General features: G+C 49.8%; 3 protein-coding genes across 10 annotated transcripts in view; 1 reads left to right on the top strand and 2 right to left on the bottom strand.

The window, feature by feature from the left end:
* Nucleotides 1-408: 408 nt before the first annotated feature.
* LOC119858973 (solute carrier family 22 member 6-A-like) lies at nucleotides 409-29,830 on the bottom strand. 4 transcript variants are annotated; one of them, XM_043519749.1, is made up of 13 exons: nucleotides 29,511-29,830; nucleotides 22,951-23,178; nucleotides 17,717-17,785; nucleotides 12,384-13,243; nucleotides 7,611-7,714; nucleotides 6,838-6,992; nucleotides 6,066-6,234; nucleotides 5,306-5,429; nucleotides 4,468-4,583; nucleotides 3,602-3,816; nucleotides 2,897-3,005; nucleotides 2,381-2,584; nucleotides 409-1,341 (listed from the first exon to the last, which is right to left on the bottom strand). In XM_043519749.1, exons 4-13 carry the CDS (start codon nucleotides 12,783-12,785, stop codon nucleotides 1,257-1,259), a joined length of 1,683 nt encoding a protein of 560 aa, XP_043375684.1. In that variant the 5' UTR covers nucleotides 12,786-13,243; nucleotides 17,717-17,785; nucleotides 22,951-23,178; nucleotides 29,511-29,830; the 3' UTR covers nucleotides 409-1,256. The 4 variants fall into 4 exon arrangements, with proteins under 4 accessions (XP_043375684.1, XP_043375685.1, XP_043375686.1 ...); XM_043519750.1 differs by lacking the exon at nucleotides 17,717-17,785 and having other exon boundaries at nucleotides 29,511-29,790; XM_043519751.1 differs by lacking the exons at nucleotides 17,717-17,785; nucleotides 22,951-23,178 and having other exon boundaries at nucleotides 29,511-29,714.
* Nucleotides 20,979-36,101, top strand: LGALS12 (galectin 12). 5 transcript variants are annotated; one of them, XM_038410588.2, is made up of 9 exons: nucleotides 20,979-21,316; nucleotides 23,026-23,114; nucleotides 26,852-27,062; nucleotides 28,085-28,204; nucleotides 28,663-28,701; nucleotides 29,826-29,852; nucleotides 30,363-30,451; nucleotides 31,726-31,888; nucleotides 35,451-36,101. In XM_038410588.2, the coding sequence occupies exons 1-9, from the start codon at nucleotides 21,263-21,265 to the stop codon at nucleotides 35,595-35,597; spliced, it is 939 nt and encodes a 312-aa protein (XP_038266516.1). In that variant the 5' UTR covers nucleotides 20,979-21,262; the 3' UTR covers nucleotides 35,598-36,101. The 5 variants fall into 5 exon arrangements, with proteins under 5 accessions (XP_038266516.1, XP_043375696.1, XP_038266519.1 ...); XM_043519761.1 differs by having other exon boundaries at nucleotides 20,984-21,316; nucleotides 26,852-27,056; XM_038410590.2 differs by having other exon boundaries at nucleotides 20,991-21,232.
* A 24,457-nt stretch (nucleotides 36,102-60,558) lies between these two features.
* LOC122461003 (phospholipase A and acyltransferase 3-like) overlaps nucleotides 60,559-60,948 on the bottom strand; it is a 10,400-nt gene continuing 10,010 nt past the window's right edge. The window contains exon 3 of the mRNA XM_043518663.1: nucleotides 60,559-60,595. Within this exon, the coding sequence (XP_043374598.1) occupies nucleotides 60,559-60,595 (37 nt within the window). The remainder of the gene's footprint in view (nucleotides 60,596-60,948) is intronic.

The following is a 60,948-nucleotide window of genomic DNA, read 5'->3' as shown; positions in this document are numbered from 1 at the left end:
ACATGGAGGAGACAGCTGGAAGCAGCCAGTCGAACCATTGATGCCCAGTGCCACGTGACCCAGAGGCCTGAGCGTTGCCCTGTGGCTTATAAGACCTGGTTCTGCTGCTGGGTGATCTTCAGTAAGTCATTTTCCCTTCTCTGTGCCTCAGTTTCCCCACCTTTAAACAGGGATAATGATACTCCCCTCCTTTGTAAAGCACTTTGAGATCTGCTAATAAAAAGCACATTATTGTTTCTACTGTTTGAGCTAGAAGAACAGCTCAGCCTGCTGTTGTAATTGCAAGGGGCAGACACTAGGGGGCAGACAGGCTCACATGCACTGTTGCATGTATTTCCCCCCAATCTGTTGCATCTCACTGGACCAGCCCTGGGCTCCGAGGTTAAGTCATCACAAGACACTGTGCTGTGAAATGACTGTGTGTTTATTATAGGATCATGTTTGCTCCCCACTATTCAAAGACTTGTTTTCTCCAGTGCATAGGCTGAAACATATGCTTTGGGACAGATCCATCCCTGCTGTATTTCCAGTGGGGTCTGTAATCTTTATCCTCCTCTTGTGACAGGCAGGTGCAGAGCAGCCTCTGAGAGCAGCAGGGAGCATGTCATACCCCACTGGAGTCTGCATCTCCTGTTCTATGCCTCCTCCCTCTGCTATCTGCAGCCCCCCAGTAGTGGTCAGGTGTCCCGCGCCATCAGGACATGCCTCAGTGGTAGCAGTCAGTGCTGCTGTATATCAGCCAGATAACACAGTATAATGATATCCGTGTCGGTGCTGAGTTACATTAGCCCCTGGTCCCATTCCCTGTGCAGCAGCTGTGTGGTTGCTGGGCATTAAGAAGTGTATGGTTCAGAGTTTGTCCCTGGCTCCTTTCAAAGCAGCGGGGGAACAGGTTGCATTACAGAAAGCTAATGTCACCATGGAGATAAAGGGCATCGCTGTGCTCCTTGGCATGCTCAGAGCTTTGGTTAGCCCTGCGGGTGGGGGGTTCCTGCCTGCCCCTGAGAGCTTTGAATCAGCCCGCACATTCCTTTCCCAGTAGGTTTCTCTTGCAACCCTTCCCTGAAGCTGTGGTGCAGATTTAACTCCTTTCCCCCCTGAATCCTTGTGTGCAAAAACTTGCCCTATGTGTGGGTCTCAAGGGACAAGTTGTTACCTGTGAGAGTCGTGTGTAATTGGATGAAGGAATATTGGAAACTGAGCAGCTGCCACCCCCCACCCGAATGGATCCAGAAGGCATCTGGGGCCGAGTGCCGTCAGCAAGTCTCTCTGAGCAGAACTTTCTCCTGGTTCTGAAGGGGAATCTTCTCTTTGGTATCTTCGCCCCTCTTCATTTGGGACCTTTGATGAAAGGAGGGGGAAATACCAATGAAGCAGAGAGACAAAACAGGCATAAGTTATTTTCTAGCCAGTTTGAATACTAAAACGAGGCTCAGACATTAATCACCAGAGCTGAACTTCACTAGAGGAACAATACAAGGGCATTATACCACTCAAAACCCCTGTGGTCTAGTGGTTGGTTCTCTGGCTGGAGACTGAGTTCTAATCCCAACTCTGCTATTGACCTACTGTGACACTGGGCAAGTTCTGTTTCCCCCACTCCCCGCATTGTCCATTTAGAGCAGTGGTCCCCGAACTTTTCTTTGTTGCACCCTCTCTTACCCCTATCTGCGCACACACACCCTGAGCTGGGGAGCAGGGCTGCAGTTCTGAGGGGTGAGAGGAGACACGGAGAGGGGTAAGGGGGTCCCCAGCTGGGGGCAGGTCTGAGGTTAGGAACGGAGCCATGGACAGGGGCTGAGGCTGGGGGTGGGGCCAGGCAAGAGCTAGGAGCAGAGTTGGGCTGGGTAGCACTCCCTCCCTGCTCTCCCCTGGGAGCTGGCCCAGGCCCTGCCGCCCCCCCCCCCGAATGTTCCTCTGGTGCACCCCACATTTTGGACTGTCACAGATTTAGACTGTCTCATCTTCAGGACGAATCTATCTCACTGTGCATTTATACAGTGCCCAGCACAACAGGGGCCCCAATCTTGAATGGGGTCTGTGCAGCACCTGGTCTGACGGGGGCCTGGATAGCTATCTATCTTTCGACATACAAGCCCAATCTCTTTCCACTCACTGGAATCAGTCAGTGGATAGAGGATATCCGTAAGCCCTTTGTACAGCACCTAGCACAACAGGGTCCAGGGCCATGACTGGACACCTGCGTGCTACAGTCATACAAATAATAACTCTCTGCACAATTTGCCTGGCTGGCTGCGGGGCGGACAGGGCTGATCCCAAGCACCAGCTGAGTGTTTTGGCCTTTGGAGCCCAAGCCCTGTCTTGGCCGCAGGTGTCAGAGTCAGAAAGGAAGAGCGGGGAGACCTCCCATCAGACCAACCTGCTCTCCACCTCCTCCACAGTGTCTGGCAGTGGTTGGTTGAGAGTCTCCGGGAGGAAGGTGGCCGCAATGCCAGAGATGATTGGGGCAGCACCGTAGACGATTGGCGGCAGGAAGGAGAAGTATTCATCCAACATCTTGGCCAAGGGAGCCACAATACCTCCTACCCGGGCCATGGTGCTGCCAAAGCCCAGTCCAGTCTGCCTGGCGTTGCAGGGAAATAACCATCCAGAACAGGGAAGGATTAGCTCAGTACTGGGAATGCAGAACTGCTGGGTGGGAATGCTAAACAGTGACTCAGCAGGTTGTGCTACTCACCCTTCACAGCCAGTGCTGACCCCAGCATGGCACAAGTGGGCGCTGTGCTGCAGGGGGCAGGGTGGGGGCTCACTAGGGGTATACTCTCCCCTCTGTCAGTGCTGACTCCAATGCTACAGTGCCATGCTAGGGGGCGCTGTGCTGCAAGGAATGGGGTGCAGGGCTCAGTAAGGGTCAGCTGGAAATACAGCACCTTACCTTATTGGTGTGGGGTAGAGCTCGGTTGTGAATAGAAACACACAGTTGAAGGTAGCTGAAAGACATCCCTTCCCAATCACAGCCAGTGATGTGCGGACTATTTGCAGCTCTGCAAAGAGGGGACAAGGAGAATCTAGGGCTAGAACCCTGTTCCAAACTCTGAGCTCTCCCTTGCCTACCTTCCATTCTGCATCCCAGCACTTTAACCTTGGCAGCCTCTCTCCTCTGCCCTGTTTCACCTGGCATATCCCCAACCCTGCTCTTTCTTCCTCGGTCACTTCTCCAAGACCTGGCCTTTCCCCTCTCTCCCATGGGTAAGAATCTCCTCCATCTCTCATCTTGATTGTTTTATCCTCTTCTGCTCTGACCTCACTCGTGCCTATCTCAGGTCTATTCAGATAGATGGCTGTGTATGGAGATAGATAGGTGGTTAGGTATGTGGATGAGCTGATGGATGGATGGATAGATGGTTATGTATGTGGATGGATGGATGGATAGGTGGTTATGTATATGGATGGATGGATAAATAGGCCGTTATGAATATAGATGGATAGATAGGCGGTTATATATGTGGATGGATAGATAAAGAGAGAGAGATACATACTGAAGGAATCAATTACTCTTTGTTTTGAGTTACTTTAGACTCTGACATTTCTTGGCGGTTACACGCTAAGCATTGTTGTATGTGGACTGGACCAAACCCACCTCTGGGCACAAAGATGTTGGCAATGATGACAAGCCCAGCCAGGAAGAGGAAGGCTGAGAGCGTAACCCTGCGCCCAATGTAGGACATGGAGATGGTGACCAACACTTTGGCCGGGAAGTCGACAGCTCCAAAAATCAACTGGATCACGTAGATACTGACGCCAAAGTTCTGCAGGTCCATGGCCAGCCCATAATAGGAGAAACTGGTCGAGAACCTGCCGTTCACCATAGAGAGGGAGGCAAAGAGATGAGTGAGAGTCCTGTTGAGTGTGCAGCCCGGTGAGATTTAGCTCCAGGCCTAGTCACAATTTAAGCCCAATCTAGCTGGGACTTTAGCACTATCTAGGCCCTTGTGCCAGCCCTGTGAACAGCCACAAGCCCCCCCCCCCCAAGTTAGAGTTGGCCAGGGGAAATTTTAGTGTAACACTTGTGGGTGCTCTGGTTGGTGTGTGCAGTGATGTAACGGTGTGGGGGGGATTATTCAAAGCAGGGATGCCCAGGATTGAATGGACACACAAAGGGCCCTAAAATGTACCAGCTTTAGAGAGAAAACCCACAGACCTGATAAGAACCTGACAGACTGGAAGATAAGAGCTAGATAGATACATAAAGTAGACAGACAGACTGAATATGTGTAGGGATGGATTGAAGCATGGATGAATAACCCTTAGGCAGACAGATGTCCAAAATCTGTGGATTATCTATGCTTGGAAATGGATTAAGTATCGATTTGCAGGTGACACCATGATGGAAAAGGTTGCAAGCATTTTGAAGGGCTGGACTAGAATTCAAATCAATAGTGGATCTGCCAAACCTAATTTGGATCCAGATTTAGGATCAGGGACGAAGGGAAGGAGTGCTCTTACCACACAATTGAGAGGCAGCAGAATATCCGGCGTATGGCAGGCGTGCGTACCAGATCCGAGACAGTGTAGGATGACTTCACTGTTGACAGTTCCTTCTGCATTTTGGAATTTAGGATCTAGCAGGGAACAAAAGGGTCAGTCAGGAAGCACATGACAGCCCCATGGATTCAGCTGTGACAACACAGGACCTGCCAATGGCTCCTTGCTTTGGCCAATGGTAGCTAGTCATTCCCTACTGAGGCAAACTCTCATGGACCTCAGATTTCAATTCAACAGGACCTACTTGTGATTGGATATAGAGTCCACATGTATTGACCATACAGGCCTGATATTATTGATACTATTAGTAGTATTATAGTAGCACCAAGAGGCCACAACTAAGATCAGTGCTCAGTTATACAGCTCTTTCCCTCCCCCACCCAGCTATTTGAACCCTACCCCCCATTCACTCTGCCAGTGCCCCTCAATCCTGACCCACAGCCCCAGCTGCTATCCCAGCCCTGGGCCTCCTTTGAGCCCAGATTGCCAGTTGTGTGAAATGATGTGCTGGTTTTATAACATAGACAAATATCCACAGGGGACTAAGTTAATACCCTTTGGAGCAAGGGAGGAAGCCAGGGCTGGGCCAGCTCTCTGTTGAAATCAGGCTTTATTCAATCTCCTTTGCCCAGTGCTAGAAATCTGGTGAGACAGGCCCTAGTTCTGTGTCCTCTGATAGATTAAAAGTTAAATGGCCTGATCCTCAGCTGGTGTAAATGAATGACTCCAGTGGAGTTGTGTCCATTTAGACCACCTGAGGATCAAGGCCTTCATTAAAGACTCCATTGGGTCTCTTTACCTCTGTGGTAATCTTCTCCCCTTCTTCCCGTTTCCCATTCACTCTGGCAACCCTCTGAAGCACCTTCACTGCTCTGTCAGCTTTACCTGCCAGAACCAGCCAGCGAGCAGATTCTGCAAACCACCTGTTGAAAAAGGATAGTCAAATGTTTCTCTTGCAGAACCAAAGTCAGTGATAAGAAAAGGAGTACTTGTGGTACCTTAGAGACGAACAAATTTATTTGAGCATAAGCTTTCGTGAGCTACAGCTCAGTTCATGGGATGCATCCGATGAAGTGAGCTGTAGTTCACAAAAGCTTATGCTCAAATAAATTTGTTCATCTCTAAGGTGCCACAAGTCCTCCTTTTCTTTTTGCGGATACAGACTAACATGGCTGCTACTCTGAAAGGTCAGTGATGTGACCCACAACTTCGATGGGGTCCTCAAAGCAGGATCAGCTGAAGTAATGCAGCAAAAGATAATTATCTGTGTTACGGAGGGGGGAAATGAGGCACAGACAGGAGCAGGAACTTGCCCAAGGAGTCAGCAGCAGAGCCAGGAACAGAACCCAGGAGTTCTGTGCACCATCCTCTTGAAACCCAAATGCCTGACTCCTAGTTCCCTGCTGTAACTCCGCTTCTCTGAGAGCTGAGAATAGAACCCAGGAGTCCTGACTCCCAGCTCTAACCACTAGACACTGCCCCCCACCCTGTCTGCTAACAACCACAAGGAAAGAGGACAGTACTTGCGCCTAGAAGGAGAGCTCTCCAGAGACATGTACCAGGAATAGATGAGGAAGAAGAAGAAAGGCAAAGACACAGTCAGCTGGAGCCAGCGCCAGTCGGGGATGCCATACGCCAAGCCCGCCAGCAGGATCTGGCCCAGGGTATAGACGAATCCTGTGATGGCAATGGTGATGGTGCGGAACTGAGTGGGGATCCACTCCACAACTGCAAGAAAAGCAACCTTGTTTAACCTGCCCATGGGCAGTGACCAGGATACTGCTAGCCCTGACTCTCCTCGGACCCACTGGCACCACATGTTACTGCACCCTGCAGGGCTGCAAAAGAGAAGAGGCAGCAGACGGAATGTGCAAACAGCTCTGTACTTTGAGCTGAAATAGCCACGCTGGAGACAGCAACTCTTGCCCCTGCTACCTTCAGACCCCCAGTGGTAGCCAGGGATATTGCAGCCTCCAGAGATGCAGCTCCCCCAGTGGTAGCAGATGGTATTACACCCTGTGAGGCTGGAGCTGCTTCAGCCCATAGCCCAGTGGCAGCAGGTGGTACTGCACCCTGCAGGGCTGCTGCGGAGGTAGCAAGGAGAATGTGCAAACAGCCCAATACCCTGAGCTGAAATAGCCCATGGGAGCCTGCTTACATGCTCTGCACTTGCTCTCTCTGCTACCTGCAGGTCCCTGGGTCATGCAGGTGTACTGAGCCCCCAGGAGATCCCCAGTGCCAGCAGGTGGTATTGCACCTTTTAGTACATCAGTCACAGTATCAGTTGAGGTGAGACACTTGAGACCTAGCTGCTAAACAGGCAGGGCTTACTCAGGCAGGCGATGCTGAGCCCAAAGCCAGATAGCGCCATCCCACCCAGGAAGCGGAAGACACAGTAGGAGATGTAACTGGGGGAGAAGGCCGTGCAGGTTCCCATCACAGCCAGCTGCAGAAAGGACCAGATCAGCATTGCCTTGCGTCCAAACCTGTGGCAAAGGGAGACAGAGAAGGGAATAAGTAACAGGCATTGAGTTAACAGAGAAGGGAATAAGTAACAGGCATTGAGCTGGTCAGGGCTCAGCTGTGGGTCAAAAGGGCTATGATGTGATTGGAGAGGAGGTGATTCTTGGGCTGATAGAACCATTGGCTTCCAGCTGGCATGTCCATGGACGACTGACCATGAACCAGATGGGGACAATGTGGAGTGATGGTTGATGGATTTTAAGGCTAGATGGGAGCATTAGATTGTCCAGTCTGACTTTTGTATAACACAGATCATTGGGCTAATTCACTAGGACAGGGAGGTCACAACTGAAACTGGGGCTCCATTGCACCCGGTGCTGCACAGACACCCAGTGAGACCAGAGCTCCATTGTGCCAGGTGCTGCTCCACCCCTGACTGAGATCAGGGCCCCATTGTGCTGGACACTGCCCAGAGCTGAAATGAGTGACTGTCCCAGAGAGCTTGCCCCAAACAGACAGAGTACCAGAAAGAAAGGTGGGGCAGAGAGAGAGGGAGGGACTTGCCCCAGGTCACACAGCAGAGCAGGGAATAGAACGCAGGTTTCCTGAGTCCCTGCCCTGTGCTGCCCAGGTCAGCTTACCTGTCAGAGAGACCGCCAAGCACGAGTGCTCCCAGCAGCACCCCAGCCATGTAGATTGACTGAGCCATCTGCCGGAACTTCCGCAAGTTACACACCAGGTCCCACTGCAGGTGGGGGAAGGGAGACAGAGAGCAAGTCAGTAATTTCTGCAGAGGCCCCGTGGATGGTGGTCAAATCCTAAAGCACTGGAGCATTGCAACAAGTCACAGCCTGTGGGCTGTGAACTCGCAAAGTGTCCTCAGTGCCTGGTGTCCATGTACAACAATGGTTGCTGTAATTACACATGCTGTGATTGTGCAACACAGTCACTGGTGTCCTGTTCTCATTACCCTGGTGCAACTCCCCCTGGAATCACTGGGGCTGATTCTCACTCATGCTCAGGCCCCTCTGTGCCTCTCTGGCAACATAAAGGAGCCTTAAAGTGAGTGGGTGTGGCCCCCTTGGAATCCCCACTGAGCTGAATGCCTCCCTGGCTGGTGTGGAGCTGGAATAGGGGCTGATGCAGGGGGAGAATGGGCACGTGGCCAAAATGCACGGCACTCTCGCTATTCTCTTCCTCCCAGGGGCTGTGGGAAGCAGCACATATGTTGGAGCAGCCCAGGGGTTTTTGTACCTGACTGCCATCCCTGCCCTGACCATTCTCCCCTCCCAAAAAATGCACTGGTGATGCTGATTTTGCAAAAGCAATTACAGTAACAAACACCATGGTAATAGGCCTACGAGACGGGGTTTGTATGGTGATAGAGGATGGGTGTGTCTGGGGATAGATATTACAGATACATGGAATGTCTTTCACACTACTATATCACCTGTATAAATGCTGTCCGTTATCTGTATGGGCTAGGGTTGGAATTCCAAGTTCCTGGGTGAGAACAGGGTTAAACAAGTCTAGAGAAGCCTCAGCCCTTGGGGAAATTGCATAACCTGGTTTGAACTGGTTGACAAAGATGACCACACAGAGGACTGAGAAAGATCTGAAGCGATAATTCTCACCTGATCCAAGAACTGATATAATGCTGTGCCCAAAAGGCATGCGGAGGGTTTGAAGTACTGTGTTCCTACCCCATTTGGACGATGGGTGACTGCCAGATTAGACAGGCACGTGTATAAACTGTTGATTGTTTTCAAGGTATGGTTTTCTGTAATGCTTTGGTTCTGAATAAATCGTACTTTGCTTTTGGATGGCTGGCGGGGCCCTGGGTAAGCAGAGCTGCAGGTGTTGACTTCAAGTCAGGCCTGCAGGGATAATCACAGTGAGCTGCAAGAAGAATTGCAAGTTTGCTCTGGGGGGAGAGAGTTGTGGGATTCCATCCCAATAGAGGGGAGGACTGGAGGCTTGAGACCTTAGTGGGGGTGCCCTAGAGGAGGCCACGAAGGAGTCAGACATGCAGTTATCACAGGAATTGTGAGGGCATGTAGAGGGATGGATGGATAGATAGAGGGGTGCGTAAGAAAATGGATGGATAGACTAACAAATCAAAATCTCTGCAGATATGTTCTCGGCAGTTTTTGCCAAGAACCCCAGTCATTAGAGCAAAGCATTTGTGGGCATGTCAGCTGCCAGCAGGTAGCCTGAGAGAGCCCAGTGCCGTGTGGCCAGGCAGTGGCCTTTGTACTACCTTCAGAGTAATTTTGGACTGTGGAGTTTCTGTGGTGTTGATCAGTATCCCTGGGATTCATGGAAGTGCCCATTCTGGCCTCAAGTTGTTCTGCAGGCTGTGGTCCACCATAACCCCCAGCTCATTCCCAGCAGCATGATGGCTTAGCCAGTTAGTCCTCTTTCTGTAGCTGTACATTGGATTTTTCCTTCCTAAGTGCAGTACTTTGCACTTGCCTTTACTGAATTTCATTGTGTTGATTTCAGACTGTAACAAGCTGCCATGCTTCCCAGCTTCCAGAGACCCCACTGCCATTCCCAGAGTCTCTTCTCAGGCACTTTTATTTCTCTAGGCTTTGGGCAAACACAACACAAACAGTTCCTCAGCCCACCCTGGGCTACAGCTTCCAGCTAGGGTGACTGTATGTCCCAGTTTGACCATGACAGTCCCATTTTTCAGCTCTCTCCGGGCCGTCCCTACTTTTCCCCCAAAACTGGGCATTTGTCCCGGCTGCAAGGCAGAGCGGACGGTGGGGGCTGCTGTCCAGGGGGTCAACTGAAGGCAGCGCTGCCTGCCAGCAGGAGAGCAGAGAAATTTGCTGCTGGCGGGCAGTGCTGCCTTCCTCAGAGCTGACTCTCTGGGCAGCGTGGAGCTCGGTGGGTCAGTCCCAGCCCTGGGAGGCGCAGAGGTTGGGGGGTCAGCCCCAGTCCCACCGGAGGTGGCACAGAGTTCAGTGATTCCGTCTCAGCCCCAGGCGGCATAGGGAGGGCAGCTCTGGTGAGCCCTGTGCATGGAGGGATGGGGGAGCGGCTTGGGGAAGCTCTGGGCCATCCCGTTTTTACTTTAAGAAATATGGTCATCCTACTTCCAGGGGTTTTTCCCCTTTACCTTTCAGTGGTTCCGGCAGGAATCTTCCATGCTCTGTTCCCTGAGCACCACCTCCCAGGGCTTTCTCCTTGGAAGGCCTTTTTTCCCCAGCAGGTTTCCACTGCCTCCCCTCCCAGGGATCTCTTAGGAACTCCCTGGTTCTTGCAGCTCCCTGGCTCTGTCTCAGCAGGTCTCTCCCAGCAGGTTCCCACGGCCTCCCATCCACAGAACTTCCTGCTTCTGGTCTGTGTCCCTATTCCCAGGGAGCTAGCAGCAGCTCCCCATATCTACTCTCTCTACCCCCTTTCCTAACTGATGAGACCTGATGCACCCAGGTGTCCCCCCTCTAATCATGATACGCTGACCAAGCATAGGTGCATTGGCCCTGCTCCCTCTTAGAGAACCGATGTCACCCTGTGACATAGACATTTCTCCAACTTGTCAGGGTTCTTTTGAATTCTAATCCTGCCCTTCAAAGTGCTTGCAACCCCTCCCATCATGGTGTCACCTGCAAATTTGATAAACATACTCTCCACTGCATGATCCTAGTCACTAAATGAAAATGTTGAAAAGTAACAGACCCTGGGGGACCCCAATAGATACATCCTCCCAATTTGACAGTGAACCATTGATTACTATTCTGAGAATGGTCTTTCAGTCAGATATGCACCCCCCTTATAGTAGTTTCATCTAGACCACATTTCTCTAATTTGCATGTCATGTGGGACTGTGTCAAAAGCCTTGCTAAAATCAAGACCTATCACATATACTGCTTCCTCCCATCCACTAGCCAGTTACTCTGTCAAAGAAGGAAATTAGGTTGGTTTGGCATGATTTGTTCTTGACAAATCCATGTTGGCTATTACTTACAACCCTATTATTCTCTAGGTGCTTACAAACTGATTGTTAAATAATTTGTTCCAGTATCTTTCCAAGTATTGTAATGGGCCGACTGATCTATGATTCCCCAGGCCTTCTTTATTCCCCTTTTTAGAAATAGGTACATATGCCCTTCTCCAGTCCTCTGGGACCTCACCCATCCTCCTTGAGTTCTCAAGGATAAACACTAATGGTTTCAAGATTGTTGCAGGTAGTTCCTTAAGTATCCTAGGGTGAATTTCATCTGGCTGTGCCAACTTGAATACATCTAACTTGTCTAAATATTCTTTAGTTCTTACCCTATTCTGGTTTGTGTTCCTTCCCCCTGGTTCTTAATATTAAATCTGTTAAACATCTTGTCACAATTATCCTTTTCAGTGAAGACTGAAGCAAAATGTTTCAGAGTAGCAGCCATGCTAGTCTGCATTCGCAAAAAAGAAAAGGAGTACTTGTGGCATCTTAGAGACTAACAAATTTATTTGAGCATAAGCTTTCATGAGCTACAGCTCACTTCATCGGATGCATCCGGTGGAAAAGCAAAATGGGCATTAAACTCTTCAGTCTTCTTAATATCATCCATTAGCAGCTCTCCTTCCCTGCTAAGTAAAGAACCTACATTTTCCTTTGCTTTTCTCTTGCTCCTGATGTATTTATAGAATCTTCACTTATTGCCTTTTATATCCCTTGCTAGATGTAACTTGTTTTGTGCCTTAGCCTTTCTGATTTTGTCCCTTCATACTTGCACTATTCTTTTGTACTCATCCTTAGCCATTAGTCCATGTGTCCACTTTTTGTAGGTTTCCTTTTTGATTTTCAGGTCATTGAAGATCTCCTGATGGGCCATATTGGCCTCTTACCTTTCTTACTGTCTTTCCTGTGTATCAGGATGGTTTGCAGTTGTGCCTTTAATATTTTCTCTTTAAGAAATGGCCAGCCCTCCTGAACTCCTTTTTCCCTTAGATTTTCTTCCCCTGGGACCCCACCTACCAGTTCTCTGAGTTTGTTAAAATTGGCTTTTTTGGAGCCCATTGTCCTCATTCTGCTGCTCTCACTCCTTCCTTTCCTTAGAATCACTAAATCTCTCATTTCATGATCACTTTCGCTCAAATTGCCTTCCATCTTCAGATTCTCAACCACTAGTCAGAATCAAGTCTAAAATAGCTGATACCGCTCCCCCCCGCCATTTCCTCACCTTTTGAAACAAATTGTCTCCAACACATTCCAATAACTTATTGAAGATTTTGTGTTTTGCTGTATCTCTGTCCCCATACAAACCGCTGTGTCTCTCTGTCCCATACACATCCCTTTGTCTACCTAGTTATTTATGCGATCCTCCCCTCTCTGATCCCAGAGCACCTGAACATTAATGGCACCTGGTGCCCCCAACATGCCCATTCCACCTAGTCCCTAGCAGCGAAGTATGTCTCACCTCGGTAATGATGGTGGAGGTGAACACGCTCCTATCGTAGGTCCATCCCTCTGTGCAGGGCTCTGTGTCCAGCTGAGTTCCATTGGACTCGGTGATGTTGGAGTCTAGGAGCTGCCACTGAGCGGTGACAAAGCGGCGGCACTTCTCTGGCTGCCGGTTCCTGTCCATGGGGATGGCGACCTGGAGCAGGTCCTGGGAGTCCAGGTGCAGGTTGGCATTAGCATAGCGGGTCTTGTTGGCATTGATATGGACTTGGCAGTGGTGCCCCGGGATGGCGGCGGTGAAGTTCTGCAGGAGGTTGTGGCTGGCCATCAGCATGACGGGGATGGTAAGCAACATTGTGTGGATAATTTGGAAACGTCCCATGCCGCCCACCTGGTGTAAGAATTCGGCGAAAGACATGGTCCCCGCTGGAAGCACCTTGCCCTCAGAAATAACCCCAGGCTACAAAAAATACTCTAGGATTCAAAATACTTCTAGAGCTGCATGGATCTCAAACCCAAACGGTGATTACAGGGCTGCTGCTGCCTCTGAGCTAATGCAACTCCTTCTGTAATTGAATGTCACGCTCCTAGATCCAGCAGTCCGGAGGTCACTCCCCTCCAGGGGAATCTGGTATGCCAAAGACTGGGGCTTTAGAAGGCTGATGGAAGAGTCCTTGGAGCCCTGGAGAGATTTGGCGTCTACCTAAGACGCTGCTGCGGAGTTGCTCCCAGTGCTGAAATATCCACAGGAGAGCTGGCAAAAGAGCTTTTTAGTTTGATCGAGGTGCTTCTGCCATGGATTTGTACCTGTGGCTTGAGATTAAAGTCCCTGTGTCTGTGAATCTTCCATGTAGCCCAGCAGAACTGGTATCCCTTCTATGGCAAAGAAAACAGGGCTTGTTAAAATCCACCATCAGTCACCTGCTTTGCAAGTGTCACTAGGCACCTTTGCTAGGGGGGTGAAACCTTCCTAGATTCCTGTTTTCCCCCTTGCGGCAAAGAGATCCTGATTTAAGGGTCCTTGAGAGGATTATATAAGATTTAATCAGCTCATTTGGTTAAAGTTATACTCCTGTTTTAAGGGATTTGTTAAAATGAAAAGGGAAAAAATCTGAAAAAAATTAAAGGGGAAAATGGAGAAAAATGCAGCAGAGGAAAGTGCACTGGGTCTTGCTGGAGGACAGGTTCAGTCTAAGGCTTGGGGCTGAGAATTGTGACATCCCCACAGAGCAAAGTCAGGGGAAGCCAGCCTTCTGCAATTGGAGAGGGGCTGAGAAAGGAAATCCACCAGTGCTCTCTGCTGGAGGGACTGTGTTCAGAAATGTACGAGCTTTTTACATGACCAGGGCTCTGGATGGCTTGGTAAAAGGCCTGTGGGTTCTAGAGGTCAAAGTGTCCAGGTCTGGTCTCTCCCACTGGGAAGCGTTGCAGGTGTCTTGAGATACATTTACTTGGGTTCAGCCATCACAGACGGCTGCATGAGCACGTTGATCTGGAAAAGTGGAGGAAAAATTAAATCTAAGATGGCCCTGCAGGTAAGGCACTGGACTGGGATGCAGGTGACCTGCGCTTAGGGCCCTCCACCCCCACCCCTTCCAGTCATGAAGGATGCTCCACGGAGCCTGACCGAGATCAGGACCCCCCTCTTGTGCTGAGTGCTCCATGGATCCTGACTGAGATCAGAGTCCCCTTATTGTGCCAGGTGCTCAATGGACCCTGACTGAGATCGGGACCCTCTTCTTGTGCCAGGCACTGCACAGACCCCGGTTAGATTGCAGGTCACCCCGGTGTGGTAGGCACTGCATGGACGCACAGCAAGAAACAGTTCCTGCCCTGAAGAGCTCAATCTAAACAGCCAAAGAAAGATAATTCTCCCCCATTTTACAAAAAGGGAAACTGAGGCACAGAACGATTACATGATTTGCTCAAGGGATCTCCTGGGTCCCAGTTCTTTCCCACAAGGCCATTGTTCATCTGCTGGTTAGGAATGTCAACCAGTGCATCGGTTCAGCAGAGCCAGTGGTAACAGGTCAAAGCCAAATGTGGTTACACAAGAAGCAGAGGAGATAACAGATGCAGGGGACTGCATGTCAGGACCTGGGGGTAGAGCTGCTCCATTCAAAGCCTGAACTCCTTAGCCTGGAGAAACACCCACTATAGGCCAGTCCCTGGGGGTGGAAGGGATATTTGCATGGCCTTAGTTCTGTGTTGAAAGGATGGTGTTGTGGGTAAGGCACTGGACCATGACTCAGGAAAAAATCCCAGATGTAAAACTCCTCATGCCTCAGTTACCCCAACTGTCTGTTTAAACTGTGAGCTCTTTGAGGCAGGGTCAGTCTATCACTGTGTCACACAATGGGGCCAAGGTCTATGCAGCACCAAACACAATGGGGCTCCAATCTTGGGCGAGGTCTATGCAGATTCTATTCTATGGAGGTTCTGATCTGCCTTTATTACCATAGTACCTCAGCACCTATCTTTGCACCACCACAGTTCCCACTGGCTTCAGCTGCGACTGAAAACTGGGCCATGGTTTGGCCTCCCGAATTCAAAGGCCAAACTTTGGCATTTACCTCCCAGCTGCATCACCGGTTGACCTGCCAATCAATGCATCTCTGTAGAGCCGCATGCCACAGACAACTGACTTTATTAAGAGCTTCGTTAATTCACCACATAATGTTTCAAGACTACTGCCTCATTATTCAAAGCCAGTCCAACTACGAGGGCCAGATTAGATGGTCACACTGAATAGAGTTTGGACAGTGTTGGAGGTTGCTAAACTGGCAAGTACTTGCTAGTCACTAGTTAAAGGGACCCTGTCCTAGTACGAAGAACACATTGAGCCTTGGAGTTTAGCCTTAATAAGAGCTGCAGGATTTGTCCCAATCAGTGACTGGTGCTTTGTAAGAAGGAAACAGACACACCCGTCTCTTTTATCGCCTATTGCAGCTGCAGTTTGTCCTCTTCTTCCTGTTTGATCATTGATATTTATGTTATAGTAGCGCTCCCAGGTCTTAACAGAGTTCAGGGCCCTTGTTGGGCCAGGCACTGCACAGGCCCCCTGATTGAGATTAGGGCCCCATCGTGCCAGGCGCTGCACAGATCTTGGCCAGGATCAGGGCCCTGCCATGCGAGGTGCTTTGCAGACCTTGGCAGAGATCAGGGCCCTATCCTGCCAAGTGCTGCACAGACCCTCTGACCGAGATCAAGGCTCCATCCTGCCAGATGCTGCACAGATGTATGGTGAGAAACAGCCCTTGCGCCAAAGATCTTACACTATAAATTGACAAGGGAAGAATCATTGTCCCCATTTCACAGATGAGCTGAAACTGAGGCCCAGAGTGATGCAGTGACTTGCCCAAGGTCACACAGGAAGAATGTGTCAGAGCTAGGAATTGAACCCGGATTTCCTAAGTCTCAATGCAGTGTTGTAACCCAACTCAAACAAAGCCAAACTAACTGAACTTGGATACCCCACTCAGTTCTGCACTGTGTTATGGAGGGAGCCAAAGGCCAGCTTCTCAGCTGCAGCTCATTGCAAGGGGGCTGCACTGGGGGAATTCAATTTGGAGTTAGGGTGGGGCAGAGGCTATGGCATAAACCCCCTGCCCCATCCCCAAAGACCCTGCCCTCCCTGCTGCTGAGGAAGCAGCAGCCTTTCTCATGGCGGGGCCAGTAAAGCAGATTTGCCGATGGCTGAACCATTTAGTCATGTTGTAAGTTGCTGGCTTATTTGAAGCTTGGCACAAGCATTAGACAGCAAGAATGGGGCCAGTGACGAGCTGATCTGCCAACTCCTTACTGCTGCACAGAGCAGAAAGAATACTCTCTCCTCCTATCGCAGGGAATAAAACTCAGGAGTCCTGACCTCCAGCCACTCCTGCTCTAACCCGCTAGGCTTCCGGAGAACAAAAGTCAGGAGACCAGACACCCAGTCCACTTTGTCACCACTAGACCTTACTGCCCTCCCACAGCTGGAACTAGACCCCAGGAGACCTAGTGCTTAGATCCTACAGTGAGAAAGACCTTACTTAGCTTTCCCTTGGTGTAACAACTAGACCACCAAGCTAGTTCAAGAAATACCCACCCAGCCCATGCAGCCAACTGATTAGCTCCGGAGGGTTCAGCTGCTGAATTCACTGGGATAGGAGCTAAGGTGATGCAGCGGCTGATGCCACATGGTTAGGTTTTCATCACAGAGCCAGCTCACCAGTACCCTGTGGCAGAGTCAAATTGATCACAGAGCCCCTGCCGTGGGGGGAAGGGGGAGCACACAGAATGCCTGCCATGCGGCCGGGAGGGCATGAGGAAGGGACTGGGGAGTTGCAGTGTGTCCCTGAACTAGAGGGGGTTGGGATAGTGGCACCCAGGAAGCTGTGGAGGGAGTGGAGGGATGCAACGAGCCCCTAGTGTCTGCAGAGTTTGCAGAATCTACAAAGTGGGCGACCCCTACTGTCTGATGTGGCAAAACCATTGCTCCTGAGGTCTGGTGGCTGCTGCATAGGTGAATATTAGGCAGGAGGCTTCCTGTGGGGCAAAGGAGGCCAGTCTTGTGGTTGAGGCACTGAGCTAAGACAGAGACCTGGGCCCAGTTCCCTGTGTGACCTTGGGCAAGTAGCTTCCACTCGCTCGGTGCCTCACTTTCACCCATCTTGTGTAGCATAACTCAGGTATGATTCACCAGGGTGGAGGCTCTGTTACAGGTATCCACTGGAAAGTCTTCCTGTAGCGACTCGTGAATTCAGCTCTGAAGGTTCCCAGCTCAAGCCCCACTGTGCTGGTCATGATGACATGTATCAGCCCAGCACAGTGGATTTGCCCAGTCTAGGCAAGGCCTTGGTGAAAGACCTTGCCCTGGTGAAGCTTACAGGGTGGGGAGGGGAAATGACTTGCCCAAGGCAATTTGGGGCAGAGGCAAGCCTAGACCTCACAGCTCTCAGCTCCACAGCCCATTGCTAGTTCATCCCATGCATGACCGTCTGCCGACTCGTGATCTTTTCCCTTCCACTTCATTCCTACACTGCTCTCCTGACTGCAGCCACCCTTTGGACCAGGCTGGAATTTGTTGGGTCATCTTTTTTGAGCTGTAATCAGAACCCTGGTGAAGGTTCACTGACCAAGGTCGAGGACCCATGATGCACTGGAGTCATAGTGGGGTGTTTTTCCAGCTGGTTCAGGAAAGTTAGTGGGTCAGATGGAACTTGGCAGAGTGTTAACCTAGTTTTCAGAAAGGACAGGCAGCCTCATGACTAGGGCCCTCCTCTAGGACTCTGGAGATCACACTGCCATTCCCTGTACTAGTCCAGATATTTGAGCAAGTCTCTTGTTGTGTCTGTGATATCATAGCACCTTGGAGCAGGATCCGATTGTGCTAGGCCCAGCACAAAAAGATGGCCCCTCCTCCAGCGAGCTGCCAATCTAAGGATAAGACAAGAGATGACAGTTGGATACAGCCAGATGAGGGAGCAGAAGGAAACCAGGAAACAATCACGGTCAGCGTGACAGGCAGTGGGCTCAGACTGCCAGTGGCCTAATGTTGTCAAGGTGTTCGTAGGCCTCCCGGCAATGGAGCATTTGAGACAAGTTTGAAGGTGGACAGTGAGGTGGCTTTGCGGGTGTTTATGGGGAGCTCCTCCCAAGCACGAGGGGCAGCAGGGGAGAAAGCACGAAGGGGTTTGTGTGAAAATATAACTAGTGGGCACTGGGCGATGGAGGCCGGCATCATGGACTGGCTGGAGGCAGAAGTCATCACCTCCATAGCGGATGAGAATGATAGGTCAGGTGGGGATAGAGCATGAAGGACCTTGAAAGGGAAGACAAGTGGCTTAGATCTATGTGAAAGAGAAGAGGAAGCCAGTGAAGGGATGCAAAGACCGGAGTTAAAGCAATAGGCTAAGAAAATGATCTTTAGCTCTTTACATAACACAAAGCAACTACACGGGCACAATGGGGTCCAAATAACAGTGGTTACTGAGGACACAAAACATGCAAGGCCTAGTTACATTCCCTGGTTGGGTTCTAAAACACAGAACACAGTGAGCACCACTACAGCACCAATTATTTAAAGGGATACTACCCTATTCCTACACACTACTTCACTTATGCTCTGTGCCTCAGTTTCCTACCTTTTAAAAATGGCTGTAATGAACGTCCCTGCCTCAAAGGGGTTTTGTGAATAGAGGCTGCTAAAAACTTTTTCCATCTGAGCTTTTTTTTTAATGGAATATTAAAGTTTGGCTAAATGGAAATTGTCATGAATGATGTTTGCTTTTCTTGAAAAGTTTTAATTTTTTTGTTAGAAAATTAAAAACCAACCCCCCAAACTGAAAATTTTTTAGTGTTCAGGCAAATTTTTCTGCTTTCCAGAGTTTGGGGCCAAAACTTTTCTATCGACCAATGGGGGGGGGGTGCTGAGAAAGGATGGGTATAGCAGGATGAAAAGGAGTACTTGTGGCACCTTAAGAGACTAACAAATTTATTTGAGCATAAGCTTTCGTGAGCTACAGCTCACTTCATTGGATGCATTTGGTGGAAAATACAGTGGGGAGATTTATATAAATTTGTTAGTCTCTAAGGTGCCACAAGTACTCCTTTTCTTTTTGCGAATACAGACTAACACGGCTTCTACTCTGAAACCTGTCATTATATTGGGATGGATATCTATATGTAGATGGATGTGTGGGGAAGGAGGGAGGGATAGATCGATCCATTTGTATGTGAGATGACAAACAGACCCCAATGCTTAGTGTTCTCTCAGTTCTAGATCTCACTCTGGCCTCTCGAAGACAGCGTACAGATTCATCTACACATTGTCCTGGAAGCCAGCAAGGACTATTAGATCATCTAGCATAACATGGGCCAGAGAATCCTGCCCCAGCAATTGGTGCAATGGAGTGAGTTCCCTTCCCTACTATGAGTGTGAGTGAAATCCTACCCCCATTGAGGTAATTTGGAAAACTCCCATTGACTTTGTGGGGCCCAGAGTTTCACTCTTGTGTCACCGCAGTGGGGTGTTTCATGGCACATTAGGGTATGATGGCTCCTGTCAAGACCATGAAAAACTGAGGAGCAACAGCTGGGTCTGCAGGAGCAACATCTGGAGAGCCAGTCGGTAGGGAGATGGCCTGGGGGAAAATTTGCTTGTTAGGGAATGATCCTAACAAGGAACCTGCTTGGAGACCCATTTGGGAAGATTGTGATCACCCCACAAATGAGTTGTAAGTGCAGTCTAGCAAGTCAACAAACAAATGAGCATCAAAGTCCAGCCCTGATCCTTCCAAGCAGCTCCAGGGACAAAAGCCACCTGGAAGTTGCTGAGTCTGTTTTTTTCTTCGGGTAATAGGATGGCCCCTTAATCTACAGTTGAACATTTCCAGGGTCAAAGGTCCTGCACCAGCTGTGCTGCCCTAGCCTAGAAGAGCTGGGTTCTATTTCTGGCTTTGCCACTGACTCCCTGTATGACTTTGAGGGTTTCCCTTCCCTGGTCTTAGTCTGTTCTGGTTACAAGGATTGTCTTTCACTCTTCATGCAATGCCTGGCAGAATGGGGTCTTAATCTCCTTCAGGGTATATGCAGTGACCAGCGTGATGTGGGCCCCATTCTCGGTTGTGCTCCCGTAATACAAATAATTACAACTTTACTTAAAGTTATGCACAGGCATAAACTTTTGCAGAATTGGACCCTGTTATGTTGTATCTCACTTGGGTGAGACTTAGCCACAAAATCACATGAAAAACTTTTGGGACAACACTACCATCTGGTGGAGGGAAATTAAATGTTTTAAATAATTGTTTGTTTATTTAAGTTTATTGTTGTGACTGATAAAAGGGCATGAATTTATGCAACACTTGGGGAGCATGTTTCCTCCTCCAAAGAAATTAAATGAGAGGCCAATCATGCAAGCTATTCCTGACACATTATTATTAATAACTTATATTACTTAGTTACAGTGGCCCACAGAAGCATTAGCCAAGATCATGGCCCTGGCATACTAGGCAAGGCACAGCCCCAGCGAGAGACAGTCCCTGCCCCGAAGAGCTCCCGGTCAAAATAGACAAAGGAAGGATTATTATGTCCCCATTTTACAGATGGGGAAACTGAGGCACAGATCAATTAAGTGACTTGGCCAAGGTCACACAGAGAGTGTGAGGGCAGAGCTGGGAACTGAACCAGATGCCCTGCATCCTCAGTCAGTGCTTTAGCTGCAAAGCCAGCAAGCCACACTCAGAATCTTATGACTTCCACACGAATTTAGGAGCCTATACGGGTTAGAACTGGGGTTCAAGTTCCACCTCAGATCCCAAGTAAAATGAGTTTTCTAGTCTTAGCTGAATTCCCTGCAGGGGAAATCTGTCATCTCACCCCCCTAAAATATTGCAAACGCCAAAAGAAGCTTGATCCCTAAAGGCTTAAAAACAATAAATAAACAGAAAGTACATTAAATAAGCCCAGCATTTATTACTGTGGTTTTTTCTAATCTTGTGATTTTTTTAAGCCAATCTCATGATTTCTTGGAGGGAGCTGATTCATGATTTATGAACTCCTGGGGCTGGCAATATTGCTGACTCATGATTTGTTCCTCTTAGTTTTTAGTGACACTGCATGAGTCAGCAGCGCAAACACTCAATGGGTCAGACCCTCCACTGATGCCAATGGCTGTAAGCCAATCAACACCACCTGAAGATCTGGCTCAGCATTTCCCTGACAGTGGAGTAGGGCACTAGGACCCTGCATGGAGTGTGAAAGAACCAAAATCTGCCTAGGAGGGAAACTGGTGTGGATTGCTATTACAAATCTTCTCTCCACCCAGTGTGATTGCATCATGTGACTGCTCCAAGCTCTAAATTTTCCTGCTGGAAGTTGAAGGTAACTGTTGGGTTTTAGGATTTTCAAGCCATGGGCCCCACTCCTCCGGTAGATTTCATCCTCCAGCCCCCAGTTTTCCACCCGGTGAGTAATCTCTGAGCCCTGGGACAGCCAGCGTGCAATGAAATTGAAGATCAGTTCACTCCTACTTCTGGCCTTTGCCCAGTTTCCTGTGTTCTTATAGCTGAATCATGCTGTGTTAGACGGGTGTCAGTCCAGAGGCAAGGTATTGAACTGAAAGGAGTGGCACTAGCCAGGTTTATAGAGGTGCATCTGATCTGAGAGCAGATTATAGCTCCTGCACTCCCATTGTTTATATTGTGGTAGTAGGTTGGAGCGTTACTCAAGGATCAGGACCCCACTGTGCTAGATGCTGTACAAACAGAACAAAAAAGCAATCCCTGCCCCAGAAAGCTCCCAAACTAATGTCCCCCCTCCTCTCTCTTTCCCTCATGGGCCAATTTGTGTTTTTGTTTTCCCCAAAAGAGGCAATTGATCTCTGAATGTCTCAAACCTTGGGGTGCCTGACACAAGGCCCCTTACAAAGGCTCTGATTGCCCAGAGGGTGGGTGCTTGCCTTTTGCTTTAAAACATGTCTTTGTGGGGTTTTTTTGTTTTCTCAGTAGATCTCAAGAAGGGTGCTGTCAGACATCTGTCAGCTGACCTCCCTTCCTGGCAAGCTGGCTCCTTGAGTCCCTGCTGTAGTAGGGACTGTCTGGCTTGATCTTAAGTCTAGGGAAAACTTGACTTTTAAAGGGTTAATTTCCAAGCCCTGCATGTGTGACTAGTTTAGCTGGAATTTCATTTTAAGCTCCTCTGTGCAGCTGTGTTTGTTTGTTTGGGGGGAAGGGGCTAATCAGGTTATCACTAAACTTTTTGGCCATCTGGCTGTTCTCTGCACAAATGTCTTTCTGTTGAGCCTTTCTGGACTGATCATGTGAGACTCTGTAAGGTACAGAAACTTCAGCTGAGAGCAGGTAGGTGGTTGCTAGTTTCCTTAAATCAAGTCAGTTCCTAGCTCAGGAGGTTGGAGTTGTGGTTTCGGTTTTGGCTCTGCTAAATCCAGGGATCTGCTTTACAAAAAGGTGCTGTTTTTTTAGCTCCTGAATCCATTGTACCCTCAATTCTCCCCAAAGTTTAGTGGGGTTCAGATAAAACATTCTGGCTTTTAATAATTTGGTCAACTAGCCTCCACCAATGGGGAGAAAGGCTGGGGCTTAGGGGCTGTATTATTTTCATACCCTTGTGTGTTTGATCACACTCTCTCCCCCCTCCCCCAGTAGCTTTTGGTTTGACTAGATTTTTTTCCAGCACTGACCACTAGCCATTGAGCTAAAGCAATAACTGGTGTCTGATACCCTGGGAAAGTGAGACACAGAAAGAGGAAGAAGTGGGAGTTTCTTGTGCAAGGTCACACAGTGAATCAGCTGGAGATAAGACACCCAAGTTCTAACTCCCAGCTACCCTGCTCCTGTTTTAAGACACCAACCATGAGACCCTATTCTCCTCCCAAAGCTGGGCATAGAACCCAGGAGATTTGTATTCACAGCACCCCTGCTCTAGCTGCTCTCCTCCCCTCCCAAAGCTGGGAATGGAACCTAGGAGTCCTGGCTCCCAGCCCCAACTGAGCACAGATGAGAGCCTCCTCTCCCTGCCTTCAAGCTCTCTAGTCATTCTCCTCCCAGAGCTGGAGAGAGAACCCAAGAGTCCACTGTTACCAGTCAGAGCTCCCAGACTCTCCCATTTCCAGCACCAATATGGATCCCTCTCCTCCACCTCTCTGTCCATTCCAGGTACTCCCGTACATCACGACGATCTTCGGCGGCTTGACACATGGGAAGATGGTTCTGGTGCAGGGCATGGTCCTTGCAGAGGCCGAAAGGTAAAAGGCTATTTCCCTGGAGTTCAGGCTTCTCATCCTACTCAAACCCCTCGATTCATGGCTTCTACAGTCAGACAGTAAATGCACCAGTTCAGTGGCTGCTGGGAGTTAATGTGTTTAAACCCTCTGATTTTACAGTGCTCAGGTGAGCTGTAGCTAGAGTTTCCTTTCGTCGGGGAGTTTCAGGATCCTTCCAGTTCCTTACAAGGCTGGGCCAAGAATTTGCTTATCTATGATGCCACTCTATGGGCCTGATTCTTAGCTACACTGAAGCCTTTCTTGCAGCATAAGTTGGTGGAAATGCTCTCCTGATGTAAGGGAATCCCTGACTGGTGTAAGGCCAGAGGAATCATGGCATAGTTGGTACAGCACTGGACTATGACTTGGGAGACCTGGGTTATATTCCCATCCCAGCCATTATCAGAGTGCATTATGCTACAGCTAGTATCTGCTTTCCAGGTGGCATGGGGGGAGGTATGGATTAGAGCAGCCTGGAGGCAGCTCTAACTTATTCCTGGGGACAAAGTTGGTTTAAAGTAGAGTTGGGCTTTTTTCTACTTTGTTGGTGATTTTGAAAATGACCCCTTTTTAGGGTCAAACGGGGATGTTCACTTGGATCCAAAACAATGTTTGAGTTTTGATTTTTTTTTTAACATCTTTGAATTTAATAACATTAGTGCAGCAACTTCAAAACAAACCAACAAAAATATCAATTTAAAAAAAAAAGGATTTTTCCCCCCCAAAATGAACAGTTAGGCAAAATCTTCTAGTGTTGCTGAATCTGCATTTCCTTCCCATCCCTCCCCCCAACAAAACAAAACAATTTCAGCCAAAAATGTTTTCCCAGTTCCAGCTTGAAGTTACCAAGGGTTGGGGTTGGGCAATTCCTGGACTCCAGCAGAGTCAGCCTCCAAGCAGGGAGTTAGGGGTTTTAGTCCCTCCTTGACCAGTGGCTAGGGCGCTCTGTGCTGTTCTCTTCTTCCTAGGGAAGCATGAGTGAGAACCACTCTGGGTGGCTCCACTTCACACAAGTGGTTTAAGCATGAAATGGAGTTAATTTTATGAATTTTCTGAGGTACCAGCTGAAATCTAACAAACTAGATTTGTCAACTGGATACGTGTTCTAGGCAATGTTAGAATGGAATGGACTGGAATAAACTCGTGTGTGTGTGTGTGTGTGTCCAAGGAGCATTATCTTATTAATTCAGTGCTGGGTTCTTTTCAGGTCAACTTTTAACTTGAATAATATTTGCTTAAATCGAAACACTTGATTATTCTCAACCAATCAACAATTCAGGTATTCACTCAGAACCACGTCGTCATATAATCAATAGTTCATTATTCAAGTGTAGATCACTGGTGTTCTAGTCATATACTGACCACACAATGTTGTCTTGCATGCCCTTGTGATGGACTATGGCTGAGGCTCAGCAGTTACACCAAGGACCAATGAAAATCACCAAGATTTCTTATTATATTTACTTATGCCACCAGTTCTTTAGGACCTAACACACTTATCACCCTTCTAGTATCTCTCTAAGGAGTAAGGAGGCATTTGTCTCTTAAGGGAGCAGGCGCGCCTGTTCGGATGGATTGGTTTAGAATAGCAAAAGCAATTGCTTACTTTAATAGTTCAAATCTCTTAGGTCAGTTTGCCTGGACTTACAAAGGAGGCCATGCCTATAGTAATAGTTATAGTTACAATCTCTAAACCCTGGTTACTTGAGGTCTTGCTAAAGAGTGATGGTTCAGCAAGATAATCTACAGGTATTAATGCTAAAAACAGAAGAAATACAGTCCTTGAAGCGAAATCTCGCTGCTGTTTCTTCTGTTAAACCTCTGAGTATTGGTTTCACTGGGGGTTCTGCAGCTTCTTTGTGGGTTCTCTTGTTAGTCCTGTGACCTTGTATGACATGGGGATTCATCAAAACTCTGGGGTCCCACTTGGTGACCTCAATTTTTATATATTCTGATTTGAGGGCTTATTGGAGGGGGCTGTCCTCTGATTTCTATTGGTCACTTGCCAAGTGGCTCTTGGCTTTCAGCTTTCTCAGTTTCTCTGCTGCTTCTGTCCATGTCCAGTAGATAGAGCATGGGCTTATCTGTGGTGGCTCCCAGTCAGCAGCGCAGCGGGGTTGCTAAGGCAGGCTTCCCATCTGTCCTGGCACTGTGGACCGCACTGCGCCCTGGAAGTGGCCAGCAACAGGTCCAGCTCCTAGGAAGAGGCATGCAAGTGGCTCTGCATTGCTCTTGCCCGCAAGCACATCCCTCCCCCAGCTCCCATGGGCCAGGAACCAGCTAATGGGAGTGCGGAGCCAGTGCTTGGGAGGGGGGCAGCACATGGAACCCCGTGGCCCCCCCTCGCCTAGGAGACGGACCTGCTGCTGGCTGCTTCCAGGGTGCAGTGCAGTGTCATAACAGGTAGGTACTAGCCTGCCTTAGCTGGGCAGCACCGCCAACATGACTTTTAACAGCCTGGTCCGCGGTGCTGATGAGAGCTGCCCTACAGTACTGGGTTGCGACCTGCAGTTTAAAAACCACTGGTCTAGTGCACAGACCTTTACAAATGAAACAAACCCCCTTGTCTTAATCTGATAGATGTGTTCTGTACATTCTTTGATGAATTTGAATACTCTTATTTCAAATCTTTCAAGGCGTATTGTAGGATATGAAACATTACATTAGAGGAACAAGACAGATTGTTCACAGATGTAGATCTGTTAAAGCAAACAGATCTATAGTTTTGGAGTTGGGGCACATATTATATATAATCGGCAGTTCTCAACCTGCGGCCCAATTAGCATACAGCTGCGGCCCAGCTCAGCAGCGTGCTAAAGGCTGCCAGCATGCCAAGGTCACCGGGTTCCCGGCTGCCTGGCGCGCAGGGGTCTGGGCTAACTAGTGGGGTCTGTGGCTCCTGATGGGGTGGAGGTCTGGGGCAGCCACCCTGTCCTGCAAGCTGTGGGGTCTGGGGCAGCCACACGGCGGGGGACTGGGCTCGGGGCAGCTGGCCAGCCCTGCATATGGAGGGTCTAGGGCTCCTGGTTGGCCCTGCGAGCTCCGGAGTCAAGGGACGGGGCAGCCAGCCCTCTGCACGTGGCAGGGTCCGGAGCAATAAGTTGAGAACCACTGCCGTAAACTAACGGCATGTCTATGCTACCATGGCGCAGCTATGATGCTTCAACTGCCATAGTGTAGACGCTTCCTACAGCAACAGAAGGCAGTTTTTTCCATCGATGCAGCTAATCCACCCTCCCACAAGGTGGTAGCTGGGCCAATGGAAGGATTCTTCTCTTCTCATGTCTACTCCAGGGGCTAGGTCAACTTTCCCACAGCACACAGGGTGTGACACTTGTCACAGCCCCGAGCAACGTAGCTAGGTCGATCTAAGTTTAAGTGTTGAGCAGGCCTATGAGATGAAGTCTTTTCCATAAAATTTTTTTGGGAGTCTTTGGTCTGAGAAACTAGCAATAGCTGGAAGGTTTGGAGTAGGCGTAAGAGCTACTGCCACCACATAGGCAAATGGGCAGAGAGAAGTTGTCAACATCCTATTTTCAAGGTGTATTTGTACGTCTGTGCTTCTCACAGCTACCTTCATTCCCCCAAATTGAGGTTCAGGCCCCAGGTCTGCAAATATCCTGGACTCCAGCAGGGTCAGCCTTGTCATTGCCTAGAGCTGGGGAGAGAACCCAGGAGTCCATGTAGTGCCTCCTGCCCACTCTCGCTCTGTCCCCCAGGTTCCAGGTGGATTTCCAGTGTGGCTGCAGTCTGATGCCCCGGCCAGACATTGCCATCCACTTCAACCCCCGCTTCCACTCCCGGCCCCACGTTATCTGCAACACCCTGCAGAATGGGCGCTGGCTGGAGGAGACTAAGTTCCCCCACCTCCCTCTCAAGAGGGGAGAGGCCTTCCAGCTGCTCTTCCTCTTTGGGCAGGATGAGGTACAGGTGAGGAGTGATGGGTGGAGCCCTAGCTTGTAGCTGGGTGTTGGGGCCTTATTGGAAATCCTGGGAGGTGGGTGGGCACAAGCCTGCCCATGTCTAAAGGCCCCTCTACCAGCCTTGCCAGATGGGTGTTGGGATGCTTGGGCGTTCCTGTGGCTCTACATGTGTCCCCACCCCAATGGGGGCCAGGGGTTTCCATGGCTACAAGCCCTCCCTTCTGGTAGGCTGGGAGGTTCCCGTGGCTATGTGGCAGGTCTTCTCCCCCCTTGCCCCCAGCCTTCAGTTGGCTGGTGGTAGCAATTCCAGGGTGGTACCTGGAGCTGCAGTGGGATGACAATCTCCATTAGGTGACAAGCACGGAGAGGCCGCAGGCTGTCTCTGACCCCTGTTATCGGCCCGTAGGGGCAAGTATGCACCCAGTGCCTCCTCCACCAAGAGTTCAGGTCCCAGGGGCCCTGTCCAACATTGCCGTGCAGCCCCTTAATGCCAGTGAGTGCTGGTGCAAAGGAGGCCACAGGGGAGCTGGGGGGGAGTGGTCCCCTTGGAGTAGCTCTGGTGCAGGGGGCTCCCAAGTGTAGAGGTGGCCCCTCTGCAGCAGCCCTGGCACAGGGAGAGGACATGAACAGGACTGCCCTCTGACTAGTCTGTGCCCCTGGGGGGCATTAAAGGTGGGACAGCCCCTCAGTCTGCCCATGCTAGCGTTGGCAGCTCCTGAATAGGGGAGACATACAGGGGTGAGCCTGGCTCTCTGCTGGCTTAGCCCAAGGTCTCACTGGCATGACTTCATGGAGGCTCTCCTGAATTACACTGGGGTGACTGAGAGCAGCATCAACCCAGTAACTTAGGGGTGGGGAAAGAAAAGGGGCCAGACCTTCAGCATGTGTAACTAGATGTAGCTGGTGGCTGATTTACGCCTGCTGGTGTAACTGGCCCATCTGACGCCCTGGTGACCATGGTTACTCCAGCTGGCTGCTGAGAACTTGCCCATTCTGGGAGCTGAACTCCTCCCCTCTCCCTCTCTCCAGGTGAGCGTGAATGGGCAGCACTTCCTCCAGTATCGCTCCCGCCTGCCCCTGGCCCGAGTGGACACCGTGGGCGTGTTTGGTGACATCATGGTGAAGAGCATGGCCTTCCTACGCAGCAATGTAATCCCCTCTGTGGGGCAAACCAATAGGGCGATGGGGCACCCTGCATCGGGGAGGGGAGTCAGTGGGCGGGGATGGGGGCACACAACTTCTGTGGGTGGGGGGAGGATGAGCCCCTGGTGTAGGGGGAATGAGGGTGCACACAGAAGCATGGGGGCAGTTGGGGACACCCCGAGCCCCTGGCATGAGAAAGGGGATGGGAGTTGCAAGAAGTCCCTGAAAGAGCAGGGGATGGGAGGGTAGCAGCCAGGGAGCTGTGAGGGGGAGGGGGGGATAGAGGGATGCAAGGAGCTCTGATGTGCACAATGAGCTCAGCCAACAAGTGATGAGGTGTGAGACCCCAATTTACACCAGCTGGGGGTCTGGCCCCAGGGATGCAAATCGAGCAACCCCTAATTTACACCAGCTATGGATCAGGGCCCCAGTCCTTAACACTCTCTCTTTCTCTGCATGGGCAGCCCTTTGATGCCAGCCGAACTGAATACCCTGTTGCTCATGTGAGTCCAGCTGAATGTCTCAGCACCAACCCAATGGGCTGGCGGGTGTTCCCTTGTAGTGCTCCCTCCATCATCGGCACCAGCTCGAGCCTCCCTCCTGTGAGACTACCATGGTCTGTTTGCAGGGGCAGCTGGCTGAGGTTTTCCAAAGTGCCTGGGGACATTAAAGGGGGGTGCCTGGCTGTAGACACTCCCAACGGGGTCTGATTGTTGAGCCAACACTGTCGCTTTGAACATCAGGTGCCTGGACTTGAGCAGCAACCCCTGAAATATGAATCACCCCCAAATCGCCAGCCCTTCTGGGAACTCTTGGTCTTAAATTTAGGCATCTGTCCCTCATAAATCCCAGCACACGCCCCATTGTGGATAGCTCAGCAAAGGACTATCCATCCCCTGGTGTGTCAGCTGAGTAGGGAAGCCAACTTAGGCGCCCTTCAGCCAGTCCTCCCGATCACACGCATCTGGGCTTGTCTCTGCTTCCATGACCCCCATGGGGCTCTGAAGAAGGGCAGAATAGCCAGAGCATGGCCTGCCCCAGCCACACCCCCACTCTATGCTGCTGGCCAGCCCCATACACCCTGGCAAAGCCAATTCTAGGGTGGGGGGACTTGGTGTCTTCCCTTATTCGTATTATGGTAGCACATAGAAGCCCCCATCACAGATCAGGACACCATTGGGCTAGGTGCTGTACAAACACATGGCAAAAACCCAGTCCTTGCCTTAAAGAGCTTTCAATCTGTGGTCCTTCTGCATCTCATAGCTGACAGATTGGGGGAGGAGAGGGTGTTAGTGTAGAGGGAATGACCTACTGTCCTGGGTCCTGCAGCAACCCATCTGGGGATCTGTGCCGTGTCTGGTGCCGTTCCCTGAATGCAGCTGATGCCGGAACCTCCAATCTGGCCCAATGTCTTCAGCCTCTAATAACGCATCACTGCAGCAGTGCAACAGTCTGTCTGACTCTGAATTGTTCACGCAGACCTACAAACCATTCCATGGGTGTGTGTGCTAGTCTCTTCCCCCACCGTGTGCACAGCTAGTGGAGGACTGTGTGTACATGCAACAGGCATGTCCTCATGCAAGTGCAGCTCTGTTCTAACTTTTTCTCCTCTCCTTCCTCCCTTTAGCCAATGCAGCTAAACAGCTCCAAGCTGGTGAGTGAAGCCTGCCTCTGTGATCTCTAACGGGCAGGTTCCTGCACCTGTGAGGCAGCTGGGTTTGATCAGATGGGGGGATGGCTGAAATCTGAGGTCGGGTTGCAGCTGCTAGCAGAAATTATATGCGGAGGGATGGGGCTGCAGGGGGGACTTCTGCACTGGATGCCAGCACTGCTGTGCTTTAACCATGGAGGGCTGTATTGTGGGGGGCCTGCTGGATTGGTCCCAGTGATAATTTGGGGTACCCCAGGCTTGATCCCAAGGGACTGGGTTTCCCACAAACTGGGGTGACCCTCTGGATCCCAGGGGATCTAGAGGTTCCAGTGATCCCCCACACACACACACACTTCCCACCCTCCCATGGGTTCATAGTCTCTAAAAAGCCATCACCAGACCCCTTCTTCCCCCCCCTCGCCCCAGCTCCCTACAAAGGGTCCCACTAGGGCTTGTACTTCCCCCTCCTGTGGCTTAAAGGCTAATAATGGCACCTGGGTTTTCCTTCCTCAGGCTGTGCCATACTGCCACCCGCTCCCCTGTGGCCTTGCATCAAGAGACACCATTACAGTGAGAGGACTGGTTTGCCCAGTGCCAGAGGAGTAAGTATCTGTCCAAACCTCACTCCCCCTTGACCAGCATCTAACCCCCAGCTCCCTATCTGTTGCACTAGGTGTGACTCCTCAGGGACCATTCTGATCAGCTTGTCTGACCGCTGGCTTGTGCTATGCAGAGAAATCCACCCAGGGATTCCTCAGAGAGCCCTGGACACTGTGCTATGGCAGAAGTGTAAATTGCCACCCTGGGCAGGCCTGGAACCCATGACAAAGGCCCAGGGCCCTCTTGCAGAAGCAGAGGGGAATCCTGGTGAGTGACATCAGTGGAAAAGTCTTTAGCTGCAGCTCTTAGAAGAAAGTAGTTCTGCACCATGTTCCATAAATACATGCTCTCCCCAGCAGGGGGCAGTTGTGACATACACTAGTGTAGGGGTCTCCAACTCAAATGACCACGAGGGCCACATGAAGACTAGTGCATTGGCCCAAGGGCTGCATCACTGACACCCCCTCCCCCCCGGCTTGCTGGCCCCGCCCCTGCCCTGTCTCTTCCCTGAAGTCCCCACCCCCAGGGGGTGCGGGGGGGGGTGCAGGGTGTAGCGGGGGCTCAGGGCAGGGAGTTGGGGTTTGGGATGTAGGAGGGGGTTGGGGTGCAGGGTATGGCAGGGGGCTCAGGGCAGGGGATTGGGGTGCAGGAGGGTGAGGGGTGTGACGGGGCTCCGGGCAGGGAGTTGGGGTGCAGGAGGGGTTTGGGGTGCGGGCTCCAGCCCAGTGCCGTTTACCTAGAGTGGCTCTGGGGTGGCAGGGGTGCGCACCGGGGCCAGGGCAGGCTTGCTGCCCTGGCCCCTGGCCTGCTCTGCTCTGCTCTGCTGCACTCCAGGAAGCAGCCGGAACCATGTCTCACGGAGGGAGGGGGGGCAGCACATGGCTGCATGTGCTGCTCTTGCTGCTCCTCCAGGTACCTCCCCCTAAGCTCCCATTGGCCACGGTTCCCCATTCCCGGCCAATGGGAGCTGTGGGGGGCGGTGCCTTGAAGCGAGAGCAATGCACGGAGCCCTCTGCCTGCCCCCCACCCCTCCCGGAGCCACAGGGGCATGGTTCCGGCCGCTTCAGGGAGCAGTGTGGAGTTCGTGGTGCCACGGGGTAGGCAGAGGGGCTCGCAGGAGGCGGGGCGTGGGGAGCTTGGCGGGCTGCACTAAAGAACCCTGCGAGCTGCCTGCGCCTTGTGTGTCTGAGACCCCTGCACTAGTGCATGCAACCTTCTGGTGGCCCCACCACCACCGCCCCACTTACCATGTCTCTGAGCTAAACCTTCCCTGCAGATTCAGCCTCAGCCTGAGGGAAGACCCGTCCCATGTGCACCTAAGACTCAGCGCCTGCTTCAGAACTAGAGCCCTGATGTGGAGCTCCTTCCCAGATGAGGCCCTGAGCCATGCAGAGAAAGTGGCAGCCTGCTTCCCGTTTCATCCCCAGCGCTTCTTTGAGGTAACACTATTGGCACAGAAGGAGCAGGGCCTGTCTCTCGCAGGGGTAGCAAATGGGGCTCAGGCTGATTAATAACATCCCTGTGTGTAAAGAACAGGAGTACTTGTGGCACCTTAGAGACGAACAAATGTATTTGAGCATAAACTTTCGTGGGCTATAGTCCACTTCATTGGTTGCATAGAGTGGAACATATAGTAAGAGGATATATATACAGACAGAAAATATGAAAAGTGGAAGTTGCCAGTCCAACTCTAAGAAGCTAATTAATTAAAGATGAGCTATTATCAGCAGGAGAAAAAAGCTTTGTAGTGATGATCAATATTTCCAACTATACTCTTAGCCCGGCAGAAGAATCTGTTCTATCTCGGGGCCTCTCCTTTTGTCCCTCCAGGCCCAGGAACATGATACAGTTCTGCAGTGACCTAGAATCCTACTTTTGACGTCTCCGACTCAAAGACTATTTCCAACACACCTCTGAACAATATACTAACCCACAGAACCCTTCCTACCAGCACTACAAAAAGAAGGATTCTGCATGGACTCCTCCTGAAGGTCGAAACTACAGACTGGACTTCTACATAGAGTGCTTCCGTCGATGTGCACGGGCTGAAATTGTGGAAAAGCAGCATCACTTGCCCCATAACCTCAGCCATGCAGAACACAATGCCATCCACAGCCTCAGAAACAACTCTGACATCATAATCAAAAAGGCTGACAAAGGAGGTGCTGTCGTTCATATTCCAATTTATTCATGAGGACAAGAGGCTGCTAGGCAGCTCTCTAACTGCACATTCTACAGGCCATTATCCTCTGATCCCACTGAGGATTACCAAAAGAAACTAACTATCTGCTCAAGAAACTCCCTGAAAAAGCATAGGAACAGATCTGTACAGACACATGCCTAGAACCCCGACCAGGGGTATTCTATCTGCTACCCAAGATCCAATAAACCTGGAAATCCTGGATGCCCCATCATCTCAGGCATTGGCACCCTGACAGCAGGATTGTCTGGCTATGTGGACTCTCTCTCCTCAGGCCCTACGCTACCAGCACTCCCAGCTATCTTCGAGACACCACTGACTTCCTGAGGAAACTACAATCCATCGGTGATCTTCCTGAAAACACCATCCTAGCCACTATGGATGTAGAAGCCCTCTACACCAACATTCCACACAAAGATGGACTACAAGCCGTCAGGAACAGTATCCCCAATAATGTCACGGTAAACCTGGTGGCTGAACTTTGTGACCTTGTCCTCACCCACAACTATTTCACGTTTGGGGACAATATATACCTTCAAGTCAGCGGCACTGCTATGGGTACCCGCATGGCCCCACAGTATGCCAACATTTTTATGGCTGACTTAGAACAATGCTTCCTTAACTCTCGTCCCCTAACACCTCTACTCTACTTGCGCTACATTGAAGACATCTTCATCATCTGGACCCATGGAAAAGAAGCCCTTGAGGAATTCCACCGTGATTTCAACAATTTCCATCCCACCATCAACCTCAGTCTGGACCAATCCACACAAGCGGTCCATTTCCTGGACACTACTGTGCTAATAAGCGATGGTCACATAAACACCACTCTATATGGGAAACCTACTAACAGCTATACTTACCTACATGCCTCCAGCTTCCATCCAGGACAAACTACATGATCCATCGTCTACAGCCAAGCTCTACGATACAACCGCATTTGCTCCAACCCCTCAGACAGAGACAAACACCTACAAGATCTCTATCAAGCATTCTTAAAACTACAATACCCACCTGCTGAAGTCAAAAAACAGATCGACAGAGCCAGAAGAGTACCCAGAAGTCACCTACTATAGGACAGGCCCAACAAAGAAAATAACAGAACGCCAGTAGCCGTCACCTTCAGCCCCCAACTAAAATCTCTCCGGTGCATCATCAAAGATCTACAACCTATCCTGAAAGACTATCCCTTACTTTCTCAGATCTTGAGAGACAGACCAGTCCTCACTTACAGACAGCCCACCAACCTGAAACAGATACTCTCCAGCAACCACACACCACACAACAAAAATACTAACCCAGGAACTTTATCCTTGCAACAAAGCCCGATGCCAACTCTGTCTACATATCTATTCATGTGACACCATCATAGGACCTAATCACATCAGGGGCTCGTTCAGCTGCACATCTACCAATGTGATGCGTGCCAGCAATGCCCCTCTGCCATGTACATTGGCCAAACCAGACAGTCTCTACGCAAAAGAATAAATGGACATATCTGTCATCAGGAATCATAACATTCAAAAACAGGTAGGAGAACACTTCAAACTCTCTGGTAACTCAGTAACGGACTTAAAGGTGGCAATTTTGCAACAGAAAAACTTCAAAAACCGACTCCAAGGAGAAACTGTTGAACTTGAATTGATTTGCAAACTAGATACCATTAACTCAGGCTTGAATAGAGACTGGGAGTGGCTGGGTCATTACACTAATTGAATCTATTTCCCTAATCTAATTGAATCTATGTTAAGCATCCTCACCCCTCTTGTCAACTGTCTGAAATGGGCCATCTTGATTACCACTACAAAAGGTGTTGTTTTTTTTTTTTTTTCCTCCTGCTGATAATAGCTGATCTTAATTAGCCTCTGAGAGTTTGGTCTGGCAACCTCCACCTTTTCATATTTTCTGTGTGTGTAATATATCCTTTTATTATATGTTTCATTCTATGTATCTGATGAAGTGGGCTGTAGCCTACAAAACTTTATGCTCAAATACATTTGTTAGTATCTAAGGTGCCACAAGTACTACTGTTCTTCTTGCAGATACAGACTAACACGGCTGCTACTCTGAAACCTATCACTATGTGTAGCTAGGAATGAGGCAGTGCAGGGTGAAGTACTGCCTGCTGTCACTGGGGGTGCTCTGGCTATTGCTGTAATACTGTCTGGGGGGGTCTCCTGCGGGTCCAGCCACTGGAGACTCCAGCACCCTGTTTTTCACCTGGGACTGCATGTAGCCTAGGGAGGAGCCACAGAGTACAGGGCTTCTGCACATGTTCTCTGCAGCCCCATCACCTGCGCTGGGTAGCTGCCATCAGCATGCCCTGTAGGTTCATCAGTAGGACTGAAAGCCCCCTCCTCCCAGGCCCCCTGCCCCTGAAAAATTTCAGGCAGGGTGGGTTGAACCTCGAGCCCAGAGCTTCAGTTCCCTGCAACCCCTGGGCTGCCTCGGTCCTTCACAGGCCGACAGTGGAGTCCCTTGATCAGAATCCCCTCTCCATAGTTCCCTGGCTCTTGTCCTCCAACCCTACAGGTGGCTGCAGCTCTGCAGAGCTATGTGAAGGTCGGGGGGGGGGGGGGGAGGAGAGTGACTTGCCACTCCAGAGGTAGCTGCATCTCAGCAAACCAACTGGGGAGGGGGTGAGGTATTGCAACTGCTACACAAATACAGACTCGCGTCCTCAGCTGAGATAATCCTGTTTCCATTGACTCCAACGGAGTGATGCTCATTAACACCAGTTGGGGATCTGGCCCATACCTGCCATCACATTCTCTGTCAAACCTCTCCCATTCCTCTTCTAGCTGCTGCTTGTCTGTGAGGAGGGGAGTTTCAAACTGGCACTCAACGGGATCCCCCTGGGCCAGTATGACACACCTTCGCTCTCCTGGGATCGGATCACAGAGCTGTGGATAGAGGGTGATGTCACACTCTACAGTGTCCTCTCCTGACCCCTTCACTGCCAGGAGTCTTGGGGGCTCTGCTCAGACTGCATGGACTGGACTGGGCCCTGTGTGTTTGAAGGAACTATTGCATGGGGTGGTGGGGCTGTCCCAGTGAGATAATCCAGTCTCCCTTCTGGCTGATTCTCCACTCATCTGAACCCCCATGGACTGGGCTGGCTAGAAGATAGCAATGAATGCTAAGGAATGGGCCTTTCTTTGCACAGGGTGGCAGAAGAAGGTAAGCAAGGGGCAGTCCTAGAGGCATCCTTCAGTGCCCTCCTGGGTGACATAAAATGTGGACAGGACTTCCTTGCATGGAGCGACAGGTTCCGTGGACATGCACCGAGTGGTTCTAGTGGGACAACCTGGTTCTCGCGAACTGCCATATGGCTTGCTCTAAAGGGCTTGGTTATGTCCCTGGGCACCAGCTCTTCCTTGGCATGTATATTTGCTCTCCATCAAGGTTAGTTTGTTTGCTATTTTAATTGTAATAAAGTCCCTTTTCTGCAATGCTCTGACTCTGCTGAGCCACTGGCAGGGGTGGGGAGAGGGAGATGCAGAGTGCTGGGGGTGGGTTGAGGAGCCTTTCCGCATGAAATGTTAAACACCTTGGTGTCTTGAGCCTATTGGCCTCTGATTCCCCGTTCCTGTGCTTCTAGCTTTAAGAAATGTTTGTCCTTTTCCCACCTGTACTCTGGGGCCTGATGGCTCCCTGTGGCCCTATGGGCCTTGAGGCAAGCAGCCAGTGAAGGGCATACCAGCCATAGTGAAAGGCATACTGGCCACACCCCCAGTCCACCCCCTCACAGGTGTAACCTGCACCCACTCAGTGTGGTGGTCTGTCTTCTGTTAACGATGGTTGGGCCACAGGCAAGGTGAGGAACCTATTACAGCCTCAGCTAACTCAGCTGGGTCTTATAGAAGTGCCTGCTTGGGGGTCCCAAATTCAGTCCTTGCTGTGTAACTCGGGCATGGCCTGTTGAGCGCTGGTCAGAAACAGGAGGATTTTTCGCAGGATGGAGGAAGCAGAGTTGGGTCAGAGCCAAAACTTCCAAAGAGATTGCAAAAACAGCTTTGAGGTGTGTGGGGTTTGTGGTGGGGGTTTTTTGGTCCATGGAAACATTTTGTTTCTACTTCCGCTATTTTTCAATCTTGTATTTTTAAAGAACTAAAATTTTTCTTTGGAAATCAGGACCTTTAGACAGTCAACTTTTTTTTTAAATCAGTTTCATCAAAATCCAAACAACTTCACTAAGAGTTTGTTTACTCAAAATTTGTTTTCTATCAGAACGTGCCACACTTTGACCAGCTCTCATCCAGTTACACCAGCAGCTGTTCTCGGGGGATTGATTTCCCTTAAGAAGGGCTTAGAGGCCTTGGTGTAACTGTAGATCAGGCCCTGCCTCTACACTGCGGAATCTGAGCTCCCCCCTCCCTTAAGCATGGAGGCCTTGTACACAGAGCTAATCCCCCTGATTAGCACTGGTTTGGTTTCTCTGTAAGTGGTGGTGTTACAAATCCCCTGCCTTCCCCAGGAAAGGCATTACTGGAGGCTTTGCAGGAGGTTAGCTCCCAGAGCCACATACTGAACAACAGAATGCCACTAGCCATCACCTTCAGCCCCCAACTAAAACCTCTCCTACGCATCATCAAGGATCTACAACCTATCCTGAAGGATGACCCATCACTCTCACAGATCTTGGGAGACAGACCAGTCCTTGCTTACAGACAGCCCCCCAATCTGAAGCAAATACTCACCAGCAACCACACACCACACAACAGAACCACTAACCCAGGAACCTATCCTTGCAACAAAGCCCGCTGCCAACTCTGTCCACATATCTATTCAGGGGATACCATCATAGGGCCTAATCACATCAGCCACACAATCAGAGGCTCGTTCACCTGCGCATCTACCAATGTGATATATGCCATCATGTGCCAGCAATGCCCCTCTGCCATGTACATTGGCCAAACTGGACAGTCTCTACGTAAAAGAATGAATGGACATAAATCAGACGTCAAGAATTATAACATTCAAAAACCAGTTGGAGAACACTTCAATCTCTCTGGTCACTCGATCACAGACCTAAGAGTGGCTATACTTCAACAAAAAAGCTTCAAAAACAGACTCCAACGAGAGACTGCTGAATTGGAATTAATTTGCAAACTGGATACAATTAACTTAGGCTTGAATAGAGACTGGGAATGGATGAGTCATTACACAAAGTAAAACTATTTCCCCATGGTATTTCTCCCTCCCACCCCACCCCCCACTGTTCCTCTGATATTCTTGTTAACTGCTGGAATTAGCCTACCTTGCTTGTCACCATGAAAGGTTTTCCTCCTTTCCCCCCCCCCCCCCCCTGCTGCTGGTGATGGCTTATCTTAAGTGATCACTCTCCTTACAGTGTGTATGATAAACCCATTGTTTCATGTTCTCTCTGTGTGTGTGTGTGTGTGTGTGTGTGTATATAAATCTCTCCTGTGTTTTCCACCAAATGCATCCGATGAAGTGAGCTGTAGCTCACGAAAGCTTATGCTCTAATAAATTTGTTAGTCTCTAAGGTGCCACAAGTACTCCTTTTCTTTTTGCGAATACAGACTAACACGGCTGCTACTCTGAATACTGAACATCTGGTCTCTTAGAGCCAGGCTGTCTAAAGCCAGAGTAAGTGCAGGGGGAGTGGGGCAGTCTTGGATCGGGTTTTCCCACTTATCTGCCACCTTCCTCACACGACCAGCAGCAAGCCCTGCCTCCAGTTCAGAAACCAGGCTCTTTATTTGCAGATCATGTACAAAGGGGGAAGGATCCCGAGGGGTTAAATGGACATAGAATAAAAACAACTCAAGATGGAAATTCCTTGCCCCTTCCTCTGAAGCAGCTGTGTCTAGCAGCTTTTGGAGACAGGATATGGGGCTAGTTGGTCCCACTGGTCTGAACTCCACCTGGTTGCTGTAAGTCTGCAATGGATCACCCAGCCAACTACACAGGAAGAGTATATGCAGCAAAATGTTAAGGTAGAGCAGAATAATACAGGGGCTTGGTTGTATTGATGGGATTGTGGTGTTGGCAGACCAGATGCCAGCTCATGCCATGGTCCCCATGCCTCAGTGGACGTTGACAAATATATGGCTGGAACCAATCTGGCTTACTTGTGTGTTAGTATTGTGAAAATAGGTATTACCATTATAAGAATATGCTTAGTGTTTAGACTTCATTGAATTCTTGTGGGTGGCTGCATGCAGTAATCTCGCTCATAGCCACTGTATTCCATATTGTAAGGTCATGTTTAAGCTTCTGTAACTGTAAATCACCAGACGGGAGAGAGACATTTGATTAACTAGTGTGAAATGCTGGTGGCCATGGAAGGGGTTATGTCCTGCCTGATAAGGAAGGCCCATCCACGCCAGCAGACTAGAGTGGAACATTAAAGAGGACAAAAAACTGTTACTCTCCCCTCTCCCATGAAGATGAATTGTGCAAGTGAATTCCTCCCCATCAGCTGAGCTTGCAGCTCAAAGCAGAAGTGGGGAAGGGAATAAAAGCCCTAACAAGGAGGAACTGTATCTTCATGTTGCTTGGACTCTGGGGGGCAAGAATTACCAGGCATAAGCAAAAGATCCCCCCTGCTTAGCCTAGGTTAGCCCTAAAGGACATGCAGAGCTTTCTTATTGGCAGGCCTGCCGACGGGGGGTAGTAGGGTAAAGGGGGCAATTGCCCAGGGGCCCGGGCAATTTAAAAGGGCCCCGTGACCCTCTGGCCACAGCTGCTGCTGTAGTGGTGGTGGCAAATGGGAGCCCTAGGCCCTTTTAAATTGGCCGGGTGGGCCGCAGGGCTCCAAGGCACGCATGAGGTGCCAAATTTTTAATCTGACAGGGGGTACTCCCCCTTGGCTCCGCCCAAGCCCCGCCCCCACTCCACCTCTTCTCCAAAGACTCTGCCCTACCCCACCTCTTTCCTGCCCCTTCCCCACCCACTTCCTCCTTCTCCCCCCTGAGCACGCTGTGCCCTCGCTCCTCGCCTCCAGATGCCAGGAAACGGTTGATCTTCAGTAAGCAATGGGAGGGAGGGGGAGGCATTGATTGGCAGCGCCTGCCAGCAGGCATAAGGCACTGGGGGCAGGGGGACGGTCTGCTCAGCACCCACCATTTTTTTTTCCTGTGGGTGCTCCAGCCCCGGAGCACTCAGAGTCGGCACCAAAGTACCAGTGACAGCGAAGGCAGCTGGGCGGGCATGTGGAAGCCCTGGCTGTGCCAGAAAAGCACAGCCAGCAGCTCGCTGGGCCCCGGCAACGCCGGCACAGCACTGCCCAAACATCAGGCGGACTGCATCTGGAGCTCATGCGTGCACCCTGTGGTCCGGCTCCTTGGCGATGCTGCACCAGGCCAGCAGCAGTGTAGGGCCTGGCTCCAGCCCTCCCTGCACGAATCAAACCTCAGCCATCCCTTTCTAGGGGCCCTATTGACTGTTCTGCTCGGGGCCCGGAATTGCTGTCGCTGGGCCTGCTTATTGTAGATGCTTCTATTGCCTTTTTGAACCTTAAGATTGGAACTCACTTGTGTGTATCTGTTTTCCTGCTTTAACTTTGTAAATAACTCTCATTTCCTTTTCCTGTATAATTTAATAAATCTTTAGATAGTTTATTATAGGACTGGTACAAGTATTGTCTTTTGGTGCAGTGATCTGGGGTAAGTGACTAGTCCTGTGGACCTAAATATTGCTGTGATTCTTGGTGTATAGAACCATCTATCACAAAGATAAGCTTATGTGCATGGAAAGATGGACCAGAGTACTCAAGGGGACTGTTTGTGAGGCTGTTAGGCTGTTCTAGTGCGTGAGGAGTGCACACTTGATGATTGATTGGTGAAATGGAAGTACGGAACCCACTGGCACTTTGGGATTTGTGCCCTGGTTCTTGGCAGTCGGGCCTAAGGCTGGTACTCCAGCTCCTGAGCCACTGCTGGACAGCTTGATAGAGATCAATATATGTTCTCTTTAGACCTGGCTATAAGAGGTTGCTATAACAAGCTGGTCCTATCCATGTGCACATGATCCAGTTGTAACCCTGATTCTTATACAGGACTGCAGCATACCATAGCAGCATGCTGGCCCTGTCTGTACATGCATGATCAACCCCTGTTACAACCCTCATATTTTCAATGCTGTAACAGGCTGGCCTGAGCCATGCATGATCAAATCATGTTATCACCCTGACTCTGTGGGGTGGATGCTTGTGTGGCCATAGGCCAGCTCATTGGCTGGTGTAAATTGGCACACACCCCCATGACACCAGTACTGATTTACAGTGGCTGAGGAGTTGGTCACCATGCGTAGAACCAGATAAGCAAACCCCACACCACACTTAACTAGAGAGGAATGGGGGCCTTGCTAGCTAGACAATAGACTGGGATTCAGGATGCCTGGGTTTAATTCTCAGCTCTGCTGCAGACTTCCTGTGCAGCCTTGGCCAAGTCACTGCCAATTCTGTGCCTCCATTTCCCCAGCTGTGAAATGGGCTGGGAAAAGACTCAGTCTCTTGTTTACACTGTGGCAGGGTAGGGTTACCATACATTCGTATTTTCCCGGACATGTCCGGCTTTTTGGTTCTTAAATCGCCATCTAGGAGGAATTTTTAAATATCTAAAAATGTCTGGGATTTTGCCATTATTATTTTTCTCCAAAGAAAAGTTGATCATTTTGAGAAAGAAAATGAATGTTCAAATATGGTAACCCTATGGCAGGGACATCTTTTGCTATGGATCTGTGCAGTGCTGGTTGAAGGGGCTGATCTCAGTAGGGGCGTGCTAACATAATGCAACTAATTGACAACGGGTTGGATCAGTTAGGAGGCCAGAGGTGACGGACGCAAGTGTGGCTGAAGTGAGGCCTTCTATGGCCACACACTGGGCAATACATCCATGGAAGCCTTAAGGGGAGACTGAGCTGCTGAGGTGATGGACACAAGTGGGGGTGAATTGAGGCCTTGTCAGCCACTGGGTGGGTGGCCGTTAAGCCAGCGATGGAGGCTTTGAGCCACTGGACATGACTGGGGTGAACTGAGGCCTAGGTGATGAGCCCTCACCAGGCAGAAAGAACGAGTGTGATGGGGGGAGGAGGAATCCATGTCCCTGAGTGGAACGGAGATGGTGCTTCCCATTGGGGTGAAAGGAAGTGAAAACATCCTGCTGACTCAGAGCTGTTTGCTGAGCTTGCGCACCTGCCTCTCGCGTGCCTCAAAGGCTATCTTGGTATCCATGAGCTCGCTGAGGGCCTTGCGCATCTCCTCCATCTCGTGCTCAGCCTGCTTATAGTTTTGAGCTAGTTCCTTGTTCTCCTGCTGTAGCTCCTCCATGATGAGCTTGATGTTCTCGTTCTGGCGCCGGCAATGGTTCTTCAGCTGCTCCGCCTCGGCCAACAGGGTTTCCACTGTCTTCACCACTGACTCAGTCTGCTCCCTGGACATGGCTGGGGCAGGAAGGAAAAGCATCATGTGAGGTAAGCAATGACAGGCAAGGATGAATACCAACAAAGTTTAGAAGCAATCTGGTTTCACTGTGGCTTGGATAGGAAGAAATTGACCTTGGTGAAATCATGTGGCAATGAGTTCCAGAGGATAACATATAATGTTATAGCAGTTAATACTGGAGCTCCATATACTCTTTAAGGGTGAAATTTCACACTCGTTAAAGCCTCCACTTAGCCACCATCTTGACCAATGCAAAGAGTTGAACTGGGGACGTCTATGGCTAAACACATGTCTTTACAGTGTGAGCTGAAGAGAGAATCTCTCAAATGAAGAGCTGTAACAGAACTATGGTGGATCTGCCTCTGTGGATCAGGGACAGGTATGGATTAGTCCGTGTTCCAGCACAAATCTTATTTACTACTTAAGACTAAGCCTTGTGCTGGCCCCTTTACAAAGGGCTGAACATCACCCAGTGGGAGCATATGGATCTGTGATAAGAGCTGGCTGAAAACTCGCTTCACTATGGCCAGGAATCCTATGATGCACTGCCTGCCCTCAGCAAGAGGGGATATCGTGGTGCATTGTGGGGAATATAGTCCAGCCAGAGAGCCTGGCCTGTAAGGGAGAACGAGAGCATGAGGCACCCAAAATACAATTCCCATGAGGCACTCGAGTGCCATTTCCTAATTGAAATAGTTCCAGTTTCATTTATTTTTTAGCAGAAAGTTGAACTCTTCAGGGGATGGGGGACTATTTATTTTTTTCCTTTGCTTTGGGTTTTTCCATGGGTGCGGGTTGGAGAGGAATCGTTTTCCAACTAATCTGCGATATTAACTACTATTTCATTACGTGGAGGCAGTGTGATCTAATGGATAGAGCACTGGAGTGGGGCCTGGTTTACACTTAAAAATTAGAGCAAAGTTGCTCAGGGCTGTGAAAAATTTCACACCCTGAATGTTGTAGTTAGGTCAACCTAATTTCCAGTTTAGATTCAGCTAGGTTGACAGAAGAACTCTTTCATTGACCTAGCTACCAGCTCTCAGAGAACTGGATTAACTACAGTGATGGGAAAATCCTCTTCCATTGTTGTATGAAGTATCTACACTATGGTTGCTCAGCTGCAGAGGAATAGCTATGCCTTGTAGTGTAGACAAACCTTGAGGACTTTGAAGATCTGGGTTCTATTCCTTACTCAGCTGCTGGTCTGTGGGGTAACCGTCAGGAAGTCCCTTCCCCTCTATGAGCCTCAGTTTTCCCCATCTGTACAATATAATGATACTAGTAAAGTGCTTTGAGATCTACTGATGAAAAGCACTAGAAAAGAGGAAGGTGGCGGTATTACATGTGATCAGATAGTTGAAGTACATGGGTCCAGATTCTCAGTGGAGATAAATCAGTGTAGCACGTTCTACCCGCTGTGATCTGACCCATTGTATAATAACAGTAGCAGCACTTATATGGACTGAAATAACAGTTACTATACAATAATTAATTCTGGGTTAAATTTGAACAACATACTTTCCCATCAGAAATCGTGGTTTCATCAAAATAGATTATTTTCTGCTGGGGGAAAATGTTGATTGGTGGGGGGGCAAAACCAGACTGTCTTTTGTGGGCAGGGATGCAGGACTCAAAACCAAAATGTTTGGATTCAGTGTTCTGAAATAAAACAATAATTAGAACAAAATTTTTAACTTAGCATGCCACTTTAAATCAAAATGGCAATTCTAAGTCAAAATGCAGTTCAAAACCAAGATTTTTGTTTTGAATCCAACCATTCTGCAATGAAACACTTTATATAAAAAAAAAAATGTGGAAACGAGCTGGTTGGAAAATGTTTGGGTTGTTTTCCTGTGGAAAATGTAGCCAAAAATGTCAGTTTTCCATGGAAAATTTCAAGATTAAAAAAAAAAAGGAAAATTTATCCAAAACCCCAAATATTTCTTTTCTAAAATGCCACTGCAATACCTCAAGTTCCCAGGATTTTACAGGTCAGATTCCCTGATTGGATACAATTCCCAGGAGGCACCATGGTTTTCCTTCTTGCTGCGCTGCCTTGGTGCCTCCTGGGAATTGTAGTTTGGGCATCTCATAGGCCCATTCTCCTTTATAAGCTCTGTTTTCTGGTCTGACTACATATCCCATGATGCACCAGGGTCTCCCCTCATGGTTCCCCCTGGCCAGTGGATGGTGTTGGGAGCAGGAGCAGCTACCCCAGATGCATGAAAGTGACACTTCTTCCAATCATCCTGCTGTATTTCTGAGCTAGCCAGCATGCCCAGAAAACCAGGCCTCTTCAGGATAATGCTAAATCCTCGTCCTCCATTCCTGACCCTGCCTTTGAATGAAGATGCAACCTGTTGGAAACAGCTCCCACCCCATGCCAAAGGGCTGCTAACAGGGATCATGGTAAGTGGATTTGTGGCTACCATGTTTTGTGCTAATTTGATGGTCACTCTTCTGGCAGCACCCTAGGGATCAAACCAGGGACTTACAGAGCCAAAAGCATGAGCTAGTACAGCTTACGCTAAAAAGGCCAAAGCTCCACAACTGGAGGCTGTAACAGCTAAGTGAATCAGCACAGAAGGGAGACCCTGGCCCACGCTTGCCAGAGGGTTACACTAACTCCGTGTGTGACGTATTATGCACATGATTCAATGCAGTGGTTTCCAAACTGTCGTGACCCAGTATTGGGTCGCGGAATGGAAGGCACTGCGTCACAGTGGCTCTGATCAGCCCCGCCAACCAGGCCGCTAAAAGTCCCATTGGTATTGCTGCCTGGCTAAGGCAGGCTAGTCCCTACCTGTTCTGACACAGCGCTGCGCCCCAGAAGAGGCAGGTCCGGCTCCTAGGCGGGTGGGGGGGCCACAGATCTCCATGTGCTGCCCCCGCCCTGAGCACCAGCTTCGCACTCCCATTGGCTGGGAATTAAGCCTGTGGGCAGAGTTGGGGAGGGGGGGGACAGGGTGTTGCCCCCCCAAAGCTGCAATGCCTTACCCAGAATGGAGCAGTCCTGGGGGCAGCTCCAGTCCCCCTCAGGCCCCATCCTCTGGTCAGGTCCAAGGTGGGAAGCCAGAGGCAGGCAGTGTGGGGCAGCTGCTCCTTTGGCTCGTGGTGCCATGAAGCAGGCAGCCGTGAAGCTCCCCCGTCTCTGCGACTGCTCCTCAACTCCCAGTCCCCTTAGACAGTTCACGCAGCCGATAAGAGCTGCCCTGATTATGGGGACCCAGCTCTGGGGTGTCAGAGCACTTGGGGGGGAGGGGGAAGCCCTCTCAGCACACAGCCTCTAGCTACCCCTCTACCTACACCCTGAGCTTATTCCCTGTCTGCACCCTGAGTGGCTTTCAAATTTTTGATCTGAATCCCCCCTTTATATAAAATATAAAAAGGTGGTACTCACTCCCTGAACCCCACTGTGTGGAGCTGGCCTAAACCTGCCAGCCCTTGTCCCCACCAATAGAAGTCAAACTACACCTCCTCGCCTCCCCCCGTCCTGGAGTTTTTATAGCATGTTGCGGGGGGCCTTGGAAAGAAAAAGGTTGAGAACCCCTGGGCCAGGGCTTCCCCACACTGGCCTCTGCACACCTCCGAGTAACTAAGGAGCCACTGATGGCTCCAGGAATGCTCACATGTAGTAGTCCTGCTGGAGGTAGCCAGTTCCCCACCCCCATCCGGCACCTAAGGGATAGACATTCAAAGGCTGACATGAGAGCAGACTTGGGCCCTGTAGGGTAATAGATCATTGATGCACTGACCCCTTTTAAGGTAAATTCTCAAAGCACTGCAATAACACAGACCCACTCCCCTCCCAGAGTTTGGAACAGAACTGTGCACCCCTGATTCCCAGGCAGTAACCACTGAACCCCACTCCCCTGTAAGAGGTGGGAATAGAACTCCAGCATCCTGATTCCCAGAGCCCCCTAGATCCCACTTCCCTCCCAGAGGCAGAGGTAGACCCATGAGTCCTGGCTCCCAACCCCCTGCTGCTCTAACTACTAGACCCCACTCCCCTTTCAAAGCTGGGGTAGCAGCAGGAGATGCAGGGAATGGCTGGTAGGAAGTGTTGATACTCAGTTAACGGCAGCTGTGTGGTTTTTTTTTTTTTAAACGCATGCCAGGCGCCCATTTGTGTATGAAGGTCTGTTTGTGGGTATGGGATGTGCTGGTGTGTGTGTGTGTGTGTGTGTGTGTGTGTCATGGGGGGCATATATTGATGTGCTACTGGCAAAAGGGTGTGAGTGTATTACATAGGGTGGGGGGTGAAGGGGTGTGCGTCTAATCTGTTGGGGTGCTAGTGTGTGTGTGGTGGGTTGTGTAACTGCATTTGTGTGGGGAAAGGAGTGAGTGTGTATTTGCGTGCTCTGTAGATTGGGGAAAGTATTGGGGGGGGGAGAGGAATGTGTGGCCAGTGTATTGTGTATGGAGCAGTGCGGGGGCAGTGTGTGTACGCAGACTGGGTGTATAGTAGGGGAGCACATATAAGCTGGGGGGTGGGTAGATGAGTGAGTGCAGAAAGTATATAGATGGGGGTAGAGAGCACCTGCAGATGGCATGTGTGTTGGTGTGCAGACACGGTGTGTATAGAATTTAGGGCTTCCAGGCAGGCCCTGTTCTCTCTAACCCCTTCTCCTACCAATCACTGAACTGGCACCCAAGTATTTCAACCCTCTTCCCACCCCAGGCTCCCATCACATACAGCAATTTCTAAACCTTTGCAATAAAAACCCACCCCATCCTATTGCTGTAAATACAGAAACACCCTCTCATCCCAGGCCCAGCTGGGCTCAGGCAATCTGCAGGGGGAGGGGAGGCATGGGGCAGGGAGGCACTGGCATAAATACCCCTAACACTGCCCTCCTCCCCCCCCCACAGCTGCTGCAAGCACAAGCCAGCCCGGGGATGCCACTATTGGAGTGGGAGTTTCTTCCTCTTTGGTTCTAGAACCAGTGGGATCTGGGAGCTAGGGACTCCTGGGTTCATTTCCCAGCTCCAGGAGGGGCGTGGGGTCTAATGTTTAGAGAGGGGGCTGGGGCTCAGGACTCCTGGGTTCTATCCCCACCTGTGGGAAAGGAGTTGAATCTAGGGGTTAGACTAGGGGTGGGACTTGTCCTGGAAACCAGCATTCCTGGGTTCTACCCCTGGAAGGATACTAGAGCAGTAGCTCTCCAGGGCCTGACCTGGGAAGCCTAGCAGCTCAGGGTCTGTGGGATGCCTACTCACAACCCTCCCCATTCCATAGGATCCCAGGGAAGGGCTCACTCACCAGCTGGGCTGCTGGGCCTGAAGTAGCTGTTGAACTGGAAGAATTTTTCCAGCTTTCCTGATTGTCAGGCAGCTGGTGAGAGACTGAGTCTGTGCTGGGGCTCGGGTCCTGCCCAGAGGGATGTGGGGGTGTGAAGCCAGGCCCTTGATCAATCAGCTCATCAACGTGGTTCCAGCCAGTGACTCGAGACCAGTGATGCAGAGAAGCTGAGTAGGAGCAGCAGATTGAGCAGGCGGATTAATATGGGCTAAATCCATCCAGCTCGGAGGATTTATGCCCCGGATTGCTGCTTCCACTTGGGAGGGGAAGATAGGGCATGGGATATAACAGTGTAATAGCATTGTACCTAGTCCTAGACAGATGTCAACTCATTCATCCATGCTGGGAGCTGGGTTGGTACTATTGGAGAGATGGGAAAACTGAGGCACGGAGCGGGGAAAGGCTGTGACGTGGGGACCACACCTCTGCTTGGCTGAGACTTGCTGTATTATCCCTCCAGCTACAATGCACATCTCAGGGATAGCTATATTTAAGTGCAATTCACAGATACATCAAACTTAACAAGCTCTTTGGAGTGGGTGGAGGTTGCCCTGGGGTCATGGAGGTGCCTTTGGCCCCCTCCCACATGAAAATTCACCTGAGTTTTGCTGAGTTATTGGATCTAAGCTTAGAGAACACAAATAGACATGGTACATGCTTAATAGGAACCAGGGTGCAGGGGGGAGGGGAGGGGAGGCTAGAGCAAAGATGGGCTGGGAGTTAGGACTCCTGGATTCTATTCCCAGCTCTGGGAGGAACAGGACAGTGGGTGTCAGGACTCCTGAGTTCTCTGGTCCTGGCTCTGCCACTAACTTTCTGCCTGATCTTGGACAAGTTTCTTCACCAGTCTGTGCTTCAGTTTTCCCATCTGTAAAATGGGGATAATAATCCTTCATTTATTTAGATTGTAACTTCACTGAGTGTCTCTGCAGCACCCAGCATAATGGGGCCGCGAACTCAGCTAGGATCTCTAGGCGCTACCATAACACTACTAATAATGCACATCTCATAATGGGCTCCCCGATCTTAATTGGGACCTATAGACACTATCATATACTATTAAAAATACACAGGTCATAATGATTTTTTTCCACCAAATGCATCCAATGAAGTGAGCTGTAGCTCACAAAAGCTTATGCTCAAATAAATTTGTTAGTCTCTGAGGTGCCACAAGTACTCCTTTTCTTTTTGCGAATACAGACTAACACGGCTGCTACTCTGAAATGAGGACCCCTGTGTCATTTGGGATCTTTCAGTTTTACTGTAATACAAAGAGGTTTGCTATGCTTACCTGGGAATACACTGCCTCTTTGGCCTTATTGCAGGAGTAGAACATGCACCCCATGTGGGTTACAGAGCAGCAGCTGTGTTAGTCTATATCCGCAAAAAGAAAAGGAGTACTTGTGGCACCTTAGAGACTAACAAATTTATTTGAGCATAAGCTTTCATGAGCTACAGCTCACTTCATCGGATGCATGTGGGTTAGACTCTTATGTGCTGATATCAGGTACCTTGCTGGGGCTTGGAAATTTTAGGCGTAAATTGCCTATAGATTGAGTGCCTGCTAGCTTTGACTGCTACCGCCTTCCACCACCGCTAGTAGGAGCTATTGCTTTCAGACACCGGTATCTGGATGCAATACAAATGTAACAGACCTGGAATTCCTAGTTCTTAGGGAGTTTTTAAACATTTACTGTTGTTTTCTGGGCACTGGAGGGAGAAGGTCAATTCTGGAAAGGTAATTTAGGAGTCTGAAGTATTTCCACATTGCCAGGACCGCCTGCGCTGGGTGGCTGCAGCTCCCAGCCGTGGCTCCACAGGCAAGTTCCTCCCAACCCGGGCAGGGGAGAGAGGGGAATATCAGCAAGTGATGGGTGGAAAGGGGGAAGAGGCAGGGCACGGGAGATACCAGCACTCCTGCTGCAGTTTTTTTAAATATTGCAATGTTACCAACCCTACCAATAACTCAGGCTGACATGGAGCCTGCTGAGTTGCTGTTAAACAGCAGCCGGGTTCCACTCCAGAGGCTGCTGCATCTCAGCCCTGGCCTCTGGGGGAACAATCCCCCTATGAACAGCTGCTGCACCCTGTCCCAGAGGTGGCTGCCTCCCAGACCCAGGCAAGGGATTCTCTGTATAAAACAACCCCTGTGTCCCAAATCAGAGGCAGCTGCATGCCAGCACTGAATGAAATGATTCCTCTCTGCCTGCCTCTAAATCAAACCTCCCTAAGGCAGCTGCACCTCTGCCCCAAAGCTGTTAATATTACATGTACTAAGGAAGCAAGTAGGAGACCTCAGCTGAGATTGGGGGCATTTGAGATTGGCTCTGACAGAGTAACTACGGACCTCTGCTATCCAGGGGAAGGGGATATGACCCATCTCCTGAGAAGCCTGGCAGGGAAAGGGCATGGGGAGACAGGGCAACAGGAATTGCCCCTCTGTGGAGTTTCTGCCCCCACAATCCCTACAGTCTGTCTTCAGCATCCCGCTCTATGGGGCTTGGGTGGCCCTGGCCCACAGTTGTGTCTTTCCTAATCTTCCCTGCCTGACCTCTCTGCTGGTGTCCTCACAATCCCATTATCTCTGGCCATAAAAAGAGAATGAATGGAAGGTAGCTTCAGCCATGAAGGGCGACTGCTCTTCTCCAGGCACTGAGAGCCTGTTCCTAGCACAAAATGGGGAGTTCATTGTACGGGGGAGGGGGAGAGAGAGGATTTTGGTGCATTCATTAATAATCAACAGTTTCACGCTTCCAGTTTATTCTCCCTGGCCAGGCAGCATCAGCACAAATTTCCCCCCCAATCTCCCAGCCCAATCTTCAGCCTGGAGGCCTTCCAAGGCCAGTGTCTGTGGCCAGTTCAGTCCCCAGTCTCTCCAACATGCCTGCAGCTCACTTTGCATTAGGATTTGCACCTCATCTACAGAGCCTGGGTTGGATCAGCCCCAGAACTAGAGCTGGTCAGTGAATATTTATATCTCCGGCTGAAAAGGTAGACTCTTCTTGTTTCAGATCAATTGAAACATTTCACTTCAATAATTTTAAAACTTTAGTGTCAATTTCAGTCTTCTTTTCTTTCACCCAGTTTTCAGTCTCGCTTAGATTTCATAACAAGTCATTTGGAAACAGAGAACTGGAAATTTTTGCATAACAAATGTCAAACGGAAACATTTCAGCAAATTCAAAACTTTGTTTCTGGGCATTGTTTCACATTGGGAAATGCATCAAAGCTGGTCGTGTTCTGCGAACTGTTTTGGTTTTGAGGGATTGATTTTTTTTGATCAAAAAATCCCCAATTAAATTAAAAATTCTTGACCAGCTTCAGTGGCTGGTTAGCGGTAAGGTAGCCTTATCACAGCAAAGATAGGCTGGCCTTGTGGTTATGACACAGGTGTGAGATTTAGGAGATCAGTTCTTGAGTCTACCACACATTATTGACAGTGTGTGAGTAACTTAATCTCTGTGTTATTTTCCCCATCTGTAAAATGGAGATGATAATCCTTCCTTTGTGTATTTAGATGTGTTCTGAATTCCAGAACCCATCCAGAGTAGCATTATAGATGTGTAGCTAGGTCTTGCATGTTTACATGTGGTTATTTGGAATCCAACGGCAGCAGTGTAGATTCCTCATATTCTTAATGTTGTGGGAAGGGCAAAGACACAATGCAGCCTGTGAATTCTTTGAGCTGTTTAGCACCTCCACTGACCAGAATCTATCCATTAGCTAACATGACTCTGAACACAATTTAATCACCATAAAGTCATGCTTGGCATCATGACAGCTAACCTGACTCTTCGCTGTCAGATTTTGTCACATATCCTAGCTCTCATGTGACTCCATAAATCCTGTGCTTTAAAGGGACATTGTCAACTTAAAAAAATCACGGTTCTGACCCAAAATGAGTTACCGTCTCTTGGTACAAGCTACAGCAAATTTTCACTGAGACATGTTAGGAGAGGTAAAAGACTGGTATCATGGGCTGATCAGAGGTGAGAATCAGCCTCTCGATAGCAAATTAGAGCTGATATGTCAGGCGGGAGTAGGCTGTGACGAACCTTGAAAGGGAAGACAAATACCTTCTATTTGATGTGATAGAAAATGGGGAGCCAATGGAGGGACACACAGAAAGGGGTGATTCCATGGCCAAAGAGATGGGCTGGGAAAATGACCTTTGCAGCAGCATTCTGACTGGATATGAGCAGAACCAGAGGAGGAGTCCTGATTATTTTTCAAGTCCCGGTATCCTGCCCTAGCCAGCGTGACTCCACTGATATGGTGCACGCAAGGTCACGCTATGTTTCTATATAAGAGCTGGAATGGCATTCCAGCCCCAACACACCACAGGCAAGGTTGCATATGTCAAGGCTAGAGAAAAGGACGTTACAATGACCAAAATGTGAGTTAATGGGAGCCTGGACGAATTTCAGTGTGGATGGATAGGAAAGGTTGTATCTCAGAGTGAGTCTACAAGATACAGATACTGCCTGATGTGAGGAGCTTGAGAGAGATCAGTGTCAAAGATGATGGCCAGGTTGCAGGCCTGAAGGATAGGCAAGATGGTGGTGGTGTCCATGGTGATCAAAAATGGAGGTGCCAGGGAGGGCTGGGGGAGGAAGATTAGGAGCTCTCTGTCACCATGTTGAGCTTGAGCTGCTGGCCAGACATCCATGAGGGGATGTTGGAGAGACGGGCCAAGATTTCCCTTTGGATAGGAGACAGCTGTGGAGCAGAGTAGCAGACCTGTGAGTTGTCAACAGAGAGATGCCAGTTAAATTTGAGTTTGTGGATGAGATTACCCAGAGGTAAGGTGTAGAAGGGGACTAAGTACAGTACCCCAGAGAACCTGCACAGAGAGCTGGCAGGGCCGGAGTGAGGCAACTTACAATGCTCCCAGGTTTGCTAGAGAGAAACAGGTACCCTTAGCTCACCGGTCCATGGTCACAGGAGGGAACTTTGAAAGAAGAAAAGGGAGAAATACTGAGTGTGTGACTTGCTGGGATGATGCATCCTCTGCTGAGGAGAGGATTCAGCCCTGTGGTCTGACACTCACAGAGCAAGGAGATCCCTCCTGCCATCTGTTGATGAACTGGAGGAAGAGCCAGAATGAGCCAGATCTCATGTGAATGGGTGACACCCACTATGCCTATGTGGACAGTTAGTTCATTTGGGTCAAAATTCCCTTCAGTTTTGGCTATTTGGAAAATGAAATGTTGTTAGCCCTATTGTCTGGCTAATGGGCACCAGAACTGTCCTGATTATGGCCTGAGTGAGGGGTCACTATAACCAGGATCTCAATTACGGACCACTGGGTAGTGGAGTTTGGCTAAAAGGAGAGTGGAAAGGATCTTTTGAGCTTTTTCAAAGAGGAGTGAATCTGTTGTCACGGGCCATGTCCAATGTCCTATTGGTTCCTAAACCCTTTATGGTGCCATGGCAGAGCTGAAATCGCTGTGGCAGAGTTAGGCAATGGAGCCTCAGAACCCAGATCTGGCATTGTGGTAAGAGATAATGTAGAAAGGGTGAGGTGCTCCAACTTAGAACCCACAGAGCTGACATCGCTAGAGGTGCCCTGAAGACCCAGATCTGGTGGCACACAAAGGGGTGATGGCAGAGATAGCTTTGTGGCTAGATGCAGTGGCATGGTGAGAAGAGACGGTGCAGAGATGGCATTGGGGCTAGTGATGGCAGCACAGGATCTCTTTGCAGAAGTTCTTTCCCCAAAGGGGCTGTAGATGGACCTGGCCAAGCATACACCCGGACTCTGGGACTTCACTAACCACCGACCACAACTAATGAGTGGGATGCACAGAGGGAAAAAGCCAGGGGAGTTCGGTGTTGAAGAGCATTTGTTCACATTGGCAGATGGGGAAGCTAAGATAAAGGACCACTGCCCAAGCACTGCGGGGATGTGGGGTTGACTTACTAATTTGTAGAAACATACAGATGATTTATTGTTGTGTTTTCCCAAATTAGTGTTGGGCTCCTTTCCTCTTTGTGGAGAATGTGGGAATATTTGTAATATTTTTATGAACAATATGCGTACCTCAGTTTCTCCACCCACTTTTGCCAGGAGAGTGGCATGGCTATCGAGTGGGTGTGAGGGGATTGCCTTCTCCAATGGGAGAGGGCAGGAAGGCATGGCTCGGTGTCACCTCTACTGGCTAGGTGGGGACCGTTAACAAGAACTGGCTGGGGTCAACACACATGAATGGAAAGCCCAGAAGAGACAATGAGAGCCTCAATGGGGACATAAATGTGACATTACATTCCATATTCCTTATGAAAATATGGTTATGATATGAATGTGACATAACTGAGAGAAACTTTATGCAAGATGGGTCTTGTAAAGTATCATTGGAAAGGTTATGATTTACTGAATAAAAAGAAAAGGAGTACTTGTGGCACCTTAGAGTAACAAATTTATTAGAGCATAAGCTTTCGTGAGCTACAGCTCACTTCATCGGATGCATTTGGTGGAAAAAAAGTTTTTCCACCAAATGCATCCGATGAAGTGAGCTGTAGCTCACGAAAGCTTATGCTCTAATAAATTTGTTAGTCTCTAAGGTGCCACAAGTACTCCTTTTCTTTTTGCGAATACAGACCAACACGGCTGCTACTCTGAAACCTGTCGATTTACTGAATGTGATTATCCAGTTTGTATGCCTGTATCATTTCTGTATCTGAAGTTAGGAATGTTGACTATGTATCCGTATTTCAAATGTATCCCCAACTATAGCCCTTCAGGTACAACAATGAGAAAGTCAGATAGTGCTAAGGGCCCATTAGCAAAGACAATTGACTGTAAAAGAGCTTAGTCTTCCTGTGGACGCTCCAGACAGCCTACAAGCAATGGCTGCCACAGCCATGCAGAGACATGGGTCTGAGTTATCTGGTACTGGATACCCCTCCTCCCCTTTTGGAATGCCAGTGGTTTTCCACTGGGAGACGAAGGGTTCCGCTATACTCAAGAGCTATATAAGGCAGGGGAGTGACATCATCGTGCTTCTCCTCTGCCTCTCCACCCAAAGACACTGGAAAAACACCTGGAAGCAAGAACTGAACTGAGGGGAGAAGGGTTGAGCCCAAGCTGGGAGGGCGTCTAGCTTGTGAGTAATAATATCTGAGGTCTCAAGCTGCGCACCAGTGCAGCTGCTTTTCGAGACTTTCTGTAATCTGCCTGCAACAATATCTAGGGTGAGAAATTACTGTTTGTAACCAATTTCTTTAGTGAAACAAATTTAGCTTGCACGCTTTGTTTTATTTGCTTAGTAATCTGCTTTGTTCTGTTGGCTCTCTTTAACCACTTAAAATCCACCTTTTGTAGTTGTTAAACTTATTTCTTATTTATAATCCAGTTTGTGCAATTCATAATTGAGGGAGGGGGTAACAGGCTGTGCATACCTTCCTCCACATTGAGGGAGGAGGCGGATTTCATAATGTACCTTTTGGGTCTGCACTCCAAGGGAGGAGGAGACCTGAATACTGGGGCAAGTCCCTTAAGCTGAGCCTTCCCAGAGTTGATCTCTGTGTCTGTCATTCTGCAGTTGGGTGTGGCCCTGCCTGTGTGTGGGCTGGAGGAGGCTTAATAGCCTGGCTCAGCAAGACTGGTAAAAAGGATGCCCAGGCTGGCAGGACAGGCAGGCTCAGCAGTATCCCCGTACATCAGGTGTCATCCTAAGGGAGGCAACCTGTCACAATGAGATCTTAACAGCTGGCAGCCATAGCAGGAGGAGATGTGGAAACAGCAGGCCTGCAACTGGGATCAAACGGGATTAATTGTCAATTAATTGTGTTTTAAGGGAACTGCCAGAGACACACACACACACTCAGGAGCGCAGAGTGAGAGCCTGGCTGGATCCCAGGAAAGCCTGGGATATTGTGCCAGTTCTTCTGCTCATATGACCCTTTTCTTAAGCTTGGCTTTTCCATGCTGACCAAAGGAATCAATGCTGATGCTGGATTCCACGTGTCTAAGAATTGCTCTCTGGCTCTGAAAAGGCTGCACAGTGTGGCTGCAGATTCTCACTGTTTGCAGGCTCCTGCAGAGGGATCAGTCTCTAAACTCAGCTGGACTTGCTGCCGGGAGATATAATGTGTCTGAAGCCAGAAGGCCTAGTCTCAAATTCAGAGAGCTGCAGAGCTCACCCTTGTGCAAGCCTAACCTGAGGGCTTGGTGGAGGACAAGGGGTCCTCCCAAGACTGTGAAGGCTGGGGTAACAAACTCCTATAGCTCTGTGCCAGGCTCAGTACAGCTTTCTTGATTCTATACCCAGACTGGGAGCTTGTGAGAGGGCAAGTACTGCTTGTGAAGGACACCAGGGCAGGTGTTTAGGTTTCTGGGGGGCACTTGAGCACATGTGTTATGTTAATTGTAAGAGGAGCCCTGGATATTTGAACCTGGTCCTTGTTGTTGCCAGTGACACTTTGCAGAAGGGTTACACTAGTATAAAGATTTCGACCGGGAGGCTGGACAAATGCTTTGTCTGAAATATAACTCAGAGTTACTCCTTGCCTGGGGCTGGTGCCTTGCCCTGGTGAGAAGGGGTGTGTGTGTGTGTGTGTGTGTGTGTGTGTGTGTGTGTGTGTGTGTGTGTGTGTGTGTGTGTGTGTGTGTGTGTGTGTGTGTGTGTGTGTTCCAGGGACCCTGAGAGCTATGCCCGTGGTAGGGCCACCCAAGCCCCTGGTCAAAGGCTAGGGACCAGATGGAAAACAGTCCACCGGTCCCCCAGGTTGGGAGTAGAGTGACAGGCCAACAGCCAATGCTCAGAGCAAAGATAAGTTATAGAAACACAACGACATAGCTCGTCTAGTAACCAGCATGATTGACGGGGACGGCGGAGCCCTAAGGGAAGTCTGACGGTGCAGGAAGGATTTGGAATGTAGTGTTACCATTAACAGGGACAAAGCCTGTTTCTCAGAATATGGGCTTAGCTCGGAAGAGCTCCACAGGGGCCCAGAAGGACAGGAATCTCCATGTGATGGGGTGAACTCACCCTGCTGATGCTGGATTCCACGTGTCTAAGAATTGCTCTCTGGCTCTGAAAAGGCTGCAGAGTGTGGCTGCAGATTCTTACTGTTTGGACAGGGAAGGATTAACTCTGCACTGTGGGCAGAGGAAGCCATGTCCCTACTGTGCATGCTCCAGGCGTAGCAGCAGTATAACAGGGAGTAGCCCATCTCAGTCTGGGCTGACCGCTGTAGAAGCAAGGATGCTTCTTGCCGGCTCCTGCCATGGAACCACTGGACCCCCGGACTGCGGAAGCCAGAGGCGCCAAGACCCAAACAGATGCCCAGTTACCTGCAGATGCCCCAGGGAGGTCTGAACTACAGGGAGTTACACCGGCCAAGGAACCTAGAGACCCCAAAGACGTGCAGATTGCCAACAGGAGTGACCAGGTAGGAAGTAGCCCGGGAGGACTAGCCATCCCGAGGCCAGTCATCATGTTGCAGACAGATCTCTGCTGAACTAATGGTGGACGCACTCACCGCTGGAAGGCCCCTGGGCTGGGATGCAGTGGAGCAGGGATGGCTCGGTCCCCCTGCGTGGCCGTGACCCTCCTCCCCCCCGGATGGTGGCCTGCAACCTGCCAAGTGGCTGCTAGGCCATACAGCCCCGCTCGGAGGGCAACTCTAGTGACTCCAACCGCTGGGCCATATAGCCTTGTCTGAAGGGCAACTTTATTGACTCTGGCCGCTAGGCCATACAGCCCTGCCCAAAGGGACCTCTGAACCTCCGTGTGCCATCCCCAAATGCATGGTTTGGTGGGAAGGTTTAATAAGACACTAAAAAACATGTGGCTGAAATTTGTAGAGGAAGATCCCCACCACTGGGATGCTCTACTCCCTGCTTTGTTGTTTGCCATATAAGAGGTACCCCAAGCATCAACCGGGTTCTCTCCTTTTGAACTCCTCTATGGATGGCAGCCCCGGGGTATCCTTGAGCTCCACAGGGAAGGATGGGAAGAACAGGAGACCTGGGGAAAGGGAGTGGCCCATCATGTGCTGCAGTTGCAAGGAACTTTGCGAAAGAGAACCTGATGCAAGCACAGCGGACTTGGGCGCAGTAATATAACAAGGGGGCCGCTTCTGGAATTTTGAACCTGGAGACCGGGATCTGCTTCTATTGCCCTCGGCTAAATCCAAGCTCTTGGCTAAATGGCAAGGCACCTGCGAGGTCACTCATTGGGTCGGGCCGGTTGATTATGAGGTCCAACTACCAGGACGACAGCAGGCGACTTGCACATATCATGTCAACCTCCTAAAGGCGTGGAAGGCTAGAGAAAGCCTACTTATCAATCCCTATCTGCCCAAGCCAGAGCTGGGATCGCTCACCGATCACCCTCTGGAGGCCTGACCAGTGGCAATGGGAGCGGGCCTAACTCAAGCCCAACGGGAGCAATTGCAGGGTATGCTGCAGGATTTCCCCAATGTCTTATCCTGTCTGGGGTGAACAGTGATTACAAGTCGTCATATTGGCACCAGACCCGGTCAGAAGGTCCACAGTCCCCATAGGCCCCTGCCTCAGAAGATGTGGGAAGCCATGTGGAAGGAATTAAAACCATGTTGGACCTGGGGGTTTTAGAGGAGTTGCACAGCGAATGGCGAAGCCCAATAGTCCTGGTACCAAAACCAGATGGCTCAGTGTGCTTCTTAATCAATTTCTGGAAAGTGAATGAAATTTCCTGTTTCGATGCCTATCCCATGCCACGAATAGACAAACTCTTGCAACGTCTAGGAGGAGCCAAATTCTAGACCTGACTAAGGGATATTGGCAAATCCCCCGATGCTGAACTCTCATCCTAAGATGGCCTTCCCGACACCTTTTGGTTTGTGTCAGTTTATCACGATGCCGTTTAGGCTCCACGGAGCTGCACCCACCTTCCAGCGGCTCATGGATCGATTTTTGTTACAACCCCATGAGCAATACACCACCACTTTCATTAACATCGTCGTGTACAGCACCAGTTGGGAAGACCATCTCCAACACCTATCCCAGGTACTCCAAGCCCTTAAGTAAGTTAGACTTCCGGCCAACCCTACAAAATATCACCTCGGGCAGAGCGAGATGATGATGTACTTAGGATACATGGTGGGAGGAGGATATTTACGGCCCCTGGTCGACAAGACCCTGCATGATTGGCCCAACACAACAACGAAGAGGCAGATGCAGCAATTCCTTGGCCTGGCCAGATATTACCAGTGTTCCGTCCCCGATTTTGCTACCTTGGCAGCCCCCCATGATGGACCTAATTAAAATTCACAGCCTCCGAGGGTCCAATGGTGGTCCCAGTGTGAGGCAGCCCTGCAAACATTGAAAGAATGACTGACCAGCGGACCAGTCTTAATACACTCAGATTTTCAGAAATCCTTCATTTTACAGACAGACGCCTCAGAAACGGGCCCTCGGGGCAGTATTATCACAGGCACTAGCTGGGGAAGAACACCTTGTACAGTACCCAAGTAGAGTAGAGAGTTTCTCTGGGAACAGCTTGCAACTATTGAGAAAGAGGCCTTGGCTGATAAGTAGGCCATAGAAGCTCTGCGGTATTATCTGTTGGGAAATGCATTCCGACTGATTACTGACCATGCACCCCTGCGATGGTTAAATAGCATGAAGGACACAAACCCATGAATCATGCGCTGCTATCTTGTCCTACAATTATACAACTTTCAGGTACTACATCGCCATGGGAAAGCACATGCCAATGCTGATTTCCCTCCCCGCCCCCAAGGATAGGTGGGGAGGGGGAAGAAGAAGAGCCCCCACGGGATGCCCTTTTGAGGAGGAGGGTGTGTGATGGGGTGAACTCCTGGAGGGTGACTTCGACTCCAGCCACTAGGCTATACAGCCCCACCCAGAGAGCAACCCTGACTCCAAGCACTGGGCCATACAGCCACACTCAGAAGGGTATCTCCATTGACTCTGGCCACTAGGTCTTGCGGCTGGCGAACCCAAAGTATCATTAATGATGCTGGCCGCTAGGCCTTACTACCCTGTAGACCCAGGGTATCTCTATTGACTTTTACTGTTGGGCCTTACTGCCTTGCAAACCCTTGGTATCTCTACGGACTCTGGCCACTAGGCCTTACTGTCCTGCAGAGAAGGGTCCCCCCCCCCCCTGGATGTAGGTCACATGACCCTATTGCCCCGTGGAGCAAGGCAATTCCATAGACTCCAGCTGTTGGTCCTTAAAGCCTTGTGGATCAAGTCCATTTTATGGACTTCTGCCCTTAGGTCTCAGTCTTGGGACAGAGGGCAGCTCAAAGGATGGGGTGAACTCACCCCACACTGGATGGTCTCCCCACCCCATCTCACTCCCCAAGGCATAGAATAGCAACAGAGTTACCTTGTGACCCTCTTCCAAGGAGGTAATGGCTGGGGTAGGTGTGGGCTACATCCTCCTCTTCTTACTTGTCTTTAATTAGAGTAAATCACTAATAAAGGGTTGTACCTATAGAATAAAACTTTAACTACATATCACAGACTATGAGTGAATTTTTAGGTCCAAGTAAAGACTCTGAATACAGTGGAATTAGTGCAGTTCTGCTGCACCTTGAAGCTTGATCTCATCAAAAAGATAGCACCTCATTTAGAAGAGCACCCCCTGTTGAATCAGTACAATTTCCTAGGATGTCTCATGTAGGCCTGAAGCCAGCCCAGCCCTGCCTAGCTTTGGAACCTCAGTACATGATGACCTCCATGTAACTCTGTTTTTTAATCCCAGACAGCAAGACACATAGGTCTCAAGATGAGTGATTTAGTCTTCTAACTGGGTATAGTCTGTGGAGCAGCTTTACTCCTGAAATCTCATTCAGTGTTCCTCTGGCACTGAAAATAGTCTGATGAGAACTGGCTGAAATGCCCCAAGACAGAGCCGATATGAACCCCACTCCTTCCATCTGCAGCAGTTCTCCTGAGTTTGGTGCTCGGTGATACTCTGATAATACTCCAATCATTATCTACTCTGGGCCGCTGATGGGTAACAGAAGAGACAAGATTACTGTTAATGATGTAATTCTTAGGTATAATATTTATTTTGGTTTCCATTACATGGCCCTGATCTGTATCTTTTGTACATGCCGGTAAATTGTTTGAACAGAAAACATCTCTTCTGCATGGTGGAGTGTTTCTGGTCTGAAGAAGTTTAACGATGCTATCGCTATCCAAAGAAGAGAGCCAGAATACTTAACCCCATCATTGCGACAATACTAATGTCCTTTGCATGATTAGCCTGGAAACAAAAAGAATCCCCGAGTAGTCAGGCAGACTCCAGACAACTCAAGAATCTCCCAGAATGCAGCCTGCTCATTGGCACTTTGTCTCAATAGGCTTCTCATGGGGAGGGCCGGGGTAAAGCACACTGCAGATAAAGCATTTTAACCTTGTTATCCGCAGCATTGATGTTCAATCCTAGCTGGCTGAAGACAGCGTTATGCAGGAGGTGTTAATGCTGCCGCTGAACTTTAGACAAATCACAGACTGTAAAAATCACTGGGTTTACTAACTAGCTTTCCTTCAGGCTAAATGGAAGCAGCAATTAAATGTCCCTTTAGGTAGTGATAGCTGAAACAATAGGAAGCCAGG

The sequence above is a fragment of the Dermochelys coriacea genome, chromosome 7, assembly GCF_009764565.3.
Source record: "Dermochelys coriacea isolate rDerCor1 chromosome 7, rDerCor1.pri.v4, whole genome shotgun sequence".
Taxonomy (NCBI): domain Eukaryota; kingdom Metazoa; phylum Chordata; order Testudines; family Dermochelyidae; genus Dermochelys; species Dermochelys coriacea.
This window is presented reverse-complemented; position numbering and strand designations above follow the sequence as displayed.

Coding starts and splice junctions, on each gene's coding strand:
- LOC119858973 (XM_043519749.1), bottom strand. CDS start 12,785: ATGTCTTTCGCCGAATTCTTACACCAGGTGGGCGGCATGGGACGTTTC. Junction 6,993..7,610: donor CTTGGCGGTCTCTCTGACAG/GTAAGCTGACCT, acceptor CCTTTGCCACAG/GTTTGGACGCAAGGCAATGC. Junction 3,006..3,601: donor CAACATCTTTGTGCCCAGAG/GTGGGTTTGGTC, acceptor CCCTCTTTGCAG/AGCTGCAAATAGTCCGCACA.
- LGALS12 (XM_038410588.2), top strand. CDS start 21,263: ATGGGCCCCACTCCTCCGGTAGATTTCATCCTCCAGCCCCCAGTTTTC. Junction 29,853..30,362: donor AGCTAAACAGCTCCAAGCTG/GTGAGTGAAGCC, acceptor TTCCTTCCTCAG/GCTGTGCCATACTGCCACCC. Junction 30,452..31,725: donor GTTTGCCCAGTGCCAGAGGA/GTAAGTATCTGT, acceptor CCTTCCCTGCAG/ATTCAGCCTCAGCCTGAGGG.